The sequence below is a fragment of the Manihot esculenta genome, chromosome 9 (assembly GCF_001659605.2).
Source record: "Manihot esculenta cultivar AM560-2 chromosome 9, M.esculenta_v8, whole genome shotgun sequence".
NCBI classification, from domain to species: domain Eukaryota; kingdom Viridiplantae; phylum Streptophyta; class Magnoliopsida; order Malpighiales; family Euphorbiaceae; genus Manihot; species Manihot esculenta.
In genome coordinates, this window is record NC_035169.2 from 3,898,717 (window position 1) to 3,970,805 (window position 72,089).

The 72,089-nt window shown below is 31.1% G+C and overlaps 5 protein-coding genes across 6 annotated transcripts; all 5 read left to right on the forward strand.

The window, feature by feature from the left end:
* Positions 1-14,025: 14,025 nt before the first annotated feature.
* Positions 14,026-15,630, forward strand: LOC110622322 (zeatin O-glucosyltransferase). Its single transcript, XM_021766791.2, has one exon. The coding sequence runs from the start codon at positions 14,098-14,100 to the stop codon at positions 15,559-15,561; it is 1,464 nt and encodes a 487-aa protein (XP_021622483.1). The 5' UTR covers positions 14,026-14,097; the 3' UTR covers positions 15,562-15,630.
* A 4,583-nt stretch (positions 15,631-20,213) lies between these two features.
* LOC110622259 (uncharacterized protein At2g39795, mitochondrial) lies at positions 20,214-22,509 on the forward strand. 2 transcript variants are annotated; one of them, XM_021766718.2, is made up of 4 exons: positions 20,214-20,445; positions 20,538-20,628; positions 20,713-20,866; positions 22,112-22,509. In XM_021766718.2, exons 1-4 carry the CDS (start codon positions 20,341-20,343, stop codon positions 22,278-22,280), a joined length of 519 nt encoding a protein of 172 aa, XP_021622410.1. In that variant the 5' UTR covers positions 20,214-20,340; the 3' UTR covers positions 22,281-22,509. The 2 variants fall into 2 exon arrangements, with proteins under 2 accessions (XP_021622410.1, XP_021622409.1); XM_021766717.2 differs by having other exon boundaries at positions 20,225-20,445; positions 20,538-20,866.
* Positions 22,510-29,120: 6,611 nt separating this feature from the next.
* On the forward strand, positions 29,121-36,731 carry LOC110622584 (pentatricopeptide repeat-containing protein At3g06920-like). Its single transcript, XM_043959863.1, has 3 exons — positions 29,121-30,956; positions 31,053-31,147; positions 34,617-36,731. Exons 1-3 carry the CDS (start codon positions 29,213-29,215, stop codon positions 36,729-36,731), a joined length of 3,954 nt encoding a protein of 1,317 aa, XP_043815798.1. The 5' UTR covers positions 29,121-29,212.
* A 3,747-nt stretch (positions 36,732-40,478) lies between these two features.
* Positions 40,479-58,903, forward strand: LOC122724585 (pentatricopeptide repeat-containing protein At1g63330-like). The gene is made up of 2 exons (XM_043960039.1): positions 40,479-41,122; positions 56,141-58,903. Exons 1-2 carry the CDS (start codon positions 40,560-40,562, stop codon positions 57,597-57,599), a joined length of 2,022 nt encoding a protein of 673 aa, XP_043815974.1. The 5' UTR covers positions 40,479-40,559; the 3' UTR covers positions 57,600-58,903.
* LOC122724586 (pentatricopeptide repeat-containing protein At1g62930, chloroplastic-like) lies at positions 41,173-42,705 on the forward strand. Its single transcript, XM_043960040.1, has one exon. It carries the CDS (start codon positions 41,591-41,593, stop codon positions 42,278-42,280), a length of 690 nt encoding a protein of 229 aa, XP_043815975.1. The 5' UTR covers positions 41,173-41,590; the 3' UTR covers positions 42,281-42,705.
* Positions 58,904-72,089: the final 13,186 nt, after the last annotated feature.

The window sequence follows — 72,089 nt, forward strand, 5'->3', positions numbered from 1 at the left end:
TCTATTGAAGAGTCTAACGACACTGAAACTATGACAGTTGATGAGCTGCAGAGTACTCTAGTAGTTCATGAACAAAAGTTTAAGCGGATTCGGAAGGAGGATGACGAACAGGTGCTCAATATTGAAGGACGGTCATCAACTAGCAGAGGAAGAGGCCCCAGCAGAGGGAGGGGGCGTGGTCGAGGAAGAGCAGTATTCAACAAAGCCACTGTTGAATGTTACAAATGTCATGGTTTAGGACATTTTCAATATGAATGTCCTCAGTTAAAAGAAGCAAATTATGCCGACCTTGATGAGGAGGATGAGTTAATGCTCATGGCATATGTGGACCTCCATCAGACTAACAGAAGTAATGCTTGGTTTGTGGATTCTGCATGCTCGAATCATATGTGTGGCAATCAGGAGATCTTTTCGAGCTTAGACACAACTTTTCTTCATTCAGTCAAGCTCGGAAACAATTCTAGAATGCAGGTTACTGGCAAAGGAGAGGTGAAAGTGTGTCTGGAAGGGGTATGCTACACTATTCGTGATGTTTATTTTGTTCCAGAGCTGACAAATAATTTATTGAGTGTAGGGCAGCTACAAGAGAAAGGTGTGGCAATCTTATTTAACGAAGGAAAATGCAGTCTCTATCATCCTTTGAAAGGAAAAATGGCCGAATCAGTTATGAGTGCAAACCGAATGTTCATTTTGCTTGGTAGCACACCTGCTGTTTCCGACTCTGAGAAGTGTCTTCAAATTGGCAATCCGGATGATTCAATTCTATGGCATCACCGCTACGGACATCTAAGCTACAAAGGGCTACAGACATTGAATAACAAAAACATGGTAATTGGATTGCCTAAAATTACTGAGCCAAACTCCATATGTGAGGCATGTATGAAGGGTAAGCAGCAACGCATTCCATTTCCAAAGAAAAGTAAGTGGAGAGCTTCTGACAAGTTAGACCTGGTTCATGCTGATCTTTGTGGCCCCATCACACCAGCATCAAGCAGTCACAAGAGGTATATCTTATGCTTCATAGACGATTTTTCCCGAAAAGCATGGTGTTATTTTTTGGTTGACAAATCAGAAACTTTTTATCATTTTAAATGTTTTAAAGTTCTTGTGGAAAAGGAAACTGGTTTGCCAATCAAATGTTTGAGAACAGACAGGGGTGGAGAATTCAACTCCACTGAATTCAATGACTACTGTAAGCAACAAGGGGTGAAGAGACAATTAACCACGGCTTATACCCCACAACAAAATGGAGTAGCCGAGCGAAAGAATCGCACAGTCATGAATTTAGTAAGAGCCATGTTGACTGAAAAGAACATACCAAAGATTTACTGGCCAGAAGCAGTTCAGTGGACATTTCATCTCTTAAATAGATCACCTACAGTGGCTGTCCAAGATTTGACCCCAGAAGAAGCATGGAGCGGAAAGAAACCTACTGTGGATTATTTTCGAGTTTTTGGCTGCATAGGATATGCTCATGTACCAGACTCAAGGCGGACAAAATTGGAGGACAAGAGTATGAGCTGCGTATTTTTTGGATTTAGCAACAAATCCAAAGGATATCGAATGTTTGATCCTATAAATAACAGAATTATTCTTAGTCGAGATGTGATATTTGACGAGAATCAGTCATGGGATTGGAGCAAAAGCCAACATGACGGCCATCAAATTGAATTAGAATGGGGTGATAACATCAGTCTTACTGAAAGAGAAGAGGAGGAGACTATTGCTGAACCTGATCAACAAGCACCACTTGACACCAGTCCAGATGGTGAAGACGGCCTTGCAGCAGGGGAGGGAAGAGGACTTGCAGCAAGGGAGGGCAGAGTTAGGCGTCCCCCCACACACCTAACAGATTTTGTTTCAGGTGAAGGACTGTCTGAAGAAGATGAAGCAAATTTAATGGCCAATCTTGTAATTTCAGACCCAACAAGCTATGAGGAAGCAGTGACAGAGGAAAAATGGCGTCTGGCCATGGATGATGAAATAAGATCCATCGAAAAGAATCACACTTGGTGTTTGATGGAATTACCAGCAGGAGCAAAAACAGTTGGTGTGAAGTGGATCTTCAAAACAAAATTGAATGAGCAAGGTGAGATCGACAAATATAAAGCAAGGCTTGTCGTTAGAGGATACACACAGCAGTATGGAATTGATTACACTGAAGTATTCGCACCAGTGGCCAGAATGGATACAGTTCGAATGATTATAGCTCTGGCAGCACAAAAAGGCTGGAAATTACATCAATTAGATGTAAAATCAGCTTTTTTACATGGAGAATTGGAAGAAGACATTTATGTTGAACAGCCGAAGGGGTACGAAAAAAAGGGGTGTGAACAAATGGTTTACAAATTGAAGAAGGCGCTCTATGGGTTAAAACAGGCACCCAGAGCCTGGTTTAGCCGCATAGAAACTTATTTTTTAAAGGAAGGTTTCACAAACAGTTCCAATGAACAAACTCTGTTTGTGAAAAGAAGCAAAGGAAAAATCTTGATTGTGAGTATTTATGTGGATGACTTACTATACACAGGTGATGATGAAAAGCTACTCACAGAGTTCAAATACTCCATGGAAAAGGAGTTCGATATGACGGATTTGGGTCTAATGAAATTTTTCCTTGGCATCGAAATTATCCAGAGAACTGATGGGATATTTATTTGTCAAAGGAAATATGCTGGTGAAGTATTACAACGATTTGGAATGGAAGATTATAATCCAGTAAGAAATCCAATTGTTCCCGGACAACAAATCAGTAGAGATGAAGGAGGAGAAAAAACTGATGCAACACAATTCAAACAGATGGTGGGTAGTCTGATGTATCTCACAGCTACCAGACCTGATCTTATGTTTGTGGTGAGTCTTATAAGTCGATTTATGAGCAATCCCACGAAACTCCATTTTGCAGTAATAAAAAGGGTGATGAGATATCTCAAGGGTACTACAGATTATGGAGTTTTTTTACAAAAGAGGTGGAGAAAACAATTTTTTTGGTTTTACAGATAGTGATTACGCAGGTGATATGGTTGATAGCAAAAGCACATCTGGTTATGTGTTCCTGTTAAGCGGAGGTGCTGTGGCATGGTCATCACGAAAGCAACCAATAGTAACTTTGTCAACCACAGAAGCTGAATTTGTAGCAGCTGCTGCGTGTGCCTGTCAGGCTATGTGGATGAGGAGAGTGCTGGAAGATATAAGTCAAGCTCAAGATAAAGCTACAGTTCTAATGTGCGACAATATTTCAACAATCAAGCTGTCAAGAAATCCTGTTCTACATGGAAGGTCAAAGCACATAAGAGTACGGTTTCACTTTCTTAGAGATTTAGTCAAAGAAGGGATTATTGATATGAAATTTTGTGGGACCCAAGACCAGCTAGCAGATATAATGACTAAGCCTCTAAAGTTAGGTGCGTTTCAAAAATTGAAAGAAGGTTTGGGCATGAGTACATATTCTACTTTGAACTAATTTTTGCTTACAGAAGAAATTTGTTCAAGGGAGGGATTGTTGATAGTTTTAGTCAATAAAAGACCTATTCAGCAGGAGGAAAATCTTTGCTGTTGCTAGAAGTTAGGAGATCTTATTCTTAGTTTTATTCTTCTGCTGTATTATTTCTTTAGCTTATTCTTCGTTCTATCAGTTTATGTAAAGGCTATAAAATGCCTATCAATTGAGTTAATAATGATCATATTGAAAACCCAATTGCTCTGATTTATTATTTCTTGTGAACTTTGTCACCCTACATATAATAGATAAGAAATTTTTGTAATAAAAATTTAACATATAATATCTTTTAATGGTGATTTTCTATGGAATCTAACTCTCTAAACTGAAAGAGTCTGTCTTGACGAAGGATTGAGACTTGAAACATCCGAATTTTTTTGTAATGGAATCGAATATTATCTGATTAGATGATTATCTAGTTTATTAAAATAAAAATAATTTAAATATAAATCTCGTTTTATATCGTTTATAACATTTAAATTATATATTTATATTATATCTGTTTATTAGTTGTATATAAAATTTAATGTAAATATTTATTTTGATATTGTAAAATTTAACTTTAAACAATTAGTTTATCCAAATTTGAATTTTGGATATTATATGAGATAATTGCAGTGGAAAGAATAATTAATGACCTCACAACAACATCTATACCTATATCTAAGAGATAAATACTCTATTTTTTTAGTATTTATAATTATCTTTTTTTAAAGAATTTTTGTATTGCTTTTTATTTTTTTTTATTTTATATTTTGATTGGACCTATTAATATTTTAAAAGAGGTGTATAGGCTAAAAAAAACTTTATCGTTTTTCATATTTATAGTTAAAATTTTAATTTTTAAATTTATTATATCTATAACAATTTTTTAAATTAATTTTAATTAAATTTAAATTAGTTTACCTACAATTTATTTCAATTATTTTTAGCTAAACTTTAATTAAAACCCTAAATTCATAATTATTTGAAATCTTAAATTATATGATTAAAATATCTGATTTTCTATTGCATAAATAAAAATCTCAGGTAATTAAAAATTTAGAGTTTTAATTAATGTTTAATTTAAATTATTTATATAATAAAAATAATGATATATGACATGTCATATAAATTAATTTAAATTTCATTAAAATTAATTTAAAAAATTATTATAATTATAATAAATTTTAAAAAATCAGAGTTTTTAATTTAAAATTAAAAATTTTAGTTATAAATATAAAAAAAAGTAAAATTATTACTTTTTAAGTTAATAGGCTTTTTAAACATTAAAATTAATAATTATTATATTTGTAATAAATTATAATTTTTTATTTTTTATTTTAATCTTATTAATTATATATATCATTTAATATGGAAAATTCATTATATGTAATTTTTCTATTTTGTGATTTTTAATATTTAAAAATGTATTGACTTTAATTTTTCAAGTAACATAATATATTGTTATATTATTATTTCAAAATCAAACTATATAATTCTTAAAATCTTATAAATTATAATAATTTAATTTTTAAATTTTATAAATTATAAATTCTAACTATTTAACTCTTAAAAATTTATAATATAAAAATATATGCCTATACATTAAAAGTAAATAATTATATTTTTATAAAAAAATAAGTGGTTCAAAAATAACAATAAAATTATTTAATCCTTTAAAAATTAAAAGTATGTATACACAGTCTACATATAAAAAATTAAATAGTTATATTTTTTAAAAAAAATTAAAAATCGACAAAAAAAAATAAAATTACTACATTAAATACATTAAATAAAAACTACTATACATCATTCTAAATAATTAGATAATAAATATGAGTAATATTCGGTTTAAACTAAAAAAATTGATTAAATTAAATTAATTTAAAATTTTAATATAATTTTTATTTATTTTTATTCAGTTTAATTTTAAATTTTAAAAATTTTAATTATTTCATTGCGATTTGATTTTGATAAAAACAATTAAAAAAATCGAATCAAATTTATTAATCATAATTGTATATTTTTTAATAATATGGAGAGATTATATCATAATTAAATTTTAAATATTTTAATTAAATTTTAAAATATTAAAAATAAATTTTAAAAATAAAAATTTTATTAAAAAATCTAACCGATCAAATATAATTGAATTATATTCAATCAAATCAAACCGATTCAATTCAGTTTGATTTTTATCAAAATTAATTTTATTTTTATAAATATTAAAATTTTAATTTTTAATTTATTCTATTAATTCGATTTGAAATTTAATCGATTAAATGCTAATACCTAGGTGATTGAATCAATGACCTCATATTTTAATAATTTTTTTGGAAGATTTACAATTTAGTGTTTGAGTATTGTCATTATTAATGAGTCAATCTCTATATTTTTATAAATCTATTAAATCATTTTTATCTTTTTTCTCTGTCAACGAAATAGTCATTCCATCTATTTTTGCTGTTAAAAATATAGTAAAAGACCAAATTACCCATTCTTTTCATCCTCTTCCTCCTCCTTCTTTTTCTTCATCGATTCTTCTTCCTTCTCCTTCTTTTTCTTCTTCGAGGAGGAGTAAGAGGAGGAGGAGAGACTATTTCGTTGATGAAAATAAATGATAAGAACGTTTTAATAGATGTAAGAAAAGATAAAAACTATTTCGTTGATGAAAATAAACGATAAAAACGTTTTAATAGATATGAGAAAAGATAATAACGTTTTAATAAATTTCTGAAAATATAAGGAGAGACGATTTCATTGACGGAAAGAAACGATAAGAAGTAACTATTTCGTTAACCGAAAAAAACGATGAGAAATAACTATTTCATTGACGAAAATAAATGATAAGAATATTTTAATAGATATTTCTAAAAGATATGGATTATTTTATTGGCGGAAAGAAACGATAATGCCTTTTTAATGGATATAAAAAAAGATAAGAATATTTTAATAGATTTTTAAAAATATGAAACTGACTTGTTAATAATAACAATATTCAAAAATTAAATAAAAGATTTTATTTGAGATAAAATTAAATTTTAAAAATTTTATTTCTCATCCTTTATTTAATTTTAACAGAAAAAATGACAATATAATTGTATTGAAAAAAATTACGTTTTAATAAATTTTAAAAAATATAAGAACTGATTTATTAATAATTACAATACTAAAAAATTAAATTATAAATTTTTTTTTATACGTATATATATATAACTCAAACACGCACATATACAGGACCAATAATAGATAACATGAGACGAATAAATCAATTGACCCTACATCTAAATATTGTTACAACTCAAACACACGCACATATATGCACCAGTTGTAGACAACATACGACAAATGAAACAATTGACCCCACATTTAAATATTTTTTCGGTTAAATATATATTTATATATCTATATTTTAATATTTTTATTTATTAAACATTTCAATCTTAATTTTAATCTAATAAATATTTAAATTTTTTAAAAAATATTAATTTTAAATATTTTCTCTTGTTTTCAATAAAAAATGATAATTAAAATTTTAAAAGGTAAAAATGAAAAAAAAAAATTCATAAGTGCTAAATACTAGTATTAATCTAATACAAAGACAGGTAATTAACATTTAGGTAAGTTAATTAATTAAAATATAATAATTTTTTCCCCATTCCCATGTTAATTATCCACACCCCTCTTAATTTTTTGCAAAGGGTTATTTGTTTACTTATTTTTATCTATTAATATAACAATTTTTTTATTTTAACAATGAGAGGGATTTAAATAATATCAATTATTATTATTATCTATTCTATAATTTTATATTATATCATGCGTGCTAAAAATATATTATTTCTTAGAATATTTTTGAGATTTAAGGATAATATGATCCGAACAATTGAACAAAAATTTATTTTAATAAGTAATTAAAGAGTATTAAATACTGGTAATAAATGAGAGTAATTAATTGGAGAAATTACAATTTATTTAGAAGTGTAAAATGGTGATTTCAGCAAAGTTAAAGAGATTCTCCTAATTGGGTAGGTGTATATATACCCCTAACTGTAATGAGTTTTTTTATGAATGACGCATTTTCTCGAACGAGACCGAAATATTTTTCAATCGATTTGTTGGACGACTCATTAATGGTGGATAAGTTTAATTATAAATATTAAATCGACTAATCCATACTTTGAATATCAAGTACATCATCGCACATGCATTTAAAATTTAGAATGATGTGAGCTAGAAAAGATTTCACTAAAATCAGGATGTGGAGGTCCCACTAAAGATTGTATAAATCCTACTTGGACATTTTTCACTAAACTAGCAAGGAGAGGTCTTTTGATCCAAAGCAAGCCCTAAACATATGTGTTATGATTTTAATGGACATACTATTTATCTATTGTAAAGGTGCACTTTTATTTTAAATACTTTATTAGACGTTGCTGAATTATATGTATATCTAATTGAATTATTTTTTTTCTCTTAATATTAACAATTTAATTAGAATTTTAGTCCTTTACGCAAAGTATTCAGTTTTTCTTTTCTTTTCTTTCGTTTAAAAGTCTAAAAACTACAATTAATAATTCTTTGTAATGTCACATCCTCTTTTCCTTTTTTGCCCAGTGAAATCCTCATCACCTTTCTATGGTTCCCTCTATATTAGGTGTATTTTGAAATTTTTTCTTTATCTAAAAAGTTAAGTGTTATTATTTTAATTCTTTTTTTCAATTAAAATACGGCTATAATCAGCTCAAACAAAATATCTAATTCTTTATTATTTAAATAAAAAATAATTTAGAAATTTCAAATAATTTCTATGAAATAAAAGGAAAAAAATTATTTTAAAAAATAAAAGGAAGTCGAAAAAAAAAAAAATCTCCCCATTCCCTAGTTCTCATTCTCTTATTCTTTTATTTTTATCATTCTCATTTTATTTAGAATATAATACCAATCGAAGCTGTAATAAAATTATCATTCTTTTTAATCATCGTAAATATAAATTTCTGAAACTCTTTTTTAATTCGTGTAATAATAATATTTTCTTGTTAGCTTATTTTTATTATATTTTATTTTTATCACTTTAATTTCTATAGAAATTTAAATATATTTTTATTTTAGTGTCTATCTTTTTCTCCAATAGATCAGTTGTTTAAATTTGTCTATTAACTTTACTTTTAAATGGATTCTTTGCTTTCTAAGATTTATATGTAGTCATTAATAGTATGACTATTTTCACACACTTTTTCTATAATATTCGTTCTAATACTCCATTCTTGCATACGCAATATATATATAAACACAAATACGTGTGTGATAAAGAATTGATTAGATTTCGTCAGAAATTTTAATTAATATCATTTAACTAAGATGAAATAAGAGAAAATATAAATTAAAAATTAAAAAATTTTATTGAAATTTTTTAAAAATTAAAAAGTAAATTCAAAGAAAGGTTATTTATAATATATAAAATTATAAAAATATCTAAAAAATAATTAAAATATAAAATTAACTCTGTAAATGATAATTTTGTTACAGATCTATGACTTTTGTTATATTTTTAAAAATCGTACATTTGATGTCGTCAGTAAAAATTAAACTCGGTGTCATAAAGTTTAAAACTAGTTACTCCGCATAAACATATGATTTTAATAAAAGAATGTTTGAACAAATTTTCAAAAGCAAATTATATTCGCACTACTACTTAATTTCTATATTATAGAAAAAAATTTATTAATTTAATTTTTTAATTTTAAAAAATATATTAAAACATCTCTCATATTTTAAAAAGTCTATTAAAAGTTCGTCAATTAATTTTATCTGTTAAATATTTTATTATTTAGATCATATAGTTTTGAAAAATTCATTCGTTGGTTTTAGATTTTTAAAAAATCTATCAATTAATTTTTTTTATATTATGAACATTTTAGATTTTTTTTATAATATTTAATTATTAAAATTAATGAAAAAATTAATTAATTTTAAATATTAATAAAAAAATTAATTAATACACTTTAAAATGTTAATAATATTTTAATATATTTTTTAAAATAAAAAAAATTAATTAATAAATTTTTTTATAATAGAGAGATTATATAATAATTTTTTTTTAAAAAAAAAAAAAACAAAGGAAACATCAAATCATCTCATAAGGAGACATATAGACCATGATATGATATGTTGAGTAACGTGTGCCTCTCAGCTCAGCTGCGTATTCTATTTTCCTACAACTTCCTTATTATATCAAAGTATCTCTCTCTTTTCTCTCTATATGATATACACACCCATTATACCAAAAGCTAGAAAGTGACTATTAACTACTCTCTCAACCTATGCTCATCATCATCATCATCATCATCTACATATCATGCATCAACAAGCGATTGAATCAGTTGTCTGAAATTGATTTCAGACAAACATTACATTAATCTCATCATATATATGTACATATGAATGTACTATATAATAATCCACAAAAAATTAAATATTATATATTCAAAATCATAAATCCAACAACAGACATTCCATGGAATGTTTGAGATCACAAGCATAATTGTTCATAGACAAATAAATAAACAATGACTTTATTTGAATATCATTTTCACTTTTGATATGTAAGAATAAAATAGCAAGTCGTGCATTTTAACTCTCTTTGCTAATATTACATGTTCGATAATATAAGCTTGTTTTAGTAATTTTTTAAAATATTTTAGTAGCCGACAGTTGTTTTAATGATAGTCGGCAAAAGTTTTAAAAAATAAATTTTTATAATTTATTTTTTAAATTTTAAATATTTATATTTTAATTAATTTATTTCCTCAACTTTTAAATATTAGTATTTTGACATACTATTTAAAATTTATTATCAAATATTTACTTTTTACGCCTATTTATTAAAAAAGTTTAACTAGATTGAGTTTATATAAATCTGTAATATAAAATAACAGTGAAATTTATATAAAATCTACCCATTTACTCTAAAATTTAAATAAATTTAATATAAATAAAAATTGTCTATTTATTATGTTGTATCATTTTGAAATATTTATGAATTTGTTTGGGGATGTTTTTTTTTATAGAGAAGTTCTAATCAAATTATTTTAAATTTGGCGCATTTTAAATAATCTATGATATAGACTGTATTTGAAGTTGACCAATTTTTCTCTTCTCATCTGGTGCTTTCAGGTTATTTATTTATTTATATTATAAGTATTAAATAGTAATTTTTCTATTTTTTTTTAATAATTATGGTACTCACTTTCCAACTTTTTTTCAGTAGATACCCATAACATAAGGTTTTTTTTATTAACCATGATTAGAGTGCAGATCCCATAATAAAAACAAAAATTATACTGACTAGACTGTAAACATCAGTAAATTTATGTCCTAATTAAACTTTTAATTATAATTACTACTGAATTTTGAAATTAGAATAAATTAGATAAAATAAAAAATATGAGTTCTAATTAACATGCCAAAGGAATTAATTATTTTTATTTATTTTACCACTATTCAAAATTTATTGATTTTGAATGCTAATTTTATATAATACTTATTAGTCTGTCTTTTCAATATTATTTTAGTGGTTTATTCTTCGAGATTTTATTTCACGTAAACTTTTATCTTTGAGATCTTTCTTTGTGAGATTTTTCCTTTTTGGATTTTTCTCGAGAGATGAATCATGAGCAATACAACAAGGCACCATGACATTTTATAAAGATATGATATTGTTTTACAAAAATAAAAGTATGCTTAGAGATATAGTGATATGCAGAAAAGATATGATATTGTTTTACAAAAATAAAAGTATGCTGGCAGATATAGTGATATGCAGAAAGAAAGCTGACGATTGCAAGTACTGAAAAGACGAAAAATTATATAAGTAGAGCAGTAGAATGAGATTCGCAAAAAAATATAGATGTAATTTTATAAACTGTACAAGAAAGTAATAAATATAGTTCATTAAAAAATAAAAAATTTTAAAAAAAAAATTTTAAAAAAAGATATGATAAAAATAATATTAGCGAGATAAAATTGACACAGTAGACTATACATCAATTTAGGATAATAACAATAAGATACATAGATTTTATTTTATAACATAAAATTTATTTAAATTTTATTTAAATAACATAAAATACCATTTCATTTATAATAGTAAGTTTTTAAATTACTTAATTTGTTGAGGTATATAAAACACCATATATATAATAATATATTCAATATTTTCCCTGAAAATTTTACATGCTAATAGTTTCTTATTGGGTCCGTGATGCCACATTCGTGATTGATATGACCAGATGTGTAGGTTCGGCCACCCATGACGCTCCCCTTGCAATAGAGTCTTAGAGTTTGAAGGTTCACCCCTTATCAAATAGAATCTAACTCTCTTTTTCTTTTACCGTAAATGATTACTACGGTATAATCACCAAAATCTCTATAAATATATATATTTTTTCTATTAATTGATATTGTCTAAATTTAAAAAAAACAATAAATTAATTTTTTTTTATCGTATAAAGGAAATAAGAATACAAAATTCAAAATATATTTATTATTTATTGTTTAATGTCCATTTAAAACGAGCATTGACTTGAACGTTTAGATGGTCATTCATTAGGTAGGTATTAGGTATCCGCCGCTTCATATTTCCTTCTTTACAAGCTGCAAATTATATATATATAATATTTAATTATTTTTTTAAATTAAATCATTTGTTTAATTATTTATTTAAAATATTAAAAAATTAATTAAATATCATAGATATAAAATAAAAATATATTTTTAATTTAATAAATATCGTCAGTAAAATAATCGAAAATCTTATTAATGCATGTAAACTGAAATTTTATATTATTAAAATAAAAATTGAATACGTTTTATATTACAAAATAAAATTTATATATTGTTACAATTTTTAAGTTAGAATTAATTACCACAATTCAATACTGACTCAAACTACAAAATCCAATCCATTATTTAGCATTTGAATATCAAAACTCTTACTTCTGTTAAACAAAATTATTATTTTTATTTTTTTTTATAGCTAAAAGTTATAATTTTAAATTTTTGTCTCATTTAACTTTATATATATATATATATATATATGATAATATGAGATTAGGAGAAAACAGAGTTTACAATGGTTGGGTTAGTTTAGGTGAGGGGAGGCGTCTTATTCCCTTTATTCCTTTCTTTTTGTCTGTTAGCGATGCCTAACGGTCTCTCAGCTGCAGTGTCACATATTTCAGTCATACAGGTCTGTACGTACGAAATCATCTGACGCCCTCTCCACGCCAAATGACCATTTAATTCTCCCGGCGTGCGGGTAGACAGGACTGCGAGGTGACTGGGTCTGCTGTCTTTTCTCCTGTCACGTCCTGAGCCGAGCTTTGTGTGAAAGGACTAAGACCCACAGGAGGCCCGACCTCAAGTGGGATGGTCTAGGCCAGCTCGTTGAAAAGGCCCTGTAACCTTTGAATCAGGGTCGTTATCATAGACTAGATCTAATGAAACCCGATGATCATCAATATATATATATTTATATATATAAATGTTTTTATGAACAAGATTTCAGCAAGATTATCAAAAGAGAAATGCTTTTTATCAACAAGATTTTTATTTAACATTGTAATTACATAATAAAAAAATAAATTATTTAAAAAAAATAAATTTCTTCAAAATTATCTCTATTTATAAATTATTTTCTATAAAACATCCAGAAATTTATATTTGAGCAAATGTGAGAAAGTAAATCTTGGTAGACAGAAGAAAGAAACCTACTCATTTAAAAGGAAAAAACTATCAACACGTGCAATTGACGAAATGCATGATAATCGCCCGCAGTGAAAATCCTCAAGTCAATTTGTATAATCAATTAAGTTTTCTTTTTTTAATTATTTTAAAATAATTTCTTACTTGAGTTCAAATCGGGGATTTTTCGATACTCAAAACGAATCTAATATCAATAAATCAATAGTTGCTTTTTTCACAATTAAGCAATTCACTGTTAACTAGAATTAGCTAACGTATCACTTAGACAACATCACATGAACAACAACTTTTAGTCAACCTCAATTAGTGATTTTGATGACATCAATTATTTATTTATCTTTTTAACCATCGCTTATTATTGAATTAAAACTAAATTTTATTTAAATTAAATTAATCTAATTGAATTAAAATTATCGATCTCACTTAAAAAAAATATCAAATTATTTATTTTTAACCATAGTTAATATTATTCAATTTTTTAGAATACGGTGAGAGAGATTCTCTAAAGTAAAAATAGGTTAATATATAATTATTTTTACATAAATTAAAAAAATAAATCAATAAGTTTATATTATCTTTTTGTGATATACCCTTTATCCGCATAAAACTGCATTATTACTAAATTATTCATAGAATTAATATACATTAAATAAAAAATATTAAAAACTAATAAATAAATTATCAATAAAAAAATAAAAGTTAGAGATGAAAAAGTGAATCATCTTTATAATATGGATAGGTATGAGATTATGGAATCTCCTATAAAAAGACCTCATCACAACCAAGAGAAAAACCATCTTCCAACTTCACAGAAAACACATAATTAACCTCTATATAGCTCCGAGCATCACCACATGGCTGACCGCCAGCACCGCCGAGAAGCCATTGATGACCAAAATGGCCTAAATCAATCCCAAGTAATTGTGGTTATGGTGCCTCTTCCAGCACAAGGCCACCTCAACCAGCTCCTCCAACTCTCCAGGCTCATCCTGTCTTACAATATTCCGGTCCACTTCATCGGCACCGCCACCCACAACCGCCAGGCCAAGCTACGGGTTCATGGCTGGGATGTACCTCCAAATGCTAGTATCCATTTCCATGACCTTGAAATCCCACCTTTTCCTTGCCCTCCACCTAACCCAAATGCCAAGAACAAGTTCCCTTCTCATTTGCTACCTGCTTTCATTAATGCCTCATCTCATCTTCGAGAGCCTGTGTCTGTTCTTCTGCGTTCACTTTCGAGCAAAGCAAGAAAAGTTATTGTCATCAATGATTCTCTAATGGCGTCTGTGATTCAAGAAGTTCGATTCATCTCCAACGCTGAGTCCTACATTTTCCATAGTGTATCAGCTTTTACCATTTGCTTGTTACAGATGGAAAGAAGTGGGAGACATAATAAAATTGGAGCTATCCCAGAAAATATTCCCACTTTTGAAGGGTGTTTCACTGATGAGTTCTTGGATTTTCTTGCTTCTGAGTATCAGTATCACAAGTTTAATTCAGGGCGTATTTACAACACATGCAGATTGATAGAAGGTGATTTCATTGAGTTTCTCGAGAAACAAGAGAGAGAAACACTGGAGGAAATTGTTAGTACTAAGAAGAAGCATTGGGCTTTAGGGCCTTTTAATCCAGTGATTATACCTGCAGAAAGATCAAAAGGCACAAATGGAAGACATTTTTGCTTGGAATGGCTGGATAAACAAGCTAGAAACTCGGTGATTTACGTGTCTTTTGGGACAACAACAGCCATGAACAATGAACAAATCAAGCAACTAGCAATTGGGTTGAAGCAAAGTGGCCAAAAATTCATCTGGGTACTGAGAGAAGCTGACAAAGCAGATATTTTCAACGTCGATAATGAAAGAAAAGCTGAGATCCCAAAAGGGTACGAGAATTCAGTGGAAGGCGTGGGATTGGTGGTGAGAGATTGGGTACCACAATTGGAGATTTTAGCTCACCCAGCAACAGGAGGTTTTATGAGTCACTGTGGGTGGAATTCTTGCATGGAAAGCATCAGCATGGGCGTACCAATTGCAGCTTGGCCAATGCATTCAGATCAGCCAAGAAACGCAGTGCTAATTACAGAGTTGCTTAAGATTGGCGTTACTGTTAAGGAATGGGCACGTAGAGATGAGATTGTTACAGCAAAGATGGTTGAGAGCTCTGTGAAGAAGCTAATAGCTTCAGATGAAGGAGATGGAATAAGGAAGAGAGCAGCAGAACTTGGTGAGTCTGTAAGGGAATCAATGGTTGAAGGTGGATCTTCTCGCATGGAGATAGATTCTTTCATTGCCCATATCTCAAGTTGTGTTTAATTACATAGTTTTCTTAAAAATTCTCATGTTTAATATTTCTACTCCAATCAAATTGGAAACTTAAGATTGTGAAATTAAAATTGGAAATTGGAAATGCAAAGTCTAATGATACTCCAAATTTTCATTTTGCAATATTATACCGATATAATATTTTATTGAATACGATATAAAATATGTATCCGATATGTATTCGTGTATTTAAATACTTTAATGATATATTCATATTTAATTAATAAAATATTATTTTCCTTTAAAACATGTATTTAAATAAAAATATTTATTTAATTATATTTTGAAAGAATGTATTTTGTTGTATTTAAATAAAAATAGGTAAATTTTTCGCCTTTAAACTATAACTAGTGCAATATTAATTTTTTGATATAAATTTATTTCTAAATTATTATTAAAAGACCTAAATAATTATTTATATATTTTAGTTTATTTTATTTTTTTATAATAATTTAGAAATAAATTTAAATAAAAATTAACATTGTTTTTACTTTTATTTATGGATAATTTTGATATTTTATTAATTTTTTTATTTAATTTTTGTTTAATATATATATATATATATATATATATATTTATATTTCAAACTTTAGTGAAAAATATCTCACACTTTTAATTAATATTCCATTTATTTATTAATGGAATATATATCTGCAAATTTCTCTACAATAATATTCTTTTCCATACACAACACATTAAATTTTATTGGTACTATATGAATTTCATTTTCTTCACTTTGCTCAGATGTCCAACAATATCTCCTTTTTTATTGCATATAAAGGACTAATTTCTCTGGAAATTATATAAATATTTAAGAAAATATAAAAATATTTCATGTGATTTTATCAATTTTTTAACTTTAAAATTTATAATTTAATTTATAAAATTATAATATTATGTCGTTAATAAATAGTAATAATTTTTAAACGCTATCAAAAATGTTGATGTGAAAATAATATCAAGAAATATTAATTTAATAAAATTAAACTATATATTTTAAAATAAAAATAAGTAAAATTATATGTATTTTTTTATTTTTTTAATTAATAATTATATTTTAATTTTCATTTAAGTATTTATCGACGGTGTCAGATAGTATGATAAAGAAATGATAAAAACGTTTTAATAGATATGAAAAAAATAAAAACGTTTTAATAGATTTTTGAAAATGTAAGGACTAACTTGTTAATAATAACAATATCCAATGACTAAATAAATGATTTTATTTGAGGGTAAAATTAGATTTTAAAAATTTTCTTTCTCCTCATTTATCTAATTTTAATAGAAAAGAGGACGGAATGATTATTTCGTTGACGGAAAGAAAATATAAGGACATTTTAATATGTTTCTAAAAATATAGGGACTGACTTGTTAATAATGATAATATCTAGGGACTAAATTATAAATCTTTCTATAATTTATTATTAATTTTTGGTCAAATACATATTTACGTAGTTGTATTTTAATATTTTTAGTTAATTGTGATTTACTAAAAAATTAAATTTAAAATAAAATTACTTTCAAACTTTTAAATTCTAAAAAAAATATTTTTTAAAACTGAAAATACTTTTTTCAGATCTTATACAAAATTAAAAATGTTTAAGCTATTGTAAAAAATGATAAGTTTTGTGTTTTTAATTTTGATAAATTTGTAATCGGATTCGGAATATTTTAAGCGTTAACTATTTCTTTTAATTACCTCAATTTTGACGTAAAAAATTAAGAAGATATATTTTTTCTTATTAATTTACTACAAAACTAAGCATTTGGATTAAGATTTTTATGTCTTTTTGCTGTATAATATGTTTAGTGGAATACCAAAATCTCAAAAATAGTCGACATGTTAAAATGAAAAATCTTATTAATTTTTATTTTAGATTTTTTTAAAAAATATTGTTAAAAATTTTAAATATTAATATTGCATAACAATTAGACCATGAATTATCACCGTAAGACGGGTTACGTGACTATTACTGTAAAATAGGGTCACATGGTAAAAATATGATAAGGAAAAATGTAGTACAATCCAATTAAAAGAAGACCCGAACACCTCAAAACACATGATTGATTATTAAAGACTCGCCCTCTTCTGAAGAGGGTGAGTTTCAACACGAAATTATTGTTATCAGGCACAGTCTAGTATATCCCAATACACCTGTAATTGTGGGATCACCAATATATTAACAAGCGATATCCTTTATCAAGCAGGCTGCCACATCATCGTCTGTTTACAAAAAAAATATTATATGTATATCTACCTTCTTACAGTATAATAGAAGAAGAATTACAGATGCAAAAATACACTATTCTCTTATACTACTCAAGCCCTGAGCAATTCATTGCGTTCTCTCTATTTTTCAATATACTAACTTAAGTGTTTGAGTGACTGTCATGGGCATTCACTATAGCCTCACATTCTCTTCCTTGCAGGTCTGACCAATCACAGCACGACTCTTTTCTGACTATATTATCAATCTAATATCTGCAACATCATTAAGTTTTGTTGCCGAAAAATCCATTGAAATTTCTCTGTTTATTTGGATTAAAACCGATCTCTTGTTTCCTTTTCTCTCTAAAAAATGAATTTCTCTTTTCTATCCATAGAAATGGCCGAAATTGTACATGTCATTATAGGATGACCTAATAAGAGTAAAGGAAAAAAGCATGTAGCAGAAGACATCTTGTCAATTGATTAAAAAGTATGGACCAAGCAAGAAGTAAGGTTTGGTCCTACTGACAAAGCGATTGAATTTTTTCAAAACGACCCACTAGTCGTTAAGATCCTCCTGAATTGGTACGAGGTAAGACGAGTATTGTTGTATACAAGTAATTCTATTAACCTTCTCATCCTAAATTTTTTAACAAATTCGGTAGAAATAACTTTGTCAGAGTTTCTATCCTTTAGTAAGATTAAGAGATAAGACCGTGACAGGACTGGGTACCATCAACCTCCTCCTAATACTACGGGACGAAAAATATAGGCGAGAGTTGTATATGGAGTTTGCAATGGTAGATATTTCATTTGTATACAATATGATACTCGGCCGTCCAGTACTAAAATGCTACGGCATCATTATTAACATGAGTGTTATGTGTTTTAAGCTTCCAGCTCCAGCGGAAATAATAGTGATCCGAGGAAATTCGAGATTGGTCAAAGAAGGCTACAAACACCAAAAAAAAATCTCGAGAAACCAACAATATCTATCAATTTGCCAAGGAAATCAGAATCTCAAGTAAAGTTAGAGCTGGCAGACCTGGTAGAGGAGGTCCAAATAGGTAAGGAACAAAAGGTACGATTCGGAACTGCGTTAATTAATGAAATTAAGACTCGTCTAATAGAATTGCTAAAGAGTTGAATAACCACTTTTGCTTGATCTTTAAGAGATGTAATAAGTGTGGATGCAGCTCTCATCATTTATAAGTTAGAGGCAGCATGTGATCAAAGAGGATTACATTCATAACAAACGAAAGAGTTTACTACTATAAAGTAATTTGTTGGATTAAAAAATATGGAAGTGACATACCAAAAGATGATGACAGAAATTTTTAAGGACATGGTGAGATCAGTATATGAATGATATGGTAATAAAGAGTCGATCCTTAGAAGACCATTCAGAAAATATCTTGGATGAGACGAATATAAAGGTGAATCTTGAAAACAAGTACCTTCATAATAAAAGCTGGGTTGATTCTCTTATGTAGAATTCCATACCCATGGCCAACGCCTAAACGCTTTTTTTTTTTTTTTTTTTTTTCCTGTTTTTAATGAGCTTTTTAAAGATGGTTGACGGCAGCTTGTTGGGAAGTGGCAGAAGCTTCTTAGACTGACTAGCATCTTGAGGGCTAAATTAGTTTTGGGTTTTTTTTTTTCAGGCCTTAATGGTAAACTATTCTTTTTTCCTTTCGCTTTGGGCTTGGTGGTTTAAGTTTGTTGTATGTCCTATGATATATTTGGAGCTCAGACCCATCTCCATTTATGCATATTTACCTTTGAAAAAAAATCAATATTTAATATATCTAACCAAATAAAATCAATTATTATTTTTTTATTTAGAAGAAATAATATAATAATATGTAGATTACTATTAAAAACAATATAAATAAACTTAAAAACTAAGAGTATATTTTACAAAAAATTTTGAGAATTTGGGTAAAAATGACGTAAATTGTATTGAAAATAAGAAAATATTATAAAAAAGAAAAATTAAAGAAATGATAAAACATTAAAAAAACAAAAAGGGAAGGAGAGGGGAGAGATGATCGCGAGAGTCGAAGGAAGATTAACATTCGGTTCTCGAAATAACTGTTATATGAATAATTAATAATTATAATATAATAATATTATACACAATAATTTGTTATCATAAAATTTTTAATCATAGTTTTGGATTGATTCAACAATAAAAAGTTTAAATTAAAAGTTAATTTAACACAAGATTTTAAGTTGAAGAGCTCAATTTTCTTTTAAAAAGGTAGCAAATTTACAATTAAATTAAAAATTAACTTGAAAATTAACTTTTAAATTAAATTGATTCGTCCAATTATTTCAGTTTAATCGAATAGGATTATGTGGTTAAATGGGTTTATACTAGGCTTAGGCCGAACTGGAAATGGGGCAGAATCAACAAAGAAGGCCCAACAGCGTCAGCTGGAAAGCCCACTTTTAGACGCATCAGGCTGGAGGAGAAGGAACCCTTCCTGTTCCTGGGGCGCGCTGTGCTCTTTCATGTTGGGCACTTTGCAGATCAGTAAATTTGCAAAGTAGAGACGATGCTTCGTGCGACCCAAATCTTGCTCAAGGGTCGTAAAGATCTCGACTTGCTCAAGGTCTTGCAATCTGAAATCAAACATGAACTCTCGTCTCAACCCATTCAGGTCTCTCTCTCTCTCTCTTGTTGTATATGATTCTATTTATATATATCTGCGTTGATACATAGCAATGGGACTGTGTAATCGCTTGGATACAGGACAATCGAAGAGGGTCTTTAGGAGATTTTGTTGTGGACTGGGATTCACCAGACACCCTAGATGTTGTTTTGCGGAGAAAATGTGAATCAGGTGAGCAGGTTGCTATTTCAGCTTTGTTCCGTCCGCAGGCCTTTTGGGAAGGAGAGGTAACTAAAATGACAGTTTTGTTGAAAGTGTTTGTGAAAAAGCCTGGCTTGGACTCTGTCTTGCGATTTGATTGTGGAGTTTATGGGACAAGTGATAGGTCTCAGTTGAACATTCATCATGCCTATTATCTCCGACCAACAACCTGCCCTGGGCCCTCTGCCTATTTAGGCCCCAAGTTCGGGTATACTTCTGTGCACATGTTATGAATTTTCTTTGATCACAATGGAGTAAGAGCTTAAGTTGCTTGTATGTTGTAACTTTATGTTCACATTTTGTATTATTTCCATGTTCTTAGTGAATAATTTCATTACTGGTAAACAGCATGAGCGAATGCCAAGAACATAACAGCTATATATATATATATATATATATACCCTGGAGTGTTCTTCTTTTTGGGAATGTTGCAATGAGGGATAAGCTACTTGTTGGTTCCCCTTGTGGTTTTGAGTGAACTAGTTCAAGGATATATTCATATCTGTTGGCATAATCTGATTTATTAGCTCGTGTTGTAGCCATTACCTGGTTCAAGGTGATTCCTGGGATATCCAAATCCCTATCCCTGTTGAAACTTGAAAGAGTCGCTGAATTCTAGATGGGCCATTCTGTTGTGTTTCTACCTTTAGTTTTGCTAATTTGGCTGCATTTGTTTTAGCTATCACATAATGATCATTGTGAGGGTGGTGGTTGAGGTTGTTAACGCAAATGCAACATGATATGAAATCCTTTTTTTTTTTATTTTGCATTTTTTGGGGGAATTCAAAAGAGAGAAATGTGGAATTGAAGTCATCTTAATCCGAGGGATAAGTGGCATATGCTTTTCAGGTTGCAAAATTTGTATATGTTTCCTAGTCTCCTAGTCTTGAGGAACTCCTTTATGGAGTTTCCTCCTGCATATTATCTATTTTGAGGTCATACTGTATCAGGATTATACTCGGTCTTTTTTTTTTCATGTATATCTGAATTAAAATTATGTCCTTAACCAATCATATTATCAGCTAATATATAATCTTCTTTTTATGTTTTTTGTGCTCATTCTGATTGAGTTTGTGATCCATATTTGTCCATCTATTTTAGTTGTACTTTCATTACCAAATCAACCAGAAGGTCCAGAACCTTGAATGTCACTGGAGGTCCATTGTGTGCCAGAACTGAATTCTGTTAGTTGTTTTCAATAGTTTGAAATTCTCACTCTGACCCTACCACATAGCTTGAAATTCAAGCTGTTTGTAATGGACTTGCTAAAATGTAATTAGATACTTTAGAGATCATGTAACCTCAGTTTCTGTTTGTTTTTTCCTACTCTACAAATGAAGTGGATATGTAATTCTTCCAATGACATCATCTTTTGTGCTATGTTTCTCCTAATACATATGGGTTCTTTATCCGGATTAATGATCTCTGTAAGCTTTCTTTTGTCTATTTGCAGGGAGCCTGAGTTACATGATTTACATGAGGTACTCAAGCAATACCTAGAAGCTAAGGGAATCAATGAAAGCCTAGCTAATTTCCTTATCCAACATATGAGTAAGAAGGAGCAATCTCAGTATGTGAATTGGTTGCAGAAACTTGAATCAATGGTGGCAAAAGACGATTGATGCCGCTCATAGCATTACAGAGATCGGTTTTAATTTGTATATTGTTTTTCCCCCCTGTATGCCTAACTGCTGTTTCAAGATTGACAAGAACTGTCAATTGATTTAGTTTCAGCTCATGCTTTATCCGCTGATGAGTTAGCATTTCAAAGTTGATTTTGTGTTGTGAATTAATTATCAATGATGTTCAGATGAGAGTGCAAGAGAAATAAAAATTAGTTTTACACATTAATTTAATTTTCTAATTTAAAATTTATTATGTGATCATATAAATAAAATGTTTATAATTTTAATATTTTAATTTAATTTTTTAACTTTTATGACATTTTGTACATAAATATATTCATATTTTAAAAATAATTTCTTGTAATTTATAATCTATAGAAAAAAATGTATATATTATAAATTTACATTAATATTAATAACAAATAAAATTGAAAATGCGAAATATATGTAGTGAGTTTGAGCATTTCAAAATTTATTATTTTGAAATAATTTTATATATTAATTTTTTATTATATTAATTAAAATTGTAATATTATTCAAATAAATGTCAAAATAAAAATGCTCTAAACAATTCTTATAAGAGTAAAGCTTGGTAAAAATTAATTTTAATAAAATACTTAATAATAAAAATTATATAAGCTAAAATTAATTATATTTTTCATGAATTTTATTAAATATTAAAAATAAAATTAATTATTTATATAACCGTCTTTAATTAGGTATCGAATATAGTATAATATTTTTATATGAAAAATTAATAAAAAATTACAAAATGTGGTGCATATAAACGAGTACTGCATTTCCTTTCCCAATTTCCTTTTGTTATCCTTACCACTTTACCGCAGGCAGAGAGCCTTCCTTTTCCGATTCTCTATTTCCTTTCCTCATTCCCAATCTCCGATCCATCCCTAAAAACAACTGACGAGAGATCGATGATGATGAAGATGCTTTGTTGGAGGAAGAGCAGGAGCTTCCATCTTCAGCTACAAGGGGCAATTGGTACCATTCAATCTCCATTCCTATTCTTATTTCCCAATTATTGCCATTCTTCTACTTCCACAGTTGAAGATGCACGCTTCTTGACAAATAACTTCAAATCTGCTTCTTTTACCCGCCTTGATCATGCCATTGCTACCTTCAATCATGTAATTCATAGTTAGTTCAACACCAAATAACGCTTTATTATCGAGGAGAAGGAGATCTGCAATGTACAACTCTTCTTATTTAGCTAATAGAATTTGGGTTTTCACCTTTGAAAAGTGAAGTAATATAGCAAAATCAAAAGTGCAGAGCAAGAGAGCAAAAAAAAAAAAAAAACAGACAATCTCACATTAGAAAGAGAATTTATTTATAGAGGATCTGGTCAAGAATAAATATTAGATCCAAAAACTAAGGAAAAATCAGTAGATGAAATGAACAATAGGCTTTACAGGAGAGGAGTGATTGTATGAATTAACTGAATAGTTCTCCATGTTAGTGGGTTTTGAATGAAAGGTGGAGTTGGAAGAGAGGAGGGTTATGAGAGGTGAGTAGTAGGAGTTGTGAGTCCATTAGCGTGAAAGAAAAGAGAAAAAGAGAAGAATGAGATATTGTATAAGATTTTTTTGTTAGTAGCGGAAGACACGTCAGCAAATTAACTAGTAAAAATAATGGTTTAATAGAATATGTAATTAGAAACCAATATTTATTGTTTTCGATTTATGATTTTTTTTATTTCAAAAATATTTTTCAATAAGTAGTAAAAAGTAAAAAATGCAACCCTATCAAGTGAACAATAAAAAAACAAGAAACATCAACGATAATAAATGCATTCTTATCTTTTTTTCTCGTCGACAACATATGAATAATGAATTCAGAAGTAATAAGTGCATCGAGTAAATTTGAGAGATTTTATATTTTACTTCTCTGACCTTTAATTTTTATTTCAAAAAAAAAATATATGACTAATGACTAATAATGTAAATGATTATTATTACGTTAAATTTTAACACTGTTGTAAATTATTTTTATTAAAATTGAAAATATTGATCATTAGGTGAAAATATATATTTTTTCTAAATTTTATTAGAAAGAGAAGGATTGAGGTATCACCTAAAATTACTCTAAATTAACGAGTAATATAATTTATAAATCATGTCAACTTGTATTTTTATAAAATATAATATGTACTTAATTATTATTTATATTTAATTATTTTTATTATTATATTTTAAATTTGTTATGTAGAAAAGTAATAATTTTTTATTTAAATTTTAATGATAATTTTTATTGTCGTTATTAAAATCATATTAATTTTCATTAATAAAAGATAAATTTATTTTTATTATTATAGTTTTAAGGACTAATTAGAGTGTCGTCATAATTAATATTAATAATTAATGTCTTTAAAATTTTTTAATAAGAAAACCTCTAATGACAATTTAATGATCAAATAAAATGGTTGTTAATGATTTTTAATGATTAATTTTTAATATTTAATGATAAATTTTTTTTCTTGATGATGAATATTTTTCTTATAGTGTTATCCATATTTTTTACTATTTGAGACACTTTCAAAATTTATTCAATAAAAAATATTTTATGTTCAAATAAAAAATTAAATCATTTTAAAGAAAATAATTTTCTTTTTTTAAAAAAAAAAGTTATTGTTCGCATTTTGAATATCTTATTAAGATTTCTATATAAATTAGCTAATAAAATTTATTTTTAATTGAAATTAAATAAAAGAAAATAAATTATTTAATTAAAAAATATTTTCTAAATATTATTCAAATAGAAATAATATTTTGAAAATAAAACGAAATCTAAATTATAAGTAAAATATATAAAATTACTTAACTCACTCAAGAAAATTTTATTTATATTATACAGTATATCATACAACTAGAAGTAAAATTTGCTAAATATTGATAAACTATTGTATGCAATGCCATATCAGTTCATATTTTTTAATGGCATACTTTTGTAGCACTCTGAAACTTTAAAAAGGTGTCATAACATATCTAAATTATTTATAAATGAAGTTAAAATAGCACCAAACTTTCACAGTATTTTTAAATCAATTTTAATTTAGTATAAAAATTTTTTTTAGTGTAAAAAATATATGATGAGCTTCAATTTTAAAATTTATGCATTGTATATACTTTTTTTTTATATAATTAAGTGATTGTTAGAGGTGAAATTAGATAATAATTTGATCTTTGTGGATATATATCAATACTTTTATACTCCATACTATTTTATATTAAGACTATAAAGTCATTTTAATTACGTTTTGAATACTTTAAGTGTGTCATAGGATGTTCAAACTACTACAATTTTTTTTCTTTTAATAAAGTTTAAAGGTGTAATTATATATTTGGTTTTTCTTAATTTTATAAATGTCACTCAGTCAGAATTTAGTAAATTTCCGGATAAATATTTATGTGTAGCTTCATCTGAGTGGAATAATTTTTTTTTTTTTTTTTAAAAATTATTTGCCATATAAAATTATAAAAGCCTATAAATATGTTCCTAACCTATATGATGAAGAATTTTTTTTCAATTTAATTTATATAGAAAAAATCATGTATACCATCAATTAGAAATTTCACCGAATTTTAATGAGAGTTACTGTTTGAAATTCAAATAGCTAATTAAGTGATATTTATGAAGCAAAATTAATTTAAATTTAATTCATATAGGATAAATTATGTAGACGATCAATCAGAAATTTCACCAAATTCTAATGAAAGTTACTGTTTAAAATTCAAATAGCTAATTAAGTGATATTTATGAAGTAAAATTAAATTTAGTAACTGCAAGTAAAAATTGTCCATGTGAATGTAATATTACGTATTTTGTATTGTATTGTAAGAATTAACTGTGTGCTTCAGTTGTGAGCTTCCAACCCACGTGATGGACTATGCCAAATTGAAATTGTATATAATAGTTAGCACAAAATTATTAAATAGGTGGAAAGTGAATTCAAAAATTATTTAGACTGTTTTAATTGGTATTAGAACCACCCTGAATCAAGTAAATTATACAGAGTTAGTGGACCTGCAAGGAAAGAGCTACTCGTGAGAGGAGGCGGAACCGTCTGAGACACTAGCGAACTATAATACCTAAAGGTTCGATCCTGATTAGTAATTATATCTGATTCAGTTACGACGATGACGTCACAAATTTAACTAAAGAGAGTGTAAGAATCAGCTGTGAACTTCCGTTCACATCTGTAAACTTCCGTCCACATCGACGAATTATGACAAATCAGAATGGTATATAATAGAAAACTATTAAATAACTTGAATTAATCATTTTAGATCAGGTGAGTGAGTTCAAAAATTATTTAAATCAGCTTAGACCGGACTGTTTATGTATAATGCTTAAAATATCATTTTTCAATATAACTAAGTTATTCATTAACTGCTTTATTAAACACATACATTAAATAGAATCATTGCAAAATAAAAAATAAAAAATAAACTTTTTCTACTGAAAAAAATTATACATTTAATTTATAAAAGGGAAAAAACTAATGATTATTTTTTTAAAAAATAAAATAATTTATGAAACTAGGAAAATGAAACAAATAACTCTAATGTAGTAAGAGGTAGTCTAGAATTTTGAGTCAAATTTTAGTTTTTTCTAAAAAAATATATAATAACAGATATTTATATAACTTTATTCAAATTTTTTTATTAACCTTATATCAAATATCATTAATTATTATAATTTTTTTTTACTCTGTTAATAATTACTCTCTGAAAATATGTTAGAGAAACACTATTTTTTTTAAGATTTATTCCAAACGTACTTTATATACATTTAACGATACTTGCTAAAATTTAATTTACACAGAATTTAAAATTATTTAATTTAAAAAAATAAAAAAATCTTTATTTTATCATGTTTCAACTTTTATGTAAACAATATGAATAAAGATTGATTTTACTTAGTAAAATATAAATTCAAGTAAATCCATGTATAGATTTATCTTAAAATACATGTAAAATGTAGTGTAATTAATATCAATAACCGTTTTTAGTAATGGTGTACTGATATTCTCCGCGAATATAATGTCAGGTATGAATTTATAAAATAAATAAATATGAAATGGTTGATTGTACACAATCTCTTTAATATTTAAGTCGGTAAGTAGTTTATCAAAAATTTCAAAATAAAAATAGTTTGATTAAAAGATGATTTAACATATATGACACTTGGAAAGACTAGAATTTTTTTTTGAAATCTATCTTGATCCTAGATTGTAGAATTTTAATGAGGACATTTTATTTGTATATGATTTGGAGTCCTAATTATCGTATAACTTTGTGATTTGAATAATATGGTCTATTCGGGTTGAAGCCTTCGGTAGTCGTCACCCTTAAGTTTCAATCCTAAGGTTGAAACCTCCTGTTAATATTAGCCTAGAGGCTTAAATCTTGAGGTCTCAAGACCCATTTAGCACCTTGAATCTCGGTATTCAAGAGTTTTCGACCTTTCAACTATGAAGCCGAACACTTTTCAATATTAAAATTTTATTTCTCATAAAATATATTTATCAGAATTAAGTAGTTTATGACATATTTATTTTATTATCTCTCTTATGATATTTTTTTTAAATTAATATAAATTATTAATTATATAATATTGTACCATGGAGATTGAAAAGCATTTTAGTTTATATATATATATATACATATATATATATATATATATATATATATATATATATATACTTGAGTTTATCTTATACATGTCTATAAATGATAGTATTAGAATTTAAGATATAAAAATGATAATTTAAAGGTAAATAATTAAGAAATTATTATTATTATTTAAATTGCCAAAATTATATTTAATAATTATAAGTTTATTGTATTTTATTATTATTTAAAAATATTTAATTAATTATATTAGTTTTCAATTTAAATTAAAATTTAAATTTATTATAATTATTAAAATACTAATTTTATAATGATGAATATTTGAGTTTGTCGCTAAAACTTTTTCACAATAAATAATTCATGTTAATAATTTTTAACAATGAAGAAAATATTAAATCCATATAAAAACTATTTTTTTAATATTATAATAAATAGATATAAAAATAAAAGTATTAATACTCTATACTATTTTATAAAAATAAAGAATAGATTTTAAAGTATTTAAATTTTTGATAATTTTGTATGTTTATGATTAGTTTCACACATTAATTTAATTTTTTAATTTAAATTTTATTATGTGATCATATAAATAAAATATTTATAATTTTAATGGATTTTACTATTTTAATTTAATTTTTTAACTTTTATGACATTTTGTACATAAATATATTCATATTTTAAAAATAATTTCTTATAATTTATAATACAATATACTGTATATTAAATCTAAAGAAAAAAATTTATATATTATAAATTTACGTTAATATTAATAACAAATAAAATTGAAAATGCGAAATATATGTGGTGAGTTTGAGCATTTCAAAATTTATTATTTTGAAATAATTTTATATATTAATTTTTTATTATATTAATTAAAATTGTAATATTATTCAAATAAATGTCAAAATAAAAATGCTTTAAACAATTCTTATAAGAGTAAAGCTTGGTAAAAAATAATTTTATTATACTAAAATAAAATAATTAATAATAAAAAATTATATAAGCTAAAATTAATTATGTTTTTCATGAAATTTTATTAATATTAAAAATAAAGTTAATTATTTATATAACCGCCTTTAATTAGGTATCGAATATAGAATAATATTTTTATATGAAAAATTAATAAAAAATTACAAAATGTGGTGCATATAAACAACTAGTAATGCATTATCCTTGTCAATTTACCCGTAGGCAGAGAGCCTTCCTTTTCCGATTCTCTATTTCCTTTCCTCATTCCCAATCTCCGATCCATCCCTAAAAACAACTGACGAGAGATCGATGATGATGAAGATGCCTTGGAGGAGGAAGAGCAGGAGCTTCCATCTTCAGTTACAAGGGGCAATTGGTACCATTCAATCTCCATTCCTATTCTTATTTACCAATTATTGCCATTCTTCTACTTCCACACTTGAAGATGCACGCTTCTTGACAAATAACTTCAAATCTGCTTCTTTTACCCGCCTTGATGATGCCATTGCTTCCTTCAATCATGTAATTCATAAGCATCCTCTGCCTTCTAGGGTTCCATTTAATAGATTCTTATCTGCCCTTGTGAAAATGAAACAATACCACACTGTCCTTTCCATGTCCAAAACAATTGAATTGCTAGGAATCTCTCACGATGTTTATTCTCTTAACATCTTAATTAATTGCTTCTGCCGTTTACATCTTGTGGATTTTGGCTTCTCTGTTTTTGGTAAGATGCTCAAATTCGGATTGGAGCCTACCACTGTGACATTTACTACCTTAATTAATGGGCTTTGTATAGAGAGTAAAATGGACAAAGCAGTGGAATTTTTCGATGATATGGTTGCACGTGGTTATCAACCTAATGTTTATACTTACAGTGTGATAATAAACGGAATGTGTAAATTTGGGAAAACAAGTGTGGCTATTAGGCTACTAAAGGGAATGGCTGATAGAGGTTGTGAGCCAGATGTTGTGACATACGGAGCAATCATTGACGCCCTTTGCAAGGATGAGCTAGTTGGTGAGGCTTTAGAGCTCTCCTCTCAAATGAGGAATAAGGGCATCTCACCTAATGTCATCACTTACACTAGTTTAATTCATGGTGTTTGCAAATTAGGCCAAAAGAACCAAGCTTTGGCCTTGGTGAATGAAATGGTGGAGCAAAACATATTACCAGATGTTTATACCTTCAGTGTATTGATTGACGCACTTTGTAAGGATGGAATGGTTGCAGAGGCTCAAAATACATTCAATGTAATGATTCAAAGAGGTGTAGAGCCTAATGTGGTCACCTACAATTCCTTAATTGATGGTCTTTGCATTTCAGACCAATTCAAGGAAGCTTTGGCCTTGTTGAAAGAAATGGTGGGGAGGAACATATCCCCTGATGTTTTTACCTTCAATATATTGATTGGCACTCTTTGTAAGAAAGGACTAGTTTCAAATGCACAGAATATAATCAAGATAATGATTCAAAGAGGTGTGGAACCTGATGTTGTCACTTATAATTCATTGATGGATGGATATTGTCTGTGCAAGCAAATTGATAAGGCTAGAAAGATATTTGATCTGATGGTGACCAATGAAATAGCTGACTTTTTTAGCTACAACATTTTGATGAATGGATATTGTAAGTGCAAAATGATAGATGATGCAAAGGAGATTTTTGATGAAATGTCTCATAAAGGTTTAGTTCCTGATGCTGTTACTTATCATACTCTTATAAAGGCTATGTTTCAAGCAGGGAGGCCCCAAACTGCAAAAGAGCTCTTTAAGGATATGTGCTCTCATGGTCAACAGCCAAATATAGTAACCTTCTCAATTATGATTGATGGCTTGTGTAGTCAGGGGAATCTCGATGAGGCACTCACCCTATTGAAAGCAATGGAGAAAAGTCAGTTGAAGGCTAATTTTGTGATCTATAGCAGTCTGATCAATGGTATGTGCAAAGTTGGGAAGATTAATGATGCCAAGGAACTTTTTTCTAGTCTTTTTGAAATTGGTTCACAACCTGATGTTTATGTATATAATGCAATTATGAAAGGACTCTGCTGAGAAGGATTAATAGATGAAGCATATAAGATTTTTAGAGACATGGAAAAGGGAGGATGTTTACCGAATAATTGTTGTTATAATATCATCATTCAAGGGTTTCTCAAGCATGAGGATTTACCAAAAGCATCAGAACTAATCAATGAAATGGTTGATAAGGGGTTCTCTGCTGATGCTGCTACCACAGAATTGGTAGTACATTTATCGCGGAATAATGAACTCATTCTAAGCAAACTACGTAATTGTTATGAGGCACTAAATGCATAAATGTTAAGTGATTTTAACAATCAACACTTGATCAGCAGATGCAAGAGGTCTTCGTTGTAATGTGAGTTATTGGTACTTCAATCTATTTCCTATAGTGTTGTTAGTTGCTTTTGCTTTTTACGAGAAACTGTTTAGGATTAGCACTAAACTCAAGTTTTCAGGTTGTATAAGCAGATTAGCTTTGCTGAATCTGTTCCAATACTGCATTGGTCTGCAATAAGTTGAAAAAAAAACAAAAAAAGAATCTTAAGACTCCAGTTTTATGTATACAATGAGAGAAATTGTGCCTGCTCTCTTCTTACGTATTCCTTTTTTTTCCTCTCATTTTGAATTCATCATTCTGGTATAACAATCTGCACTTGTACATAGTTTTTCTAAGTGTCAGATGATTTATTGCCATGTATGGAAAATATCAAAAGGTGAAGAGCAGCAATTACTTTTCTTATTTTTGAGTCTTACTCAACCTGAAAGCTTTTGTTTTGCCTTATTATTATACTATATGAAGTGAATTGAGCAGAGAACATATTTGCTTCTAATTCTACTCCCATGCAAATGGATCTAAAATGCGTCATTTTGCTACCATTATTCAAAGAGGAAGCTAAGACCCAAGTGTTGTATGTCCTCTTAGCATAAGTGGATAGTATTTTCCAAGAGAAAAAGCAAAATTAGGAAAGGCCCTTCAAAGGTTAAACTGAAATTTGACAACAGAAATGAGGACTTAGAACAAGAAAGTGAAGAAGGGGAAGCTAAGGCATGTTTCCATAGTTAGTTCAACACCAAATAACGCTTTATTATTGAGGAGAATGAGATCTGCAATGTACAACTCTTCTTATTTAGCTAATAGAGTTTGGGTTTTCACCTTTGAAAAGTGAAGTAATATAGCAAAATCAAAAGTGCAGAGCAAGAGAACAGAAAAAAAGGACAATCTCACATCAGAAAGAGAATTTATTTATAGAGGATCTGGTCAAGAATGAATATTAGATCCAAAAACTAAGGAAAAATCAGTAGATGAAATGAACAATAGGCTTTACAGGAGAGGAGTGATTGTATGAATTAACTGAAGTGAACAGTTCTCCATGTTTGTGGGTTTTGAATGAAAGGTGGAGTTGGAAGAGAGGAGGGTTATGAGAGGTGAGTAGTAGGAGTTGCGAGTCCATTAGCGTGAAAGAAAAGAGAAAAAGAGAAGAATGAGATATTGTATAAGATTTTTTTGTTAGTAGTGGAAGACACGTCAGCAAATTAACTAGTAAAAATAATGGTTTAATAGAATATGTAATTAGAAACCAATATTTATAGTTTTCGATTTATGATTTTTTTGATTTCAAAAATATTTTTCAATAAGTAGTAAAAAGTAAAAAATGCAACCCTATTAAGTAAACAATAAAAAAACAAGAAACAACAATGATAATAAATGCATTTTTTTTTAATTAATGATATATGAATAATGCACTCGATAAGTCGAGTCGAGTAAATTTGAAAGGTTTTAGATTTTATTTTTTTAATTTTTAATATTATTTTAAAAAAAAAAGACATGATTAATGATGTAAATGATAAATGTTTATTGTTATGTTAAATTTTAGTACCGTTGTGAATTATTTTTATTAAAATAGAGAATATTGATATTTTTTCTAAATTTTATTGGAGAGGTATCACCGAAAGTTACTCTAAATTAACAAGTAATATAATTTATAAATTATGTAAACTCACAATGAGTCTAAATTAACAAGTAATATAATTTATAAATTATGTAAACTCACAATGAGTACAAATTGAACTTTTTATTTTTGCCGAAAAAAATATGTACTTAATTATTATCAATATTTACTTATTTTTATTATTAAATTTTAAATTTATTATATAGAAAAGTAATAATTCTTTATTTAAATTTTAATGACAATTTTTATTGTCGTTATTAATTTTTTTTACGATTATATTAATTATCATTAACAAAAGACAAATTTATTATTATTATTATAGTTTTAATGATTGATTAGAGTGTCATCATAATTAATATTAATAATTAATATACAATATCCTTATTAAAAATTTTTAACGAGAAAATCTCTAATAACAATTTACATTAATGACCAAATGAAATGATTGTTAATAATTTTAATGATCAATTTTTAATATTTAATGATAATTTTTTTCTATGAATATTTTTCTTGTAGTGTTATTCATATTTTTGGCTATTTGAAACACTTTGAAAATTTAATCAATAAAAAATATTTTCATATTCATATAAAAAATTAAGTCATTCTAAAGAAAATAAAATTTTATTTTCAAAAGAAAAAGTTATTCTCGCATTTGAGCATCTTATTAACACCTTCATATAAATTAGTTAATAAAATTTATTTTTGAATTGAAATTAAATAAAAGAAAATAAATTATTTTGTTAAAAAATATTTTCTAAATATTATTCAAATAGAAATAATATTTTAAAAATAAAACAAAATCTAAATTATAAGTAAAATATATGAAAGTACTTAACTCACTCAAGAAAATTTTATTTGCTAAATATTAATAAACTATTGTATGCAATGCCATATCAGTTCATATTTTTTAATGGCATACATTTGTAGCACTCTAAACTTTAAAAAGGTGTCATGACATATCTAAATTATTTATAAGTGAAGTTAAAATAGTATCACAATCTTAATATAGCACGAACCTTTTACAATATTTCTAAATCAATTTTAATTTAGTATGAAGATTTTTTTTTTAGTGTAAAACATATACGGTGAACTTCAATTTCAAAATTTATGCATTGTGTATAATTATTTTTTTTATAACTAAGTGATTGTTAAAAGTGAAATTAGATAATAATTTAATGTTTGTGGATATATGTCCATACTTTTATACTCCATACTATTTTATATTAAGATTATAAGATCATTTTATTTGCATTTTGAATAGTTTAAGTATATCGTAGGATGCTCTAAAAAGTTTAAACTACTATAAAAATTTTTTAATAAAGTTTAGAGGCGTAACTATATATCTAGTTTTTCTTAATTTAATAAGTTATCTATTGAGAAATAAAGTTAACGTCAAAATAAGTTAGGGAGTTGGTTATGAGAGAATAGGAAATGCATTTTAGTGTACACAAGTAATTTTTATTTGCAATTACTGAATTTTAGTGTTTGTTTCACTATATTCACTAAATTTAATTTTATTATACTAAAATAAAATAATTAATAATAAAAAATTATATAAGCTAAAATTAATTATAATTTTCATGAATTTTATTAATATTAAAAATAAAATTAATTTTTTATATAACCGTCTTTTATAGAATATAGTATAATATTTTTATATCAAAAATTAATAAAAAATTACAAAATGTGGTGCATATAAACAGTAATGCATTTCCTTTCCCAATTTCCTTTTGTTATCCTTACCACTTTACCCGCAGGCAGAGAGCCTTCCTTTTCCAATTCTCTATTTCCTGTCCTCATTCCCAATCTCCGATCCATCCCTAAAAACAACTGACGAGAGATCGATGATGATGAAGATGCCTTGGAGGAGGAAGAGCAGGAGCTTCCATCTTCAGCTACAAGGGGCAATTGGTACCATTCAATCTCCATTCCTATTCTTATTTACCAATTATTGCCATTCTTCTACTTCCACACTTGAAGATGCACGCTTCTTGACAAATATCTTCAAATCTGCTTCTTTTACCCGCCTTCATGATGCCATTGCTTCCTTTAATCATGTAATTCATATGCATCCTCTTCCTTCTAGGGCTCAATTTTGTAGATTCTTATCTGCCCTTGTGAAAATGAAACAATATCACACTGTCTTTTCCATGTCCAAAACAATTGAATTGCTAGGAATCTCTCACGATGTTTATTCTCTTAACATCTTAATTAATTGCTTCTGCCGTTTACATCTTGTGGATTTTGGCTTCTCTGTTTTTGGTAAGATGCTCAAATTCGGATTGGAGCCTGACGTTGTGACATTTACTACCTTAATTAATGGGCTTTGTATAGAGAGTAAAATCGACAAAGCAGTGGAATTTTTCGATGATATGGTTGCACGTGGTTATCAACCTAATGTTCGTACTTTCAATGTGATAGTAAACGGATTGTGTAAATTTGGGAAAACAAATGTGGCTATTGGGCTACTAAAGGGAATGACTGATAGAGGTTGTGAGCCAAATGTTGTGACATACAGTGCAATCATTGACGCCCTTTGCAAAGATGAGCTAGTTGGTGAGGCTTTAGAGCTCTTCTCTCAAATGAGGAATAAGGGCATTTCACCTGATGTCATCACTTACACTAGTTTAATTCATGGTGTTTGCAAATTAGGCCAAAAGAACCAAGCTTTAGCCTTGATGAATGAAATGGTGGAGCAGAACATATCACCTGATGTTTACACCTTCAGTGTATTGATTGATGCTCTTTGTAAGGATGGAATGGTTTCAGAGGCTCAAAATACATTCAATGTAATGATTCAAAGAGGTGTAGAGCCTGATGTGGTCACTTACAATTCCTTAATCGATGGTCTTTGCATTTCAGACCAATTCAAGGAAGCTTTGTCCTTGTTGAAAGAAATGGTGGGGAGGAACATATCCCCTGATGTTTTTACCTTCAATATATTGATCGACACTCTTTGTAAGAAAGGACTGGTTTCAAATTCAGAGAGTATAATCAAAATAATGATTCAAAGAGGTGTGGAACCTGATGTTGTCACTTATAATTCATTGATGGATGGATATTGTCTAGGCAGCCAAATTGATAAGGCTAGAAAGCTATTTGATCTGATGGTGACCAATGAAATAGCTGGCATTTTTAGCTACAACATTTTGATCAATGGATATTGTAAGTGCAAAATGATAGATGATGCAAAGCAGATTTTTTATGAAATATCTCATAAAGGTTTAGTTCCTGATGCTTTTACCTATCATACTCTTATAAAGGGTATGTTTCAAGCAGGGAGGCCCCAAACTGCAAAAGTGCTCTTTAAGGATATGTGCTCTCATGGTCAACAGCCAAATATAGTAACCTTCTCAATTATGATTGATGGCTTGTGTAGACAGGGGAATCTCGATGAGGCACTCACCCTATTGAAAGCAATGGAGAAAAGTGAGTTGAAGCCTAATTTTGTGATCTATAGCAGTCTGATCAATGGTATGTGCAAAGTTGGGAAGATTAATGATGCCAAGGAACTTTTTTATAGTCTTTTTGAAATTGGTTTACAACCTGATGTTTATGTATATAATGCAATTATGAAAGGACTCTGCCAACAAGGATTAACGGATGAAGCTTATAAGGTATTTAAAGACATGGAAAAGGTAGGATGTTTACCAAATAATTGTTGTTATAATATCATCATTCAAGGGTTTCTCAGGCATGAGGATTTACCAAAAGCATCAGAATTAATCAATGAAATGGTTGATAAGGGGTTCTCTTCTAATGATGCTACCACAGAATTGGTAGTACATTTATCGCGGAATAATGATCTCATTCTGAGGCTTTTAAAGGTGCGCAATGAGGGATCAACAAACTAAAGTTGTTATATCTTGACCATTCAAGTGTGTCTTGGAGCACAACTTGGTAATTACCTTTTTCAAATATAATAGATATGTAATTTAACTAATTTCTTCAAATATCATTTTTAATTTCAATCAGCTGTGATTCTCTTCTACAAAATGAAATTTTCTAACACCGCAAATGACCTGTCATGGTTTACCACGAGCAGACTCGCGAATAAACTCGTAAATAGTTTCGTTAAGCAGGCTGAAATTAATAATATAAGAGAAATAAATTCAAATCTTACATATACTTTTATGAGTCAAATTTAAATTTTATAAAGTTCAATTTAATATTGTGTAATTAGACTATTAAAACTTGCATATATTTGGATCGTTAAGAGTTCATCTTTATAAGTTTAAGAGCTAATTTGTATATGTGAAGGTCAGCTGTTTGCTTGATGTGGGACGTCCCTCTCATCGGCAGAGTACGAAAAATCAAAATTGTATATAATAGTTAATTACGAAACTACTAAATAACTTGGATTAACTATTTTGGGCCAAGTGGAAAGTAGGTCAAAAGTTATTTGGGTTAGTTTGGGCCGGATTGTTATGCTTACTTAATGTAGGAAGACGTCCCACATCGACGGAAAATGAAACTACAAGTAAAAAGTGGGCACTTTCCAAAAATTATTTAGGTGGGTCGAGCCGTTTCAGTATATATACTTATTTAGTTTTAAACTAAAACTCATTACACATATAAATAAATTAAATTATTGGTGAATTATTTGAGACTAAACTCAATAAAAACTTGACTAGTCTAAGTTTATTTGCTAAAAGAGTCAAATTTGAACTTATTAATACTCCACTTAAAAAAATTTTAACGGACTAAATTTGAACTCTTCAAAACGATTAGTTTACACTCTAAGTAAATTTTAAAAAGTGTTTAAATTACTAATAAGCTCTAAATCCAAATTACCAAAAAATTACTAACGGATTTGAAAATCCGTTACTAAACTTTATCATCAAATTAATAAGTAAAAAAAAATATTAAATTTATCAACAGATGCTACCTGCTAGTAAATCCGTTGATAAATTTAAAATAAAATCCTACATAAAATTCTTTCTTTTTTTTTTTACAACTCACATTTTTCAGTTACCAACGGATTTGCTAATAAATTTTAGTAACGAATTACAAATTTATTAATAATTCGCGTTTATAAATATAACACCAGCTCCTCTGCTTTTATTATTCGTTCATCTTATCATCCGCCTTTCTTCCATTTTTTCCCTTTCTCTCATTTTCATTCTTTTTCTTTCTTTCTTTCATTTCACTTTTTTATCTCATAATTTTTTTTTCTATTATTTTTCTTTCATCTCTTATCCTATTTTCTCTAATTCTCTTTCGTCTTCTATTACTCTTTTTCATTTTTCATTTTCTCCATTTTCTTTTCCATCTTTTTATTTCCTTTCCTCTTATCTTCTTCATTTTTTCTATAATTTTCATTCATATTAATTTTTTAATATTATTTTCTCCTATCATTTTCTTTCTATCTATATTTTTCTATTATTTTATCTTTATTTATTTTCTTCTCTAATCATTTGTTCATTTTTTTCATTTTTCTAATTATCTTTTTACTCAACTCTCATTCTTTCTTCTTTTTCATAATTTTTATTTTTCTATCATTTTCTTTATTTTTCTCTTTTTTCTTTCTTTTTTATTATTTTCTCTCATTTTGTACTATTTGTTTTTTTTTTTATTTGCACTTTCTATGTATTTCTAATAAATATTGAATATAAATTAAAAACTTAATAACAATAATAATATAATTTTAAGTCTTATTAAATTAATAAAAAATTATTTAAATTCTTAATAAATTTACTAATGGAATGCAATTCGTTAATAATTTACTAACGGATTTCACATATGTTAATAAATTATTTTTCTTTTATACTAACAGATTTAAAATTTGTTAGTAATTTGGAATCTGTCGGTAATAATAATGAAAACTCCGTTAATAAATCCGCTAGTATTACTAACGAATTTGAAAGTCGGTAAAAATTTACCGTCAAACTTTTTAACAACGGATCGTAATCTATTAGTAATCAATTGTTAATTTATTTACCATTGGATTTTTATTGAATTGCCAATGAAAAAATCACTGCATTATCAATACAAATTAAGAAGTTGTTGATTCATATATTTACAATAAAATGTCTTTTAAACTCTTAAGACTTTTGAAGCTAAAATTGAAAAAACATTCATGATGTTGTATTTCTCCTTTGGTTGAAATTGTTATTCATGCAAGATGATTTTTTCTGTTGTAACACTTTGGAATGATGTCTATTATTGGAATGCATATGATTGTTTGACTAATATAAAACAGATATAAGAAGTATATAGTTAAAAAGATAATTATAATTTTTAGCAATAAACATTTAATAAAAATATTAAATTTTTGATAATTTTATATTTTTATGATTAGATTCACACAATAATTTAATTTTCTAATTTAACATTTATTATGTAATCTTATAAATAAAATGTTTATAATTTTAATTTTTATGAAATTTTGTACATAAATATATTCATACTTTAAAAATATTATTCTTATAATTTATAATACAATATAATGTCTATTAAATGCATAGAAATAATTTACATATTATAAATTTACGTTAATATTATTAATAATAAAATAAAATTTAAAATGCAAAATATATTTAGTGAGTTTAACATTTCAAAATTTTATTATTTTGAAATAATTTTATATATTAATTTTTTACTGATATTAATTAAAATTATAATATTATTCAAATAAAATGTCAAAATAAAAATGTGCCAAACAGTTCTCATGAGAGTTAAGCTTTGTAAAAAAAAAATTAATTTTTATTATACAAAAATAAAGTAATTAATAATAAAAAATTATATAAAGTTAGTCATTTTAAATTTCTAATTATATTAGAGTAAAATTAAACAATAAACTATTTATCTTTTCCTCATCTATATTATATACAATTAGACTATAATAATATTTTTAAAAATATACATTGATAATTATTTATTAAATAAGGAATATTATTTAATAAAATAAAAAATCAATATTCTACAATTATATTTATAATATTTTATTTTAAAAAATAAAATTAACAAAATTAATTAATTTTGAAATAAATTCAATTAAATATAAGGTACGGTTATAATAAAATATTATTTTTATGAAAATAAATTTAATTAAATCTCTATATTTTTATTAAGAGTCACATAAATTCAATTTAAAATTTTTAAAATTTTAAGCTAATTAAACTATGTAATTTTATTAAAGGCTAAATAGATTCTAACTTAATATTATTTTTTAATAATAAAATATTATTTTTATAATTTAAAACATTAAAATTTTAGTATTTTAATTAAAATTAAAAATTTTAAAATATATATAAATATAATAAATAATTTCTAAAATTATATAAATAAAGTTTTATCATATAAAAATTTTTATTATTAAAAAATAATATTATGTTAAATTATGATTTATTTAATTTTTGAGTAATAATATAGAGATTTAATTTATCCAAAATTTTAAATTAAAATTATTTAACTCTTCAATAACGTGAGACTTAATTGCATTTATATTTACAAAATTATTTATTATAAAATGATAAATTTAATTTGTTATTAAATAATATTTTTATATGAAAAATTAATAAAAAAATTACAAAATGTGGCGCATATAAACAATTCCTAATTTCCTTTTGTTATCCATGCCACTTTACCAGCTGGCAGAGAGCCTTCCTTTTCCAATTCTCTATTTCCTTTCCTCATTCCAAATCTCCGATCCATCCCTAAAAACAACTGACGAGAGATCGATGATGATGAAGATGCCTTGGAGGAGGAAGAGTAGGAGCTTACATGTTCAACTACAAGGGGCAATTGGTACCACTCAATCTCCATTCCTATTCTTGTTTACCAATTATTGCCATTCTTCTACTTCCACACTTGAAGATGCACGCTTCTTGACAAATAACTTCAAATCTGCTTCTTTTACCCACCTTGATGATGCCATTGCTTCCTTCAATCATGTAATTCATAAGCATCCTCTGCCTTCTAGGGTTCCATTTAATAGATTCTTATCTGCCCTTGTGAAAATGAAACAATATCACACTGTCCTTTCCATGTCCAAAACAATTGAATTGCTAGGAATCTCACACAATCTTTATTCTCTTAGTATCTTAATTAATTGCTTCTGCCATTTACACCTTGTGGATTTTGGCTTCTCTGTTTTTGGTAAGATGCTCAAATTCGGATTGGAGCCTGACGTTGTGACATTTGCTACCTTAATTAATGGGCTTTGTATAGAGAGTAAAATCGACAAAGCAGTGGAATTTTTCGATGATATGGTTGCACGTGGTTATCAACCTAATGTTCGTACTTTCAATGTGATAGTAAACGGATTGTGTAAATTTGGGAAAACAAATGTGGAATGGTTTCAGAGGCTCAAAATACATTCAATGTAATGATTCAAAGAGGTGTAGAGCCTGGTGTGATCACATACACATCCTTAATTGATGGTCTTTGCATTTCAGACCAATTCAAGGAAGCTTTGGCCTTGTTGAAAGAAATGGTAGGGAGGAACATATCCCCTGATGTTTTTACCTTCAATATATTGATCGACACTCTTTGTAAGAAAGGACTGGTTTCAAATGCACAAGATATAATCAAAATAATGATTCAAAGAGGTGTGGAACCTACCTTTGTCACTTATAATTCATTGATGGATGGATATTGTCTAGGCAACCAAATTGATAAGGCTAGAAAGCTATTTGATCTGATGGTGACCAATGAAATAGCTAACATTTTTAGTTACAACATTTTGATCAATGGATATTGTAAGTGCTAAATGATAGATGATGCAAAGGAATTTTTTGATGAAATGTCTCATAAAGGTTTAGTTCCTAGTGGTGTTACTTATTCTACTCTTATAAAGGGTATGTTTCAAGCAGAGAGGCCCCAAACTGCACTAGAGCTCTTTAAGAATATGTCCTCTCATGGTCAGCAGCCAGATATAGTAACATTCTCAATTATGATTGATGGCTTGTGTAGACAGGGGAATCTGGATGAAGCACTCACCCTATTGAAAGAAATGGAGGAAAGTCAGTTGAAGCCTGATCTTGTGACTTATTGCATTCTGATCAATGGTATGTGCAAAGCTGGCAAGATTAATGATGCCAAGGAACTATTTTCTAGTCTTTTTGAAAATGGTTCACAACCTAATGTTCATATATATAGTGCAATTATGAAAGGACTCTGCCAAAAAGGATTAATAGATGAAGCATATAAGATTTTTAGAGACATGGAAAGGGGAGGATGTTTACCGAATAATTGTTGTTATAATATCATCATTCAAGGGTTTCTTAGGCATGAAAATTTACCAAAAGCATCAGAACTTATCAACGAAATGGTTGATAAGGGATTCTCTGCTGATGCTACCACCACCGAATTGGTTGTACATTTATCGCGCAATGATGATCTCATTCTAAGAAAACTACGAGATAGTTTCGAGGCTACTAAATGCATAAATGTTAAGTGATTTTAACAATCAACACTTGATCAGCAGATGCAAGAGGTCTTCATTGTAATGTGAGTTATTGGTACTTCAATCTATTTCCTATAGTGTTGTTAGTTGCTTTTGCTTTTTACAAGAAACTGTTTAGGGTTAGCACTAAACTCAAGTTTTCAGGTTGTATAAGCAGATTAGCTTTGCTGAATCTGTTCCAATACTGCATTGGTCTGCAATAAGTTGAAAAAAAAAAGAATCTTAAGACTCCAGTTTTATGTATACAATGAGAGAAATTGCGCCTGCCCTCTTCTTACGTATTCCTTTTTTTCCTCTCATTTTGAAATTCATCATTCTGGTATAACAATCTGCACTTATACCCAGTTTTTCTAAGTGTCAGATGATTTATTGTCATGTATGGAAAATATCAAAAGGTGAAGAGCAGCAATTACTTTTCTTATTTTTGAGTCTTACTCAACCTGAAAGCTTTTGTTTTGCCTTATTATTATACTATATGAAGTGAATTGAGCAGAGTTTTATTGTAATTCAAAATGTGTGTTTCATAATTTTTGTTGTCTTCGTGATTTGCTTGCAATGAGCAGGAAACAATATACGTGTCTTTACTTTAAAGAACTTGGGGTAAGGGAGAAGAAAAATCAAGAATCTAACTAATGTAAAGAACTTGGGGTAAGGGAGAAGAAAAATCTAGAATCTAACTAATGTAAAGAACTTGGGGTAAGGGAGAAGAAAAATTAAGAATCTAACTAATGTTTATGTGTGTCCAAGTTATCATTACCCTTGAAATTTATATCTAGGAGAATGAAAATATAAACTCTTAATTGAGAGAGGGTCAATTTGATAGTTTTTCTTCTCCAAATTCTTGGTCCTTCAAGATATTTCACATTCATCTTCCATGAGAATTATAGGATCACAACAACAGGCTCTTAATCTTCTATTCCTAACAAATTAGCCACTAACCTCCAAACCAACTCTGCCATCTTAAGAAACTATAACTTTACAACTGACTTCAAATCCTATTATTCTCAAAACTATGGACTTAAACTCAACTCTAATTACCATTAATAAATCAAAATGGAAAAAAATGTAAATTAATCTAGGTAAAAAAACCTTGCTTAATTTTGGAAGTCCAAATCTCATCAGGAAACCTTACTCATTACCCATACATATAAATTGAATCACAGCTGGTCTTATCTGCTACGCAATTTCCTTCCGATCTCTTCTTTCTTTAACTCATAAATTCTTGATAATATTTTCATCTAAAGTTTCCTTAAACCCTAGAAAAATCCATCAACAATGCCATCACCGATAAGTTCTGGCAGGAAAATGGGTTCTCTCTTCAGGATTTTAGGTTAAGGTTATACATGCAAGTTATCTTTTTATATATATAGTACAATTATGAAAGGTCTATGCCAAAAAGAATTATTAGACGAAGTATATAAGATTTTTAGAGACTTGAAAAATTATGGATGTTTACTGGATAATTGTTGTTATAATATCATTATTCAAAGATTTCTCGGAGCTTTTTGTTTAATAAGAGTTTTTAAATTTTTATTTTGTTAGTAAAATATTTATTCTCTTAAATTTACTGTTATTCACAAAAAGTAACTATGAACTCTTTCAATATATATGAATATATTTTATAGCAGTTTTATATTAAATATTTTTTCTGTTATATAAACTCTAAATTTTTAAATTCTAAACTCTCTAATTTCTAATTTATATTAAAATATTTATAGTAGTTTTGTATTAAATATTTTTTCCACTATGCAGACCCGAACCCTTAATTTCTAAATTTACTAATTTTCAATTTATGTCAAGATATTTTATTGTAACCTTATATTAAATATTTTTTTTGACTTTATTTAAATAACAAATTACTTTTATAAAATTTATACAATTTTTTTACATTACTTTTCTAAGTGTTAGATAATTTATTGTCATGTATGAAAAATATCAGCAGTTTCTTTTTTTTTATTTCTGAGTCATACTCAACCTGAAAGTTTTTGTTTTTGCTTTTTAGTAATACTATGCTAACTGAGTGTGCCACAAAATAGAAGAGGTTGTTTACCAAAAGGTGGTTGTTATAACATAACCATTCAAGGGTGCTTGGAGTGCAAGGATTTACCAGGGGCCAGTAAGATAGCTTCTGGATAGAAGTGTTGTTGGTCATCTGTGTGCTATTACCCGGTTTTGACCAAATTACTTATCATAGGCTTCAGAGAAACTGTGGAACGTCGAATGAAGTTCTTTGATCTCATTTAATTCTGATGTGTACTTGAAAATATTATGGTAATTTCCTTTCATTATCTGTCTTGGTTAGTTTTCAAGATTGTCTAGGCTGGAGTATACAACAACAATTATATCCTAGTACCTAACTAGTTGAGATAAGTTATATGGATAATTTTGTTTTTGTAAATTTATATTATCTAGGCTCCAGTATAATCTCTTAAGAATCGAAAGCATACCCCTTCTTGATATTTTTATCTTCTAATCAGTATGATTAGTGTTATAGGTTATAGGAAGTAAATATGTTAATATAGGAAGTAAATATTGATAGATGAGTTAGTTGCTTAATCTTAGGGATTGTATAATCATAGACTTGATTTTCCTTCCTGTTTAGATACCGTCTCTCATGTATAAATAGGTTGTAATCTCTATTGTGATATACAACAACAAATATTATCCTTCTACATGGTATCAGAGCTATTCTCGTAGAGATTTAATTTTTTTCCTCTCTCGTCAAGTATTAAAATTTTTTTTTGACACTTAGGGCTCTGTTCATTTGGGTTACCCATAAAGGGTAACATTTGGATCTCACCGTCGTTGGAGTCGCCACACCGTCCCCTTGTCAGATCTGAGATTTGTTTGCCGTTCGGGTGTTGGGTGGAGGTGTTTTTTGGTACTGTTCATATTCGGGTATTGTTCATCGGCACTGTTCACGGGTCCTGTTCATCGGCACTGTTCACGGGTCCTGTTCATCGGTACTGTTCACGGGCACTGTTCATTGATACTGTTCACGGGTACTGTTCACGGGAGGAATCCTTTATTATTATTGCCGCGAACCTAGACATACTAAGAAATGTCAAAAACTACAGAATAAGAATCAGCGCACACAAATGACGCATATGGCAGTTGAGGCCCCTTCAGATAAGGGGATTTTGATATCTGCAGATAAGTATGCATAATTCACCCAATACCAGGCATCTCTGAAATCCTCTAATTCCTCCTCTATCACTGCAATTGCCGGGTCAGGTAACTTTACTGCATGTCTTGTGTCTTCATCCTCCAAATGAGTTATTGATTCTGGTGCTACCGATCATATGTCAGGTAATTCTACCATTTTGTCCAATCTTGAGTCTCATGCATCGCCTTCTTATGTTACTCTTGCTGATGGTACTAAATCTTTTGTCATGGGTTCTGGTAATGTCAACTTAACCCCTTCTCTTTTTGTATCCTTTGTGTTATGTCTCCCTAAGTTCGCATTTAATTTGCTTTCTGTTAGTAAACTCACTCGTGCATTGAATTGTTGTGTCTCATTCTTTCCTGATCACTGTATTTTTCAAGATCTTTCGATGAAGCAGATTATTGGTAGAGGGCGTGAGTCAGAGGGTCTCTACGTCTTGGATCAGCAACTACCTAAATCTCATGCATGTTCCACGCGGTTAACACCTTTTGATGTTCATTGTCATTTGGGGCATCCTTCTCTCTCAGCTTTGAAGAAGTTATATCCACAGTTTCATTCTTTGTCTGTTTTAGATTCTATTTCAGTTCCCAAAACTGTTATTGAGGCTTTGTCCCATCCTGGTTGGCGTGCTGCAATGGAAGAGGAAATGATGGCCCTTGACACTAATGGTACTTGGGAGCTGATGTCCTTGCCCTCAGAAAAGCGGGCTATTGGGTGCAAATGAGTGTTTGTAGTGAAAGTAAATCCTGATGGATCTGTTGCTCGGCTCAAGGCCCGTTTAGTGGCAAAAGGTTATGCACAAACTTATGGAGTTGACTATTCTGATACATTTTCCCCAGTTGCTAAGCTCGCATCTGTTCGATTGTTTATTTCCTTGGCAGCTACACATGATTGGCCTTTGCATCAACTGGATATTAAAAATGCTTTTCTTCATGGTGATCTTTAGGAGGAGGTTTGTATTGAGCAACCACCTGGTTTTGTTGTTCAGGGGGGGTCAGGCAAGGTTTGTAGACTTCGAAAATCCTTTTATGGCTTGAAATAGAGTCCTCGGGCATGGTTTGGCAGGTTTAGTGAGGTGGTCCAACAGTTTGGAATGAAGATGAGTAAATGTGATCACTCAGTGTTTTATAAAAATTCTGATAGTGGAGTAATTCTACTTGTAGTATATGTGGATGATATCGTTATTACAGGAAGTGACATTGCTGGCATCACATCCCTAAAAGAATTTCTTAAAACACAGTTTCATACAAAGGATTTGGGTTCATTGAAATATTTATTGGGAATCGAAGTTATGCGGTGTAAGAAAGGCATCTTCTTGTCTCAAAGGAAATATGTTCTTGATTTATTAGCAGAAACAGGAAAATTGGATGCTAAGCCTTGTAGTGCTCCAATGACTCCTAATCTTCAACTTACCATAGAAGACAGTGAGCCATTTGCAGATCCTGAAAGGTATAGAAGATAAGTTGGCAAGCTGAATAATTTGACTGTGACTCGTCCTGATATTGCATATTCAGTGAGTGTAGTAAGTCAGTTTATGTCCTCTTCTACTGTTGCCCAGTGAGATGCTGTGGGACAAATTCTTTGTTATCTTAAAGGGGCCCCAGAGCGAGGCCTATTCTATGGTAACCATGGGCACTCAAATATTGAATGCTTTTCTGATGCTGATTGGACAGGCTCGAAGGTTGATAGGAGGTCAACTACTGAGTATTGTGTTTTTGTGGGAGGTAACTTGGTCTCATGGAAAAGTAAGAAGCAAAATGTGGTCTCTCGTTCTAGTGCTGAATCTGAATATCGAGCCATGACACAAGCCGTTTGTGAAGTCTTGTGGGTACGTCAACTATTAAAAGAAGTTGGGTTCACAAATTTGGTGCTTGCTAAGTTTTGGTGTGATAATCAAGCAGCTATTCACATTGCCTCCAATCCAGTATTTCACGAGAGGACTAAACACATTAAGATTGATTGTCATTTTGTTCGTGAAAAGGTCCAATAAAAGATAATATTCAACAGGACATATTCGAACTGGAGAACAATTAGGAGATATCTTCGCTAAAGCTCTAAATGGAACTCGAGTTGATTATATATGTAACAAGTTGGGCATGATTAACATTTATGCTCCAACTTGAGGGGGAGTGTTATAGGTTATAGAAAGTAAATATGTGAATATAGAAAGTAAATATTGATAGATGTGTTAGTTGCTTAATCTTAGGGATTGTATAATCATAGGCTTGATTTTCCTTCCTGTTTAGATACCGTCTCTTATATATAAATAGGTTGTAATCTCTATTGTGATATACATTAACAAATATTATCCTTCTATAATTAGAAAGAGTTGGTTGTACTTCAAATATGTGATTCTTACGGTATGGATCACATAATTTTTGTTTTCTTCATGATTTGCTTTCAAACAGCAAGAAACAACTTACATGTCTCAACTTTAAAAGAACCAGGTAGAAGACAAATAAAAAAATCTAACTTAAATACATTTCCCCTTTATTTTAGATTCTTTACCTTTGAAATTGATATGCATTACAAGTGAAGATTGGGTCAAGGAAGCCAGAGCATTCTAGCATTTTTCAAAATGGAAGGAGCATTTAGGCCAGTTTGATGTTGGTCATTGTTATGATTCATTGTATTTATAGTTTGAGAAATTATATTAATTATTAGGGATGCAAATGTCAGAGCAGTGGCTCTAATGAGACTAAAATGGGAATAGAATAGGGAATAAAGAGGAGAAGAAGAGAAGAGTGTTTGGACAGAGAAAGAGAGTTTTTAGAGGAAGCAAGCTATATTTGCATTAATGTATTAGAATGCCTTTACATGTGCATTATACTAAGATATATACTATTTTGTAGTAACTAACTTGATAGTTGTACACTCACTAGCTATAACTGCTACTAGCTATAACAGCTTATACTAGTCACAATATTTCCTGCTATACATTTTAGTCTGTCTTATTTCTATATTTCTTCTTAAAATACGTGACAATACTCCCTGGTTGAGAACTTTCTTGACCTCAAGAAAAGGAAACATGAGGAAACTGAGCCTCAATAAAATCCTTATCTTCCCAAGTTGCATCTTCAGGTGGTAGATTCACCCATTTGATTAATCCCTGTGCCACATGGTCATTTCCCCTTAGAATAGTTCTAGTCTGTAACACTTTTTGGAGCCACTATGAAGTTATCATGCTGGAGTTGTGGTAAGGCTGTGGAAATGCTAACAGAGTCTCCCACTTTCTTCTATCAAGGACACATGAAAAACAGGATTGATGGAAGATTCAAGGGGTAACTCCAGCTTATATGCTATTTTCCCCACTCTGGAAACAATCTTATAAGGCCCATAATATTTAGTACACAATTAGAGACTGTCCAAGTGCTAATGAGGTTTGTCTGTATGGTTAAAGCTTTAAATAGACCTAATCACCCACATCAAATCCTCTTTCGGTCCTTCTGAAATCTGTTTGCTGCTTCATTATGTTCTAAGCCAATTCCAAATTTTCTTTTAAAGTTGTCGCTTCTTATGTCTACTTTGTAAAATATTATCCACTACTTTGATAGTCATTCCAGCTAACAGTTCCATAGGAAAGCTGAGAGGGGTAGCCATAATGTGCTTGGAAAGGTGACATCTTAAGAGCACTATGAGGAGTGGAATTGTACCACCATTCAGCCATACGAAGCCACTAACTCCAAGTGTTGGTTTCAGATGAACCATGCATTTCAGGTAATTCTTTAGGCACTGGTTAACCCTCCTCGTTTGCCCATCAGACTGAGGATGATATGTGGAATTGAAAGCTAGCTTAACGCCCAAACTTTTAAGCAATTCCTACCAAAACAAGCTAGTGAATACTTTATCTCTGTGAGAGACTATAATCTTGGGAATGCCATGCAACTTATAGATATGATCCATGAATAAATGAGCCAATGTAGTAGAAGAAAAGGGATGAGTAAGGGCATAAAGTGTGCTAGCTTTGTAAGCCTACAAACCACCACTAAGATGGTATTCGTCCCTTTCGATTTAAGGAGTCCCTCAATAAAATCCATAGATATTTCTTGTCAAGCCTGAGTAGGAATTGGCAAGGGCTTCAATAGGCTTGGATAAACACGGTGTTCATTCTTGCATCTTGCATATATGTCACATTGTGTTTAACACACTCCACGACTCCCTTTAGCATGCTAGATCAATAGAAATACTTCTTGAACTTTAGATAAGTGAGATGAACCCCAGAGCGTCCACCCACTATTGAGTTATGATAAGATTCCAGTAGCTGCTGCCTCAAGGTTTTGTTGTCCCCAACATACATTCTTGTTTTATAAAACAGAACTCCATTCTTTAATTGGTAATTGGTGGTAGCAGCATAAGCAATTGAGAGTTGTTGTATCAAATCAGTGGCCTTGGTGTCTCCTTTATAACTATTCTCCAAGTGCTGCATCCAAGATGGAATAACCACTAATGGTAAACTATACATTTGTTGCTTATCAACAACAGTAGGCCTCCTAGAAAGTGCATCTGCCACTGTGTTCTCTATCCATTCTGTATAATATCTTGTAATCAAGTCCCAACAGTTTTGAGATGCCCCTCTGTTGTTGATTGGTATGCAATCTTTGCTTTGGGAGATGTTTAATGCTTTCATGGTCTGTGTTGATGAAAAACTGTCCTTGTTCTAAATAATGCCTCCATTTGCTTATTGCAAATGTAGTAGCCAGCAACTCCCTTTCATAAATTAATAAAGCCTAATTCCTGGGTTTAAAAGCCTTGGAGATGTACAGGGCATCCTTGCTATTGTTAAACAACCCCGTTCCCCTAATTGCTTGCATCAGTTCCTATAGTGAATTGTAGTAAGAAGTCTAGTAGAGGACTTCAATCATCTTCTATTTTAGCTGTTCAAATGAAATTGAGCTTCCTCACTCTATAGGTGCATCTTTCTTCAATAGATTGGTTAAGGATCTGCAAATAATCGGGTAAATTTCACTCATTGTCCTTGAACTTATAGTGTTGTAACATCATCGTTCCTAAACTTCAATTTGTAACATAAAACCCATTAAACTTTGACTTAGGTAACAATAAACTCCTTGTAACTTTTTTTTGCTGGTTTACTGATTAACAAACTTTCTCATCTGTCACATGTTAGAATAAAACATCTTCTCTCTCCTTTTTGTTATCTCTCAAACTCATTTTACATCTCCTTGTAACCCATCTGTCTAGACGGATGAATTGAATGCTCATTTCTCTACTATTCTTTTTATATTATATTTGTGTGGACGTATGTCAACAACTTTTATATTTGCTTCTAATTCTACTCCCCTGCAAATGGATCTAAAATGCGTCATTTTGCTACCATTATTCAAAGAGGAAGCTAAGACCCAAGTGTTGTATGTCCTCTTAGCATAAGTGGATAGTATTTTCCAAGAGAAAAAGCAAAATTAGGAAAGGCCCTTCAAAGGTTAAACTGAAATTTGACAACAGAAATGAGGACTTAGAACAAGAAAGTGAAGAAGAAGAGGAAGCTAAGGCATGTTTCCATAGTTAGTTCAACACCAAATAACGCTTTATGATTGACGAGAAGGAGATCTGCAATGTACAACTCTTCTTATTTAGCTAATAGAATTTGGGTTTTCACCTTTGAAAAGTGAAGTAATAAAGCAAAATCAAAAGTGCAAAGCAAGATAACAGAAAAAAGGACAATCTCACATCAGAAAGAGAATTTATTTATAGAGAATCTGGTCAAGAATGAATATTAGATCCAAAAACTAAGGAAAAATCAGTAGATGAAATGAACAATAGGCTTTACAGGAGAGGAGTGATTGTATGAGTTAACTGAATAGTTCTCCATGTTAGTGGGTTTTGAATGAAAGGTGGAGTTGGAAGAGAGGAGGGTTATGAGAGGTGAGTAGTAGGATTTGTGAGTCCATTAGCATGAAAGAAAAGAGAAAAAGAGAAGAATGAGATATTGTATAAGATTTTTTTGTTAGTAGTGGAAGATACGTCAGCAAATTAACTAGTAAAAATAATGGTTTAATAGAATATGTAATTAGAAACCAATATTTATAGTTTTCGATTTATGGTTTTTTTTATTTCAAAAATATTTTTCAATAAGTAGTAAAAAGTAAAAATTTGCAACCCTATTAAGTGAACAATAAAAAAATAAGAAACAATGGTAAGTACATTTGAGAGGTGTTAAGTTCTATTCTCCCAATTCTTAATTTTCATTTAAAAATAAATAAATAAATGTATTCTTATTTTTTTTTCTTATTAATGACATGAATAATGCATGTGGTGAGTGTATCGAGTAAATTTGAAAGATTTTAAATTTTATTTTTTTAATCTTCAATCTCTATTTAAAAAAAAAATGACATATGACTAATGATTAATAATGTAAATGGTTATTATTATGTTAAATTTTAATACCATGTGAATTATTTTTATTAAAATTGAGAATATTGATCATTAACTGAAAATACATATTTTTTTAAAATTTCATTGAAAAGAGAAAGGAATAAGGTATCACCTAAAATTACTCTAAATTAACAAGTAATATAATTTATAAATCATGTAAACTTATAATAAATTAACAAGTAATATAATTTATAAATCATGTTATAAGATTATAAATCATGTAAACTTATAACGAGTACAAGTTGAACTTTTTATTTTTATTATTATATTTTAAATTTATTATATGAAAAAGTAATCATTCTTTATTTAAATTTTAATGACAATTTTTATTGTCGTTATTAAATTTTTTTTATGATTATATTAATTATCATTAATAAATGATAAATTTATTGTTATTATTATAATTTTAATGATTGATTAGAGTGTCGTCATAATTAATATGAATAATTAATATATAATATCCTCGTTAAAAATTTTTAACGAGAAAATCTCTAACGACAATTTAATGACCAAATAAAATGATTGTTAATAATTTTCGATAATCAATTTTTAATATTTAATGATGAATTTTTTTTGTATTAATGATTATTTTTCTTGTAGTGTTATCTATATTTTTGACTAATTAAGACATTCTGAAAATTTAGTCAATAAAAAATATTTTTATGTTCAAATAAAAAATTAATTCATTTTAAAGAAAATATATGAAAGTACTTAATTCACTCAAGAAAATTTTATCTATATCATGCGTATAGAAGTAAAATTTGCTAAAGATTGATGAAATATTGCATGCAATGCCATATTGGTTTATATTTTTTAATGGTAGACATTTGTAGTACTCTAACTTTAAAAATGTGCCATGACATACTTGAATTATTTATAAGTGAAGTTAAAATAGTTTGACAATCTTAATATAGCACGAAGCTTTCATAGTATTTCTAAATCAATATTAATTCAGTATGAAAATTTTTTTTAGTGCGTAAAAAATATATGGTTAGCTTTGCATAAATATAATTTTATATATATATATATAATTAAGTGATTGTTGGAGGTGAAATTTGATAATAATTTGATGTTTGTGGATATATGTCGATATTTTTATACTCTATACTATTTTAATATTTTATATTTAGTTTTTCTTAATTCAATAAGTTGTTTTAAATCTATGTGAATGTAATCTTATGACTGAAGCTTTTGATTACAGCATTATTCACAAAATCATTACGTAATTTGTATTGTATAATGCTTAAGATATTATTTTTCAATATAACTAAACTATTCATTAACTGCTTTATTAAACATATACATTAAATAGAATTATTGCAAAATAAAAAATTAAAAATAAAAATTGAACTTTTTTACTGAGAAAAAAATTATACATTTAATTTATAAAAGGGAAAAAACTAATGATTATTTTTTAAAAAAATAAAATAATTTATGAAACTAGAAAAATGAAACAAATAATTCTAATGAGGTAGTCTAGAATTTTGAGTTTTTTCTAAAAAAAATATAATAACAGATATTTATATAACTTTATTCAAATTTTTTTATTAACTTTATATCAAATATCGTTAATTATTATCAATTTTTTTTACTCTTTTAGTAATTACTCTCTTAAAATATGTTAGAGAAACACTTCATTTTTTTTAAGTTTTATTCCAAACGTACTTTATATACATTTAATGAATCTTGCTAAAATTTAATTTAATACATAGAATTTAACATTATTTAATTTAAAAAATAAAAAATCTTTATTTTATCATGTTTCAGCTTTTATGTAAATAATATGAATAAATATGGATTTTAAAATATAAATTCAAAGTAAATCCATGTATAAATTTGTCCTAAAATATAGTGTAATTAATATCGATAACAGTTTTTAGTAATAGTATCCTGATTTTCTTTGCCGATATAATATTAGATATAAATTTATAAAACAAATAAACACCTGGATAATCTGTTTTAAGTTAGTAAGTGATTTATCATAAATATCAAAATGAGAATAGTTTGATTAAAAGATAATTGTGTCTTTATTATAGGTCTAAAACTGATTGACTCTGGTAAGATTAGAATTTCTTTTTAAAATCTATCTGAATTTTGGTATGAGGACATTTTATTTGTATGTGATTTGAAGTCTTAATTGTTGTATAACTTTTACGTGATTTAAATAACATGATCTATTTAGGTGGAAGTCTTCGGCTCAATATTCATCACCCTTGGGTTTCAATCAACCTCCCATTGATATTAGCCTCGAGAATGAAATCATGAGGTCTCGCTACCCTTTTGACACTTTTTAGCACTTTAAATACCAAGATCTAAAGATTTTTGATCTTTTGATCCTAAAATCGAACGATTTTAAATGTCGAAATTTTATTTATCATTAAAATGAATCGCTCAGAATCATGACATATTTATTTTATTGTATCTCTTATGACATATTTTTAAACTAACATAAATTATTAATTATATAATATTGTACCATGGAGATCGAAGAGCATTTTAGATTTTTTTTAATATATATATACTTGAATTTATTTTATACATGTCAATAAATGATACTCTTAGAATTTAAGATATAAAAATGATAATTTAAAGGTAAATAATTAAGAAATTATTATTATTTAAATTGCGAAAACTAAATTTAATAATTATAAGTTTATTGTATTTTATTATTATATAAAAATATTTAATTAATTATATTAGTTTTCAACTTAAATTAAAATTAAATTTCATTATAATTATTAAAATATTAATTTTATAGTGATAAATATTTGAGTTGTCGCTAAAATTTTTCACAATAAATAATTTATACTAATAATTTTTAACAATGAAAAAAAAATTAAATCGGTGTAAAAATTATTTTTTTAATATTATAATAAATAGATATAAAAATAAAAGTATTAATACTCTATACTATTTTATAAAAATAAAGAATAGATTTTAAAGTATTTAAATTTTTGATAATTTTGAATGTTTATGATTAGTTTCACATATTAATTTAATTTTTTAATTTAAAATTTATTATGTGATCATATAAATAAAATGTTTATAATTTTAATGTTTTAATTTAATTTTTTAAATTTTATGACATTTTGTATATAAATATATTCATATTTTAAAAATAATTTCTTATAATTTATAATACAATATACTGTATATTAAATCTATAGAAAAAAAATTTATATATTATAAATTTACGTTAATATTAATAACAAATAAAATTTAAAATGCGAAATATATGTAGTGAGTTTGAGCATTTCAAAATTTATTATTTTGAAATAATTTTATATATTAATTTTTTATTATATTAATTAAAATTGTAATATTATTCAAATAAATGTCAAAATAAAAATGTTCTAAACAATTCTTATAAGTGTAAAGCTTGGTAAAAATTAATTTTATTATACTAAAATAAAATAATTAATAATAAAAAATTATATAAGCTAAAATTAATTATATTTTTCATGAATTTTATTAAATATTAAAAATAAAATTAATTATTTATATAACCGCCTTTAATTAGGCATCGAATCTAGTATAGTATTTTTATATGAAAAATTAATAAAAAAATTACAAAATGTGGTGCATATAAACGAGTTCTGCATTTCCTTTCCCAATTTCCTTTCGTTATCCTTACCACTTTACCTGCAGGCAGAGAACCTTCCTTTTCCGATTCTCTATTTCCTTTCCTCATTCCCAATCTCCGATCCATCCCTAAAAACAACTGACTAGAGATCGATGATGATGAAGATGCCTTGGAGGAGTAAGAGCAGGAGCTTCCATCTTCAGCTACAAGGGGCAATTGGTACCATTCAATCTCCATTCCTATTCTTATTTACCAATTATTGCCATTCTTCTACTTCCACACTTGAAGATGCACGCTTCTTGACAAATAACTTCAAATCTGCTTCTTTTACCCACCTTGATGATGCCATTGCTTCCTTTAATCATGTAATTCATATGCATCCTCTTCCTTCTAGGGCTCAATTTAGTAGATTCTTATCTGCCCTTGTGAAAATGAAACAATATCACACTGTCTTTTCCATGTCCAAAACAATTGAATTGCTAGGAATCTCACACGATGTTTATTCTCTTAGCATCTTAATTAATTGCTTCTGCCACTTACACCTTGTGGATTTTGGCTTCTCTGTTTTTGGTAAGATGCTCAAATTCGGATTGGAGCCTGACGTTGTGACATTTAATACCTTAATTAATGGGCTTTGTATAGAGAGTAAAATCGATAAAGCAGTGGAATTTTTCGATGATATGGTTGCACGTGGTTATCAACCTGATGTTTGTACTTTCAATGTGATAGTAAACGGAATGTGTAAATTTGGGAAAACAAATGTGGCTATTGGGCTACTAAAGGGAATGGCTGATAGAGGTTGTGAGCCAAATGTTGTGACATACAGTGCAATCATTGACGCCCTTTGCAAAGATGAGCTAGTTGGTGAGGCTTTAGAGCTCTTCTCTCAAATGAGGAATAAGGGCATTTCACCTAATGTCATCACTTACACTGGTTTAATTCACGGTGTTTGCAAATTAGGCCAAAAGAACCAAGCTTTGGCCTTGATGAATGAAATGGTGGAGCAAAACATATTACCAGATGTTTATACCTTCAGTGTATTGATTGACGCACTTTGTAAGGATGGAATGGTTGCAGAGGCTCAAAATACATTCAATGTAATGATTCAAAGAGGTGTAGAGCCTAATGTGGTCACCTACAATTCCTTAATTGATGGTCTTTGCATTTCAGACCAATTCAAGGAAGCTTTGGCCTTGTTGAAAGAAATGGTGGGGAGGAACATATCCCCTGATGTTTTTACCTTCAATATATTGATTGACACTCTTTGTAAGAAAGGACTAGTTTCAAATGCACAGAATATAATCAAGATAATGATTCAAAGAGGTGTGGAACCTGATGTTGTCACTTATAATTCATTGATGGATGGATATTGTCTGTGCAAGCAAATTGATAAGGCTAGAAAGGTATTTGATCTGATGGTGACCAATGAAATAGCTGACATTTTTAGCTACAGCATTTTGATCAATGGATATTGTAAGTGCAAAATGATAGATGATGCAAAGGATATTTTTGTTGAAATGTCTCATAAAGGTTTAGTTCCTAATGCTGTTACTTATTCTACTCTTATAAAGGGTATGTTTCAAGCAGGGAGGCCCCAAACTGCACAGGAGCTCTTTAAGAATATGTGCTCTCATGGTCAACAGCCAAATATAGTAACCTTCTCAATTATGATTGATGGCTTGTGTAGACAGGGGAATCTCGATGAGGCACTCACACTATTGAAAGCAATGGAGAAAAGTCAGTTGAAGCCTAATTTTGTGATCTATAGTAGTTTGATCAATGGTATGTGCAAAGTTGGGAAGATTAATGATGCCAAGGAACTTTTTTCTAGTCTTTTTGAAATTGGTTTACAACCTGATGTTTGTGTATATAGTGCAATTATGAAAGGACTCTGCCAACAAGGATTAATGGATGAAGCGTATAAGGTATTTAAAGACATGGAAAAGGTAGGATGTTTACCAAATAATTGTTGTTATAATATCATCATTCAAGGGTTTCTCAAGCATGAGGATTTACCAAAAGCATCAGAACTAATTAATGAAATGGTTGATAAGGGGTTCTCTGCTGATGCTGCTACCACAGAATTGGTAGTACATTTATCGCGGAATAATGATCTCATTCTAAGCAAACTACGTAATCGTTATGAGGCTACTAAATGCATAAATGTTAAGTGATTTTAACAATCAACACTTGATCAGCAGATGCAAGAGGTCTTCGTTGTAATGTGAGTTATTGGTACTTCAATCTATTTCCTATAGTGTTGTTAGTTGCTTTTGCTTTTTACAAGAAACTGTTTAGGATTAGCACTAAACTCAAGTTTTCAGGTTGTATAAGCAGATTAGCTTTGCTGAATCTGTTCCAATACTGCATTGGTCTGCAATAAGTTGAAAAAAAACAAAAAAAGAACCTTAAGACTCCAGTTTTATGTATACAATGAGAGAAATTGTGCCTGCTCTCTTCTTACGTGTTCCTTTTTTCTCCTCTCATTTTGAAATTCATCATTCTGGTATAACAATCTGCACTTGTACACAGTTTTTCTAAGTGTCAGATGATTTATTGTCATGTATGGAAAATATCAAAAGGTGAAGAGCAGCAATTACTTTTCTTATTTTTGAGTCTTACTCAACCTGAAAGCTTTTGTTTTGCCTTATTATTATACTATATGAAGTGACTTGAGCAGAGTTTTATTGTAATTCAAAATGTGTGTTTCATCATTTTTGTTGTCTTCATGATTTGCTTGCAATGAGCATGAAACAACATACGTGTCTTTACTTTAAAGAACTTGGGGTAAGGGAGAAGAAAAATCAAGAATCTAACTAATGTTTATGTGTGTCCAAGTTATCATTACCCTTGAAATTTATATCTAGGAGAATGAAAATATAAACTCTTAATTGAGAGAGGGTCAATTTGGTAGTTTTTCTTCTCCAAATTCTTGGTCCTTCAAGATATTTCACATTCATCTTCCATGAGAATTATAGGATCACAACAACAGCCTCTTAATCTTCTATTCCTAACAAATTAGCCACTAACCTCCAAACCAACTCTGCCATCTTAAGAAACTATAACTTTACGACTGACTTCAAATCCTATTATTCTCAAAACTATGGACTTAAACTCAACTCTAATTACCATATTTAGCAATTACCAATAATAAATCAAAATGGAAAAAAAATAGATAAGGGAAGGCTTTTCTTTATTTTGCAAGTTTTAAAACCAATCTGTAAATTAATCCAGGTAAAAAAACCTTGCTTAATTTTGGAAACCTTAGTCATTACCCATCTGCTACACAATTTCCTTCCAATCTCTCCCTCTCAAATCTTTCTTTAACCCATAATTCTTGATAATATTTTCATATAAAGCTTCCTTAAACCCTAGAAAAATCCATCAATAATGCCATCACTGACAAGTTCTAGCAGGAAAATGAGTTCTCTCTTCAGGATTTTAGGCTAAGGTTATATACGCAAGTCATCTTTTTATATATATAATACAATTATGAAAGGTCTATGCCAAAAAGGATTAATAGATGAAGTATATAAGATTTTTAGAGACATGAAAAATTATGGATGTTTACCGGATAATTGTTGTTATAATGTCATTATTCAAGGATTTCTCAGAGCTTTTTGTTTAATAAGAGTTTTTAAATTTTTATTTTGTTAGTAAAATATTTATTCTCTTAAATTTACAGTTATTCACAAAAAGTAACTCTGAACTCTTTCAATATATATGAAGATATTTTTTCATATTATAGCAGTCTTATATTAAATATTTTTTCTGTTATATAGACTCTAAATTTTTTAACTCTAAACTCTCTAGTTTCTAATTTATATTAAGATATTTATAGTAGTTTTGTATTAAATATTTTTTCCACTATATAGACCGACCCGAACCCTTAACCTCTAAATTTACTAATTTTCAATTTATGTTAAGATATTTTATTGTAACCTTATATTAAATATTTTTTTGACTCTATTTAAATAACAAATTACTTTTATAAAATTTATACAATTTTTTAAAATTACTTTTCTAAGTGTTAGATAATTTATTGTCATGTATGAAAAATATCAGCAGTTTCTTTTTTTTATTTCTGAGTTATACTTGTTGAATCCCACATCGGTTGTGGAAAGGGGTAATGTGCCCCTTATATGGGTCATAGGCAATCCTCCCCTTTGAGCTAGCTTTTGGAGTGAGTTAGGCCTGGCCCAAATTTAACATGGTATCAGAGCCTCCCCATCCGATGTTGGGCCTCCCATGAATATGTCACGCAAAAGGGGTAATGTGCCCCTTATATGGGTCATAGGCAATCCTCTCCTTTGAGCTAACTTTTGGGGTGAGTTAGACCTGGCCCAAATTTAACAATACTCAACCTGAAAGTTTTTGTTTTTGCTTTTTAGTAATACTATGCTAACTGAGTCTGCCACAAAATAGAAGAGGTTGTTTACCAAATGGTGGTTGTTATAACATGACCATTCAAGGGTGCTTGGAGTGCAAGGATTTACCAGGGGCCAGTAAGATAGCTTCTGGATAAAATTGTTACTGATCATCTGTGTGCTATTACCCTGTTTTGACCAAATTACTTATCATAGGCTTCAGAGAAACTGTGGAACGTAGAATGAAGTTCTTTGATCTCATTTAATTCTGATGTGTATTTGAAAATATTATGGTAATTTCCTTTCATTATCTGTATTGGTTAGTTTTCAAGATTGTCTAGGCTGGAGTATACAAGAACAATTATATCTTAGTACCTAAATAGTTGAGATAAGCTATATGGATAATTTTGTTTTTGTAAATTTATATTATCTAGGCTCCAGTATAATTTCTTAAAAATTGAAAGCATACCCCTTCTTGATATTTTTATCTTCTAATCAGTATGATTAGAAAGAGTTGGTTGTACTTCAAATATGTGATTCTTACGGTATGGATCACATAATTTTTGTTTTCTTCATGATTTGCTTTCAAACAACAAGAAACAACTTACATGTCTCAACTTTAAAAGAACCGGGTAGAAGACAAATAAAAAAATCTAACTTAAATACATTTCCACTTTATTTTAGATTCTTTACCTTTGAAATTGATATGCATTACAAGTGAAGATTGGGTCAAGGAAGCTAGAGCATTCTAGCATTTTTCAAAATGGAAGGAGCATTTAGGCCAGTTTAATGATGGTCATTGTTATGATTTATTGTATTTATAGTTTGAGAAATTATATTAATTATTAGGGATGCAAATGTTAGAGCAGTGGCTCTAATGAGACTAAAATGGGAATAGAATAGGGAATAAAGAAGAGAAGAAGAAGAGAAGAGTGTTTGGACAGAGAAAGAGAGTTTTTAGAGGAAGCAGGCTATATTGGCATTAATGTATTAGAATGCCTTTACATGTGCATTACACTAAGATATATACTATTTTGTAGAAACTAACTTCATAGTTGTACACTCACTAGCTATAACTGCTACTAGCTATAACAGCTTATACTAGTTACAATATTTCCTGCTATACATTTTATTCTGTCTTATTTCTATATTTCTTCTTAAAATATGTGACAATACTCCCTGGTTGAGAACTTTCTTGACCTCAAGAAAAGGAAACATGAGGAAACTGAGCCTCAATAAAATCCTTATCTTCCCAAGTTGCATCTTCAGGTGGTAGATTCACCCATTTGATTAATCCCTGTGCCACATGGTCATTTCCCCTTAGAATAGTTCTAGTCTAACACTTTTTGGAGCCACTATGAAGTTATCATGCTGGAGTTGTGGTGAGGCTGTGGAAATGCTAACAGAGTCTCCCACTTTCTCCTATCAAGGACACATGAAAAACAGGATTGATGGAAGATTCAAGGGGTAACTCCAGCTTATATGCTATTTTCCCCACTCTGGAAACAATCTTATAAGGCCCATAATATTTAGTACATAATTAGCGACTGTCCGAGTGCTGATGAGGTTTGTCTGTATGGTTAAAGCTTTAAATAGACCTAATCACCCACATTAAATTCTCTTTCGGTCCTTCTGAAATCTGTTTGCTGCTTCATTATGTTCTAAGCCAATTCCAAATTTTCTTTTAAAGTTGTCGCTTCCTCTGTCTACTTTGTAAAATATTATCCACTACTTCGATAGCCATTCCAGCTAACAGTTCCATAGGAAAGCTGAGAGGGGGTAGCCATAATGTGCTTGGAAAGGTGACATCTTAAGAACACTATGAGGAGTGGAATTGTACCACCATTCAGCCATAGGAAGCCACTAACTCCAAGTGTTGGTATTCGTCCCTTTTGATTTAAGGAGTCCCTTAATAAAATCCATAGATATTTCTTGTCAAGCCTGAGTAGGAATTGGCAAGGGCTTCAATAGGCTTGGATAAACACGGTGTTCATTCTTGCATCTTGCATATATGTCACATTGTGTTTAACACACTCCACGACTCCCTTTAGCATGCTAGATCAATAGAAATACTTCTTGAACTTTAGATAAGTGAGATGAACCCCAGAGCGTCCACCCACTATTGAGTTATGATAAGATTCCAGTAGCTGCTGCCTCAAGGTTTTGTTGTCCCCAACATACATTCTTGTTTTATAAAACAGAACTCCATTCTTTAATTGGTAATTGGTGGTAGCAGCATGAGCAATTGAGAGTTGTTGTATCAAATCAGTGGCCTTAGTGTCTCCTTTATAACTATTCTCCAAGTGCTGCATCCAAGATGGAATAACCACTAATGGTAAACTATACAGTTGTTGCTTGTCAACAACAGTAGGCCTCCTAGAAAGTGCATCTGCCACTGTGTTCTCTATCCATTCTGTATAATATCTTGTAATCAAGTCCCAACAGTTTTGAGATGCCCCTTTGTTGTTGATTGGTATGCAATCTTTGCTTTGGGAGATGTTTAATGCTTTCATGGTCTGTGTTGATGAAAACTGTCCTTGTTCTAAATAATGCCTCCATTTGCTTCTTGCAAATGTAGTAGCTAGCAACTCCCTTTCATAAACTAATAAAGTCTAATTCCTGGGTTTAAAAGCCTTGGAGATGTAGGCTACAGGGCATCCTTGCTATTGTTAAACAACCCCGTTCCCCTAATGTAACAGCCCGGAAATCCGAACCGCTACCGGCGCTAGGATCCAGATCGGCGTAAGGCCGCCGGGATCCGTAGCAAGCCTAACATATAACCTATGAACCTGTTTAATCCCATACATGATCAAACATAAACATAAACCTGTAAACTTTCTCATATATCAACCAAGCTCAACCTGTACATAAACATAGACATAAACATAAACCTCCACTGGAGCCCTCATCAAATGCTCCAATGGGATATCTCATCATGCATTAGGCTTGGTTGAATCATAACATCATAACTCATGAACATAACGATCATGTATACAAAAGGGGATAACCATATACAACACACTATGGTCAAGCACAATTCTAAATCTCAATCTCATCATTAATACATAACATCACTATACAATACTTAAACATTACATCATTTGTCATGTCCACAACTTCTAACTATTACATAAAGAAACTTTACTCCTGCTGACCTCCTGGTCTACCCTGTACCTGCACACCTGGGGGTTAAGGGAATGGGGTGAGCTACAAGAGTCCAGTGAGCAGAATAGTAAAACATTATATTTTAAATCATGCTTTTCATGGAATGCATCACAACACAAACATAACACATCAAGGATGAACTTGTCACCAATGGCCCTCTACATGGTCCAACTGAGCCAGAACGTAGAATGGGTCCTGGTCTTTCTCTTACATAACATAACATTCCAATGTGCCAGGGACGTAGAATGGGTCTTCCTGGACTTTCTCTTACTCTGTGCCAGGGACGTAGAATGGGTCTTCCTGGACTTCCATACCATATCATCATATCATCATAACATACGAGGACCAATGGATCATCCAATATTCATTCGCATCAACATCATAGTATGCAATGCAACATATTCGTGAATACTAATGCAAACACCCTAGAATATCACATGGCATATATGATGCATGAACATGCTCAAAAGATTTATATTTCATTAATTTAAAACTTAAGAGTTTATTCTACTCACCTCTGGCTAGCTCTGATAAGACACTGAAGCAGCTATCACTGCTGGGGTCCTCGGTTCCTCGGGTCCGAACCTACACAGGTGGACTCAAATGAGGGACCAAACATACTTAAACATAACTCTAAAAATACACCCCAAAAGCCCTCTAAAACACCTCAAAACAAGCATGAAAAACATGCAAGGAATGGCTGAACAGGGCACTTTCGGCGGCAGGTTCGGCGGCCGAAAGTCCCTCCAGAGCCGAAAGTCAGGCAGGTTCGGCGGCACCTTCGGCGGCCAAAACTCTCAGACAGAGACGAAACTCATGCATGTTCGGGGCACCTTCGGCGGCCGAAACTCCCAGACAGAGCCGAAAGTCGCCTTTCAGGGGCAGGGGTTCGGCAGCCGAAATGCTGCCTCACAGGCAGGTTCGGCGGCCGAAACTCCCTTCGGCGGCCGAAACTGGTTTCTGCGAAACGGGCAGAAACTTGGTTCAACATGCATAAACGCCTCCCAATCATACAAATCATGCATATACCTATTCTACAACATGCATTCTCAAGCATACAAGCTCCTAGGGGCTTCAAACTATCCTAAACCCCATCTACAACACATCAACACATACAATTAACTCACATTGTCCATAAACACACATAAACCCTACCAAAGCTCAACTATCCTAAACATGCATTTCTACTCAAAGAAACTTTATAAAACTTGCTTAAAACATGCAATGAGCTCAAGATCGGCCCTTACCTCTTGAAGATCGAGGGAGAGACGACCTAAACTTGGAGATCCAAGGAAATGAGCTCCTGAGTCATCCAAGCTCCAAAATTTGCTTAAAAGCTCAAAAATCTTCAATGCAAAGTTAAAAACTCAAGAAAATGGTGGGGATTTAGAGGAAGAACACAAGATTTGCTAAGGGAAGGTCGGAAACTCGCTGTGGCCGAAAATGGGAGAAAGCTCGCCCATTTCGGCTAAGGGTCCATTTTATAGGTGGCTGGCCAGGCCACATTCGGGGGCCGAACGTGCCTCCGCAACACATGCAAGTTCGGCGGCCGAACCTGGACTTCCCTCGCTTATGCTTTCGGGGGCCTAACGTGCCTCCAAAACGCATGCATGTTCGGCGGCCGAACTTGAGTTTCGGCGGCCGAACCTGGGTTTTCCTCCAAAGCTATTTTCATGCAAAAACTCATTTTATTTCATACTTAAAACCATAAAAATACATGAAAACATTTTATAAAAACATGATTTTACCCTTCTAGAGGTTTTCGACATCCGAGATTCCACCGGACGGTAGGAATTCCGATACCGGAGTCTAGCCGGGTATTACATTCTCCCCCCCTTATGAACATTCGTCCCCGAATGTTCCTCAACTAGCACATGCATAGCATACACATAACATACATACATAAACACATAAAGATCTAACCTTAAAAGAGATGAGGGTACTGCTGGAGCATGGACTCCCGTGTCTCCCAAGTGCATTCTTCCATATTGTGGTGGTTCCAAAGGACTTTCACCATCGGGATTTCCTTGTTCCTTAACTTTCTGATCTGAGTGTCAAGAATCCGCACTGGCTGCTCTACATAGGTGAGATCCTCTAGGATCTCCACATCAGGCTCACTAAGAACCTTGCCCGGATCTGACACAAACTTTCTCAACATGGAAACATGGAAAACCTGATGGATTCTTTCCATCGATGCAGGTAAATCCAGCTTGTACGACACATTCCCAATCTTCTGCAAGATCTCGAACGGTCCGATGTATCGTGGAGCTAGCTTACCTTTCTTACCAAACCGAACCACCCCTTTCATAGGAGACACTCTGAGCAATACCAGATCTCCCTCCTGGAACTCCACTTGTCTTCTGCGAACATCTGCATAGCTTTTCTGCCTACTCATAGCAGTTCTGATTCTTTCTCTGATCATGGGCACCACCCTGCTGGTGATCTCTACAAGCTCTGGTCCTGCTAAGGACCTCTCTCCAACTTCTTCCCAGCAAACCGGTGATCTGCACTTCCTCCCATATAAAGCTTCATATGGAGCCATCCCTATGCTAGCATGATAGCTGTTATTGTAGGCAAACTCCACCAAAGGTAGATGCTGCCTCCAAGAACCGCAAAAATCTAGCACACACATTCGGAGCATGTCCTCTATTGTCTGGATGGTCCTCTCTGACTGTCCATCAGTCTGGGGATGGAAGGCAGTACTGAAATCCAACCTGGTACCCATGGCACTCTGCAGACTCCGCCAGAACCTAGAGGTGAATTGGGGCCCTCTATCAGACACGATAGATACTGGAACCCCATGCAGCTTGACCACTTCATCCACATACACCTGCGCCAATTTATCCACAGAATAGTTGCTCCTAACAGGGATGAAGTGAGCAGATTTGGTGAGTCTGTCCACAATCACCCATATGGAGTCTAATCTGTTGGATGTTGCCGATAACCCCACCACAAAGTCCATGGCGATATTCTCCCATTTCCACTCTGGAATCGGCAGTGGGTTAAGCATTCCAGCCGGCTTCTGATGTTCCAGCTTCACCCTCTTACACACTTCGCAGGCTGACACAAACTGTGCCACTTCTCTCTTCATAGCTGGCCACCAATACACTCTCTTTAGATCTTGATACATCTTGGTGGCTCCAGGGTGAACACTGTATCTTGCATTATGAGCCTCTCTCATAATGTCTCATTTTAGACCGATGTCATCTGGTACACATAGTCTGTTCCCATAACGGAGGATCCCCTTATCATCAAATCTGAACTCTTCATTCTTGCCTGACTGAACAGTCCTGGTAATCTTCACTAACTCTGGGTCCTCGTGCTGTTTCTGGGCCACTTGCTCCAGAAATACAGGTGTTACTTTCATCTGAGCTATCAGAGCACCTGTACCAGACAACTCCAACTGTAGACCTTCGTTAACGAGCCTATAAAACTCTTTCACCACCGGTCTCCTCTCTGCCGTGATGTGGGATAGACTGCCAAGTGATTTCCGGCTTAAGGCATCAGCTACTACATTAGCCTTACCCGGATGATACTGGATTTTGCAATCATAGTCACTGAGCAGCTCTACCCATCTTCTCTGTCTCAAATTCAGCTCTCTCTGGCTCAAGATGTGCTGCAGGCTCTTATGATCTGTAAAGATCTCACATTTTACCCCATAGAGGTAGTGCCTCCACATCTTGAGTGCAAAGATAACCGCTGCCATCTCCAGATCGTGTGTGGGGTAATTCAACTTATGCCTCTTCAGCTGCCTGGAAGCATAAGCAATCACCCTTCCATTCTGCATTAGCACACAACCCAAGCCTACTCTGGATGCATCACAGAATACTGTGAAGTCCTCATTGCTAGTTGGCAGAGCTAACACCGGTGCCGACGTCAACCTCTTCTTAAGTTCTTCAAAACTCTCTTGGCACTGGTCGGTCCACACAAACTTCTGGTTCTTCCTGGTTAATCTGGTCAGAGGAGCTGCAATCTTCGAGAAGTCTTGAACGAACCTCCTGTAGTAACCAGCCAAACCCAAGAAACTTCTGATCTCTGTCACTGAGGTGGGTCTAGGCCAGTTAGTCACAGCCTCTACCTTCTTGGGGTCTACTTCAATTCCGTTCTTCGACACTACATGCCCTAAGAATGAGATGCTCCTCAACCAGAACTCACACTTGGAGAACTTGGCGTACAAGCCATGTTCCCTCAAGGTCTGCAGAACTGTCCTCAGATGATGGGCATGCTCCTCTGCATTCCTGGAATACACTAAGATATCATCTATGAAGATAATAACAAAGTGATCCAGGTACTGACTAAACACTCTGTTCATGAGATCTATGAATGCTGCAGGGGCATTGGTTAACCCGAACGGCATTACAAGGAACTCATAGTGCCCATATCTGGTCCTGAAAGCTGTTTTCGGTACATCCTCTTCCCTTATCCTCAACTGATGGTACCCGGATCTCAGATCTATCTTAGAGAAACATCCTGCTCCTGCTAGCTGATCGAATAGATCGTCGATCCTAGGCAATGGGTACTTGTTCTTGGTGGTGACTTTGTTCAACTGCCTGTAGTCGATACAAAGCCTTAGGGATCCATCCTTCTTCTTCACAAAGAGCACTGGAGCACCCCAAGGTGAGGTACTCGGTCGGATGAAACCCTTGTCCACCAGCTCTTGCAACTGCTCCTTAAGCTCCTTCAACTCTGCTGGTGCCATCCTGTAGGGAGGGATAGAGATCGGTCTAGTTCCAGGCATCAATTCAATCTCGAACTCTATCTCCCTAGCAGGTGGTAAACCTGGCAGCTCGTCTGGGAAAACATCTAAGAACTCTTTGACCACTGGCACTGAGGCGGACTCTCTAACCTGACTGTCTAACTCTCTCACATGAGCCAAATACCCCTGACATCCCCTCCTAAGCAACCTACGAGCCTGAAGAGCTGAGATTAGACCTCTAGGTGTACCCCTCCTGTCTCCCCTGAAGACAACCTCTGACCCATCCTAACCTCTGAACCTGACTACCTTGTCCTTGCAGTCCAAGGTAGCACCATGGGTAGATAACCAGTCCATCCCTAGAATGACGTCAAAATCTGTCAACTCTAGAACCACAAGGTCGGCGGACATGCATCTTCCCTCAACAAAAACTGGACTACACTGGCAGACTGACTCTGCCACTGATGGGTCACACTTAGGTCCACTGACCCATAGGGGGCACTCTAACCCAGATACCATCAATCCCAACCTCTCAACAGCTCTCGGGGCAATGAAAGAATGAGATGCACCAGGGTCCATCAAGGCATAAACATCTGAACAACCGATGATGAGATTACTTGCCACCACGGTATTAGATGTGTTTGCCTCCTGTTGTGTCATTGTGAAGATCCGTGCTGGAGCTGATGGACCTTCACCTCTGAAACCCGCTGAAGAAGAGGCTGCCCCTCTCCCTCTGCCTTTGCCACTGGCCTGTGTCATGGCTGGAGCTGCTGGCTGTGCCACACTACCAGAAGCTGTCTGCTGAGACTGCGCCATAGGAACTGCCCTTGGGCATTCCCGAGCCATATGCCCCTCTTGCCCACATCTGTAGCAGGCTGTCGTCCCAAACCGACATACTCCCCTGTGCGGCCTATTACATCTAGCACAAACTGCATTATCTGCACCAAAGCTCGAGCCACTTCCTAATCCCAGACCTGACTTAATCTTGCTCCAGAACTTGTTCTTCTTAGACTTCTTGGTGGTATTACTCCACCTCTTGCTGCCTGAAGCTGCTGCACTCAAGGATGAGGGATCTAACCTTCCCCCTCCTGGGGTTTTGGAACCAGAAGGCTGTGCCACTGATTGCTTGACTTTCCCCTCGATGATTGCACTAGCCTCCATTCTCCTGGCCATATCCACTATGGCATGAAAACTCTCCCTCTCCGCTGACTGGATCAAGGAGGAATACCTGGAGTGAAGCCTCATGATATACCTCCTTGACTTTTTCTGATCTGTATCCAGATTCTGCCCAGCAAATGGCAACAGCTCCAAGAACCTGTCTGTGTATTCATCTACACTCATTTCCTCTGTCTGCCTTAACTGCTCAAATTCTATCTTCATTTCCCTTGAACTATCAGGGAAAGCCCATCCTGCAAATTCATTTGCAAACTCTTCCCATGATAGACTATCCACCTTCGGTTTCATATAGCTCTTGAACCACTCACGGGCCTTCTTGCATTTTAGAGTGAATCCAGCCATCTGAATGGCTCTACTGTCATCCGCTCCTATCTCATATGTTATTGTCTTGACCCTCTCAAGATACACAAACGGGTCATCACCCGATTCAAACTTGGGAGCACCCAACTTCATGTAATCGGTCATCTTGACTTTGCTCCCTCCAGATGAGCTAGGTTGAGGTACATGGGGTTTTGGTTCTGCTGGTGGTGGAGGAGGTGCAGCATTCCCTGGGGTAGGGTTTGCTGGATTTGGACAGTAGGGTGGGGGTGGATACATTGGGTACTGTGGGTATGGTGGGTAGTAAGGTGGGTATGGCATATGTGTGGGGTAAGGGCTAAAGCTAGGGTAATCCGATGTACCTCCCATCGAATACTCGGGATTTTGTGAGAAGGGTGAGTAGTGAGTTGGTGGGACATAACCCGAGGCCTGAGTGCCTCCTTGGGACTCTCCCATGCCTTCTTCAGACATGCTTACTCCCAAACTGCTATCCCTCCTCTGATCTATGTCCATGTCATCCCCCACATCTTCTGACATGCCACCTTGAACTGTTCCCCTTACTGATCTGCTTCTACTCAGATCCATAGACCTTCTAGGGTCTCTTACTGCTCTTTCCCTGCTAGATCTGCTAGACATTGCCCTTGGCAATGCTGGAGGACGGGCGCTCATGCCCTCATCCTCAGGTGGTACTCCAGTCAATCGTGCAGATCGACGAGTTCCTCTCATCCTGTTTCTGAAAAACAGCACATACAAAGCTCAACATCAGCATCATATGGTTTATGTGGAAACACATGAACCCGCATCACAACATAGCATACAAAGCATATCATTAATGCACATGCATATTATCATGGCATTTCACATCATCATACAAGACAGGACTCCCCATCCTATCCTAGTGGACATGATCTTTCCTATTGTGCTTGACCTTCTATAACATCTATGAGCCCGACACTCTAGGTCCGACCATATGAACCTAGGGCTCTGATACCACTCTGTAACAGCCTGGAAATCCGAACCGCTACCGGCGCTAGGATCCAGATCGGCGTAAGGCCGCCGGGACCCGTAGCAAGCCTGACATATAACCTGTGAACCTGTTTAATTCCATACATGATCAAACATAAACATAAACCTGTAAACTTTCTCATATATCAACCAAGCTCAACCTGTACATAAACATAGACATAAACATAAACCTCCACTGGAGCCCTCATCAAATGCTCCAATGGGGTATCTCATCATGCATTAGGCTTGGTTGAATCATAACATCATAACTCATTAACATAACGATCATGTATACAAAAGGGGATAACCATATACAACACACTATGGTCAAGCACAATTCTAAACCTCAATCTCATCATTAATACATAACATCACTATACAATACTTAAACATTACATCATTTGTCATGTCCACAACTTCTAACTATTACATAAAGAAACTTTACTCCTGCTGACCTCCTGGTCTACCCTGTACCTGCACACCTGGGGGTTAAGGGAATGGGGTGAGCTACAAGAGCCCAGTGAGCAACAAGAGCCCAGTGAGCAGAATAGTAAAACATTATATTTTAAATCATGCTTTTCATGGAATGCATCACAACACAAACATAACACATCAATGATGAACTTGTCACCAATGGCCCTCTACATGGTCCAACTGAGCTAGAACGTAGAATGGGTCCTGGTCTTTCTCTTACATAACATAACATAACATTTCAATGTGCCAGGGACGTAGAATGGGTCTTCCTGGACTTTCTCTTACTCTGTGCCAGGGACGTAGAATGGGTCTTCCTGGACTTCCATATCATATCATCATATCATCATAACATACGAGGACCAATGGATCATCCAATATTCATCCGCATCAACATCATAGTATGCAATGCAACATATTCGTGAATACTAATGCAAACACCCTAGAATATCACATGGCATATATGATGCATGAACATGCTCAAAAGATTTATATTTCATTAATTTAAAATGTAAGAGTTTATTCTACTCACCTCTGGCTAGCTCTGATAAGACACTGAAGCAGCTATCACTGCTGGGGTCCTCGGTTCCTCGGGTCCGAACCTACACAGGTGGACTCAAATGAGGGACCAAACATACTTAAACATAACTCTAAAAATACACCCCAAAAGCCCCCTAAAACACCTCAAAACAAGCATGGAAAAACATGCAAGGAATGGCTGAACAGGGCACTTTCGGCGGCAGGTTCGGCGGCCGAAAGTCCCTCCAGAGCCGAAAGTCAGGCAGGTTCGGCGGCACCTTCGGCGGCCGAAACTCCCAGACAGAGACGAAACTCATGCATGTTCGAGGGCACCTTCGGCGGCCGAAACTCCCAGACAGAGCCGAAAGTCGCCTTTCGGGGGCAGGGGTTCGGCAGCCGAAATGCTGCCTCACAGGCAGGTTCGGCGGCCGAAACTCCCTTCGGCTGCCGAACCTGGTTTCTGCCAAACGGGCAGAAACTTGGTTCAACATGCATAAACGCCTCCCAACCATACAAATCATGCATATACCTATTCTACAACATGCATTCTCAAGCATACAAGCTCCTAGGGGCTTCAAACTATCCTAAACCCCATCTACAACACATCAACACATACAATCAACTCACATTGTCCATAAACACACATAAACCCTACTAAAGCTCAACTATCCTAAACATGCATTTCTACCCAAAGAAACTTTATAAAACTTGCTTAAAACATGCAATGAGCTCAAGATCGGCCCTTACCTCTTGAAGATCGAGGGAGAGACGACCTAAACTTGGAGATCCAAGGAAATGAGCTCCTGAGTCATCCAAGCTCCAAAACTTGCTTAAAAGCTCAAAAATCTTCAATGCAAAGTTAAAAACTCAAGAAAATGGTAGGGATTTAGAGGAAGAACACAAGATTTGCTAAGGGAAGGTCGGAAACTAGCTGTGGCCGAAAATAGGAG

What these genes read in the sequence shown, in the direction of transcription:
- LOC110622322 (XM_021766791.2), top strand. Translation starts at nt 14,098, where the DNA reads ATGGCTGACCGCCAGCACCGCCGAGAAGCCATTGATGACCAAAATGGC.
- LOC110622259 (XM_021766717.2), top strand. Translation starts at nt 20,341, where the DNA reads ATGCTTCGTGCGACCCAAATCTTGCTCAAGGGTCGTAAAGATCTCGAC. An exon ending in TCTCGTCTCAACCCATTCAG is followed by an intron (nt 20,446 to 20,537) that starts GTCTCTCTCTCT and finishes GCTTGGATACAG; the next exon opens with GACAATCGAAGAGGGTCTTT. An exon ending in TATTTAGGCCCCAAGTTCGG is followed by an intron (nt 20,867 to 22,111) that starts GTATACTTCTGT and finishes GTCTATTTGCAG; the next exon opens with GGAGCCTGAGTTACATGATT.
- LOC110622584 (XM_043959863.1), top strand. Translation starts at nt 29,213, where the DNA reads ATGATGATGAAGATGCCTTGGAGGAGGAAGAGCAGGAGCTTCCATCTT. An exon ending in AATTATGAAAGGACTCTGCT is followed by an intron (nt 30,957 to 31,052) that starts GAGAAGGATTAA and finishes TCATCATTCAAG; the next exon opens with GGTTTCTCAAGCATGAGGAT. An exon ending in ATGCTGCTACCACAGAATTG is followed by an intron (nt 31,148 to 34,616) that starts GTAGTACATTTA and finishes CTTTTGTTATCC; the next exon opens with TTACCACTTTACCCGCAGGC.
- LOC122724585 (XM_043960039.1), top strand. Translation starts at nt 40,560, where the DNA reads ATGATGATGAAGATGCCTTGGAGGAGGAAGAGTAGGAGCTTACATGTT. An exon ending in TATCAACCTAATGTTCGTAC is followed by an intron (nt 41,123 to 56,140) that starts TTTCAATGTGAT and finishes TGATGTTTGTAC; the next exon opens with TTTCAATGTGATAGTAAACG.
- LOC122724586 (XM_043960040.1), top strand. Translation starts at nt 41,591, where the DNA reads ATGATAGATGATGCAAAGGAATTTTTTGATGAAATGTCTCATAAAGGT.